This window comes from Nicotiana tabacum, chromosome 17 (genome assembly GCF_000715075.1).
Source record: "Nicotiana tabacum cultivar K326 chromosome 17, ASM71507v2, whole genome shotgun sequence".
Classification (NCBI taxonomy): Eukaryota; Viridiplantae; Streptophyta; class Magnoliopsida; order Solanales; family Solanaceae; genus Nicotiana; species Nicotiana tabacum.
In genome coordinates, this window is record NC_134096.1 from 151434576 (window position 1) to 151506664 (window position 72089).

The 72089-nt window shown below is 36.3% G+C and overlaps 4 protein-coding genes across 8 annotated transcripts; 2 read left to right on the forward strand and 2 right to left on the reverse strand.

Annotated features, from left to right (window-relative positions):
* Positions 1 to 30327: 30327 nt before the first annotated feature.
* Positions 30328 to 30759, reverse strand: LOC107829431 (uncharacterized). Its single transcript, XM_016656894.2, has one exon. It carries the CDS (start codon positions 30757 to 30759, stop codon positions 30328 to 30330), a length of 432 nt encoding a protein of 143 aa, XP_016512380.2.
* A 5685-nt stretch (positions 30760 to 36444) lies between these two features.
* LOC107777948 (uncharacterized) lies at positions 36445 to 41055 on the forward strand. Its single transcript, XM_016598117.2, has 4 exons — positions 36445 to 36698; positions 37480 to 37892; positions 39594 to 39636; positions 40254 to 41055. Exons 1-4 carry the CDS (start codon positions 36575 to 36577, stop codon positions 40706 to 40708), a joined length of 1035 nt encoding a protein of 344 aa, XP_016453603.1. The 5' UTR covers positions 36445 to 36574; the 3' UTR covers positions 40709 to 41055.
* Positions 41056 to 41389: 334 nt separating this feature from the next.
* Positions 41390 to 46476, reverse strand: LOC107777950 (ATP-dependent Clp protease proteolytic subunit 3, chloroplastic). Its single transcript, XM_016598123.2, has 5 exons — positions 46067 to 46476; positions 45282 to 45396; positions 45024 to 45199; positions 42035 to 42130; positions 41390 to 41938 (listed from the first exon to the last, which is right to left on the reverse strand). The coding sequence occupies exons 1-5, from the start codon at positions 46376 to 46378 to the stop codon at positions 41648 to 41650; spliced, it is 990 nt and encodes a 329-aa protein (XP_016453609.1). The 5' UTR covers positions 46379 to 46476; the 3' UTR covers positions 41390 to 41647.
* Positions 46477 to 46670: 194 nt separating this feature from the next.
* LOC107777949 (uncharacterized) lies at positions 46671 to 54224 on the forward strand. 5 transcript variants are annotated; one of them, XM_016598118.2, is made up of 12 exons: positions 46671 to 46942; positions 47018 to 47080; positions 47863 to 47997; positions 48677 to 48779; positions 49358 to 49428; positions 49516 to 49620; positions 50050 to 50083; positions 50494 to 50594; positions 52027 to 52086; positions 52146 to 52349; positions 53105 to 53221; positions 53945 to 54224. In XM_016598118.2, the coding sequence occupies exons 1-11, from the start codon at positions 46817 to 46819 to the stop codon at positions 53189 to 53191; spliced, it is 1089 nt and encodes a 362-aa protein (XP_016453604.1). In that variant the 5' UTR covers positions 46671 to 46816; the 3' UTR covers positions 53192 to 53221; positions 53945 to 54224. The 5 variants fall into 5 exon arrangements, with proteins under 5 accessions (XP_016453604.1, XP_016453606.1, XP_016453605.1 ...); XM_016598120.2 differs by having other exon boundaries at positions 47863 to 47988; XM_016598119.2 differs by having other exon boundaries at positions 53948 to 54175.
* Positions 54225 to 72089: the final 17865 nt, after the last annotated feature.

The following is a 72089-nucleotide window of genomic DNA, read 5'->3' on the forward strand; positions in this document are numbered from 1 at the left end:
AGTCGATTCTCTTGACAATCACTCTAACACACGTCAATTGCGATAACATGTAACGGCAAGATCAGAGTAGAAAAAAATCCGTATGATATTCTTGAGAAATATTGTACTATACTCCATTATAATTGAAAATTTCATGCTTTATAGTAAAAATGGTCTCTGTACGAAATGTTTTGAAGCAATACATTGCTATTGCAATCCATGAACTTTGCTGAAGCTTAAGCTACACAATTCAAGAGCTTTGGGATTTTTGACATGAATGTTAGAGCTATACCATTAAAGGATTAGAATTATGGGAAAAGTGTAGTATAAAGTGATGATTAGGCACCAACGCCTCTTAATTGTTATATCTTGCAAATTTGAATTCAAGAGTCACTCAAGAATCATGTGTTGCTGCCACGTGGGGAAAGTTTAGGCTTATCCAACATTAGCCACTTAATTCCTTAATTAATTTATTAATTCTCCATTAACCAATAATTACCCAATTATCTACATAATTAGGAATCATCTCAACATACTTAAAATACTACTCACCTTTAACACACCTTATACACCTTACTATCATAGCCATGTGGTACCTTGTATGGTATTAGTCCATAAATACCGGGTATTTTAGCTCGGGCCGTATTTTATCCCAAATTACCAAGCTTCGATGAAACTCATTTTCTTTGATTTGCTTACCCTCTCACCTTCACGAATTTACTCATCACTTGTTTAAATTAGCATAATCCTTATAATCTTAAAATAATCTCATTCCCAAACTTACGTCGATTAACTTACGATGAAACTTTAACGTACGAAAAATGTGGGATGTAATGTATTATTTTCGAGCTTTCATCAATTTACTTATGGCGTACTTTTACGTACGAAAATATGGGGTGTAACAAGATCCATGTCCAGGGAAGATCCATCCCTCAATATAAATGCTTCGGGCAAGATCCATGCCTAGGGAAGGTCCATCCATCAATATAAATGCTTCGGGCAAGATCCATGCCCAAGGAAGATCCATCCCTCAATATAAATGCTTCGGGCAAGATCCATGCCCAGGGAAGGTCCATCCCTCAATATAAATGCTTCGGGCAAGATCCATGCCCAGGAAAGATCCATCCCTTAATATAAATGCTTCGGGCAAGATCCATGCCCAGGGAAGATCCATCCCTCAATATAAATGCTTCGGGCAAGATCCATGCCCAGGGAAGATCCATCCCTCAATATAAATGCTTCGGATAAGATCCATGCCCAGGGAAACTCCATCCCTCAATATAATTCAACCGCGCTCACTAGGGGTATGTGCAGACTCCGGAGGGGCTCCTTCAGCCCAAATGCTATAAATCATCCACTCTCACTGGGGGTGTGTGGAGACTCTCGGAGGGGCTCCTTCAGCCCAAGCGCTATATAAAGCCTATTTGGCCTACTACAGGCGGGCAGTCCCGATCCGTATAAGAATAAAATATATAAAATCAATATGGCTTGCTGTGACGTGCAGCCCGATCCCATAATTATCCTCACAATCAGGCCCTCGGCCTTACTCAGTCAACAATCTCTCCAGTCTCTCTCTCATGGGCTCACAATGTCATGAAAATAGCCCGAAAATGATGATATGATGTATCAATAAATAATAACAGAGACTGAGATATGATATGTAATGACATGAATATGACTGAGTATGATTTTTTCAATTTAAAACAATTAATGTAACAGCAACACGACCCCATGGGTCCCAAAATATTTGGCATGTAGCCTAAACATGATCTTTAGTCATAATCTCAGCTCAATTTCCTAACACTAGGAGAATATTCGGATAATAACATGATTCATTAATTTTACAACTGCACAGGATTTATTCAAGACACAATTTCTGTGGCGCACGTCTACATGTTTGTCACCTATCGTGTGTGTCACCTCCAAACAATTTATATCATACCAAATTTCGGGGATTCATATCCTCAGAACCAAGTTTAGAAGTGTTACTTACCTCAAATCGTGTAATTCTTTACTCCGGTATGCCTTTGCCTCGTGAATTTGCCTTCAAACACCTCGAATCTAGCCACAATTAATTCCATAGGAAAATATAATTTTTCAATAAAAATCCGAATTTTAACTCCAAAATTGCCCGTGGGGCCCATGTTTCGGAACTCGACAAAAGCTACAAAATATGAACACTCATTCAACCACGAGTACAACCATACAAATTTTACTCAAATCCGACATCAACTCAACACTCAAATCCTCAAATTAAACCAAAAGGGTTTTCACAATTTTCCAACTTAATTCACCAATTAAATATTAAAAATGATCATGAATTCGGTAATTTAACCAATGTTGAGTTAAGAACACTTACACCGTTGTTTCCTCTAAACATCCCCCAAATATCACCTCTTCCCGAACTCCAATCCGTCAAAAATGAGAAAATGGGACAAAGTCTTATTTTCAGAACTTAAACTCTCTGCCCAGTCATGTGCTTAACGCGATCGCGAACAATCCCACGCAATTGCGAAGAAAAATTTTCTACAGCCCAAATTTAACCCTACACGATCGCGGACTTTACCACGCGATCGCGATGCACAACATCACACACCTACGCGATTGCGTACTAGTCTACGCGATCACAATCTTCTTCACGCGTTCACGAGTCACAAAATCTCAAAGCTACACGATCGCATCCCGCTTCACGTGATCGTGAAGCACAAAACTCAGCAGCCCTCAATTAACCTTACGCAATCGCATACGCATTCACGCGATCGCGTATAAGGAAACCAAATTCAGATATCAAAAAATTCCAGCAGCTGTTTAATTTCAAATTTATATCCGTTAAGCATCCGAAACTCACCCGAGCCCCTCGGAATCTCAACCAAATATACCAACAATTCCTAAAACATCATACGAATTTAGTCGAGTCTTCAAATCACATCCAACAACACTAAAAATACGAATCACACATAGATTCAAGCCTAATAAACTTTGAAACTTTCTCTTTCTACAAACAATGCCAAAACCTATCAAATTACGTCCGATTGACCTCAAATTTTGCACACAATTCATAAATGACATAACAGACCTATTAAAATTTTCAGAATCAGATTTTGATCCCGATATCAAACAGTCAACCCCCCGGTCAAATTTTCCGAAAATTCAACTTTCGTCATTTCAAGCCTAATTCCACTACGGACCTCCAAATAATTTTCCGGACATTAAAGTCCAAAATCACCATACGGAGCTCTTGAAATCATCAAAATTAAATTCCGAGGTCGTTTACATAGAAGTAAATATAATGTCAACTTAAGCTTCCAATATAAAAATTCATTCTTCCAAGCTAACTCTGAAATACCTTAAAAACAAACCGACGATTCGCACAAGTCATTAAACCTTGTAGAAAGTTATTTAAGACTTCAAATAGTTGAAAGGTGCGTAAATACTCAATACGACCGGTCGGGTCGTTACATTGTCTGTATCATTTATATTTGGGGATAAATTACCCCAGGGCTGGATTAGCCTTATACGGTACTGAATGACTAACTGTCAGTCCATGTGTATATATATACGGGTTGGAATACCCCTGGGCTGGATTGGCCATAAACAGTACCGAGTGACCGGATAATTTTTGACTGGTATTTACATGAGGTCTTTCTACTGAGATGTCATATTCCTCATATCATGCAGTATTGATCTATTTCACTTGTACTGAGTTTAACGGTTGAACTTGAAAGCATGCCTACATTTCTGTACCATTAGTTATACTGGAATGTACCTGCAGAGCTCATCATTTCTTTCAGCCCAGAGGTTAGTCTTGTTACTTATTGAGTTGGTTGTACTCATACTACACTCTGCACCTTGTGTGCAGATTCAGGTACTTTCGGACTCGGAGATTGTTAGATTTTAGAGTACTATCAGTTAGAGACTATCAAGGTAGTTGCTTGACGTCCGCTGACCTTGTCTCTCTTTCCTTCAATTATTGTATTGTTCTATTCTTTCAGACAATGATTTTTATCAGTCAAACACTGTATTCATATTAGATGCTCATGTACTCAGTGACACCGGGTTTTGGGAGTGTTAGATTTGAAATTATGAGATTTCTTCCGCTGAATTTAATTATTTTGTTTTCAAATTTAAAAGATATGGTGGTTTATTGAGATTTTTGGCTTGCCTAGTATTGAGATAGGCGCCATCACGACATGTGAGATTTTGGGTCGTGGCTCTCTCTCTCTCTCTCTTCATCTCTCTACTCTCCTTCTCTATTTATTCTTTTCCCCAATTTTTCTTCATTTGATGTGCTCTATTTTTAATGCTTTCTTATTGTATAGAGTTTTAATTGAATTCATCAATGGAATTTAATCGGTTTACCTTAGCAATTTCCTTTCATGTTGCACAATTGGTGTTCAAATTGAAATTGTCAATCAATAAATTTTGAAGGTGTTTGACTCTCCACCATTGATAGCCATTAAAAAATTTTGAAATCGAGTTTGGGTTTTCAAAAACCATTATTTGTTTGGATTGGGTGTTGTTGCAAATAATTGGGAATATCGTTTAGAGTTTATATCTCAATTTTGAGGGTGTTTTGGTGAAGATTAGACTTGATTTTGGATGAATTTTAGATTGAAACTCGGAGAAGAAGAACACATGACTGGATTGGGTGTTGTTGGAAACTTTACGAAATTATAGTAAAGTTGTATTATAATTGTACGTAAATTATATTTTGTTGTAGTTATATATTTTTTTTTATTTGAATATTGTATGAAAGTTAAAAAATAGTTGTATATTGTATGAATCATTGTATAAAATTTGTATTTAAGTTATCAATACTATCTTTTTACATAAAGTTGTTGATATGTATCAAAATTGTATTAAGAGAGTAAGTTTTGATTGAAATTTTAGAGAGGAAGAAGCACACACCACATACATTAGACTTATTTTCTCCAAATTACTATGGAAAGATAGAAAACTCAGTTGAATTAGTTATACATACATCTTAACTAAAACCTCATGAATTCGTGATATTGTGGTTCAGCGTGTGTCCTGGGCCTTTTTCTCTTTTCTTTCATTCTTTCATGCTATTTAATTAATTTTTTTCTTCATTCTATTTAATTGATCGACCAAGATTTTGGTTGAATTTCAGATTGAAAGAAGAAGACGAAGAAGAAGAAGAAGAAGAAGAAGAAGAAGAAGAAGAAGAAGAAGAAGAAGACATGACATACCATACACTTATGAAATTATAGTAAAGTTGTATTATAATTGTATTTAAATTGTATTATATTGTAGTTATATATTTTTTTTTTATTTGAATGTTATATGAAAGTTGAAAAATAGTTGTATAATATATGAATCATTGTATAAAATTTATATTTAAGTTATCAATACTATCTTTTTACATAAATTTGTTGATATGTATCAAAATTGTATTAAGAGAGTAAGTTTTGATTGAAATTTTAGAGACGAAGAAGCACACACCATACACAAAATATATACAAATCAGATACAAATAATACAAAAGACATATTGTATAAAATTTGTATGAAAATTATATTTAAGTTGTATGATATTGTAATTGTATTTAACTGGTATAAATAATATATGAAAGTTGTAGATAAATTATAAATAAGGTGTATATTATATAATTAGTGGTATGAAATTTATTTTTACTATCTATTAAAGGGGCATGCTATAATACCATAAACTTTCACCTCTGCCATCTTTGTTTCTTAAGTTTTTTCTTTTACTTGGCGAAATTAGGATACTTAAAGAGAGCAATAATTTTACTATTCAGTTATTTTAAGTTTGGATTATGACTTCTTTTAGTGGAGAAGTTTCAAATTATGGACTTTTCTTAGAGGATTATTTGAGCGCTTACCTCATATTATGTTCACTAATTAGGAACACATTTGTAATGGCTTAAAAATTATGTTTAGAACTCAAACGTGATTGTTAAGGCATTTGATGACCTAAATTCCTGATTATTTGGCATCTAGAACAATTAATTTTTCCTGAAATAATGTTTTAAAAACTAAAGTTTTAGATACTTTGTAGGAACATACTAAATATTATAAAGTTATACTCACGTTACTATTTTAGCTGCCAAACAGATGATAATTTTATTGTCGTTGAAATCATGTTTATTAAAATTTGTCTACTTTCGGTGAAAAGTTCCACATAGTCTACGTACATATTCAACAAAAACAGTCTATTTAGATATTCAATGAGAAAAGGAAAGGAAAAAAAAGGGTGTAACTAAATTCCCTAGTTTAAGGCACTAATAAAAAATTATAAATAAATTATAAAGAAAACATAGTTAAGCCAAATAATATACAAATCTAGAATAATTTTGATAAATACGTTTCAAATATTATATATGAATTAAAAAATACCAAACTAAAATGACAATTTCCTCGTAAGTCATAGAAACATACACTTGATTAATTACCAGGTCATGTCCATTTCTATTGCGGCTACCACACGCAATAGAGAACCACGAAATTTCAGCACTGCTCTCATTTTATCCAGAAGAATCCTATATAGTGGTACTCCACAAATTCAATTACAATGAAAGTACCCTACACGTTTGAAAAAAGAAATATTTCCCAAAGAAAGAGGGAATAGAAAAAATACAAGAGATAAGTACTTGAGTTTTTAAAAATTTAGCAAAACGAGTTTCAACGTAACTAGTGAAAAATGAAAATTTCAATCTCGTATAATAAGCAAGACACAATTGTTAAGATCATAAGCATCGTATGTTCACTTTATTCTTGTTTGACAAAAAGGATAACTTTCGGTTAAACCTTTATATTTATGTAATGTTGGATTAAACCTAGTTAATAATAATATTTCTAAACGTGGATCTTGAAAATACGGATAATGTGAGACTGATCCAGTGGGGGATTAATAATATCGTGCATTAAATATTCCAAAAGTATGAGCAATAATAGAGGAGTAACTACCAATAAATAACAATAAATGACATTTAAGTAAATAGAAGTTGTTTTCAATAATTTTTTGAACTCTTCGCACACCGCATCATTTATTGCGGAGTTGAACTTACGCCTAACCTACCTCACTAGGGGGTGGAATGGGTCGACGTTCAGCTTGTGCGTGGCGATTTCCTTCGGGATACCTGGCATATCTGCATGGCTAAAAGCAAACAAGTCCGCGTTAGTAGTTAAGAAATGACGAAATTTACCTGGTTCTTGAAGCTTGCAGCCGATGTAAGCTTTCTTGCTGTGGTCGTTGTAACGACCTGACCAGTCGTTTTGAGCTCTAGCGCGTCGTTCGGCGGTTTGAGGCTATGAACAGCTTCACTTCAGGTATTATGACTTGTACGCGTGGTCAGGATTGAATTTCGGTGTAACGACCCGACCGATCGTTTTGAGTGTTATAACCCCGTTCCCTCATTTACTACTTAATTTATGCTTTATAGTTATTTTATGACTTACCGGGTTAGTTGGTTCGGGTCAGGAAGAAATTCGGAATGAAATGAGACACTTAGTCTCATAATTGAAATTTTAAGTTAGAAAAGCTGACCGGATATGGACCTATGTGTAAACGACCTCGGATTTGAATTTTAAAGATTTCAATAGCTTCGTATGGTGATTTTGGACTTAGGAGCATGTCCGAAAAATTATTTAGAGGTCCGTGGTGGAATTAGGCTTGAAATGCCGAAAATTTAATTTTTGAGAAGTTTGACCGGAAGGGGGTGACTTTTTAATATTCGGGTCGGAATCCAATTCTAAAAATTGAAATACCTCTGTTATGTCATTTATGACTTGTGTGCAAAATTTGAGATCAATCGGACGTGATTTGTTAGGTTCCGGAGTCATTTGTAGAAATTAGAAATTTCAAAGTTCATTAGGCTTGAATTGGGGTGTAATTCATGGTTTTAGCGTTGTTTGAGGTGATCTGAGGATTCAACTAAGTTCGTGTGATGTTTTAGGACTAGTTCGTATATTTGGTTGAGGTCCTTAGGGGCTCGGGTGAGTTTTGGATGGGTAACGGATTAAAAATTTGAACTTGAACAGCTGCTGGAATTTTCTGATATCTAATGTTGTTTTCCTTCTACGCGATCGCGTGAATGCGTCTGCGATCGTGTACGCTTAGCTAGTCAGTGGGGATTTTATTCAACGCGGTCGCGTGGGGATATCTGTATCGCGTAAGGTTAATTTGAGACAGTGACATTTTGTGCTTCACGATCGCGTGAAGCGGGACGCGATCGCGTAGCTATGTGAGTTTGTTATTCACGAACGCGTGAAGAAGGCCGCGTTCGCGTAGAGGAAATGGGGCAGAAATGGAAATCACGCGTTTGTGCTTCGCGATCGCGTGGTTAGGTCTGCGATCGCGTAGGTCTGTGATGTTATGCATCGCGATCGCGTGGGAAAGTTCGCGATTGCGTAGAGTTAAATTTGGGCAAAGGAAAATTGTTCTTCGCGATTGCGTGGGAATATTCGCGATCGCGTAGAGCAAAAGTCTGAGCAGAGAGTTTAAGTTCTGAAAATAGGACTTCACCCCATTTTCAGTTTTTGACGGATTGGAGCTCGGGAAGAGGCAATTTTCGGGAGTTTTTCAAGAAAAATAACGGGGTAAGTGTTCTAAACTGAATATTGGTTAAATTACCCGAATCAATGGTCGTTTTTAACATTTAATCGATGAATTAAGTTGGAAAATTTTGAAAACCCTCTTGTTTTAATTTGGAGATTTGAGGGTCGAGTTGATGTCGGATTTGAGTAAAAAGTATATGGTTGGACTCGCGGTTGAATGGGCTTCTGAATTTTATAACTTTTATCGAGTTTCGAGACGTGCGCCCCATGGTCGATTTTTGAGCTAAATTTCGGGTTGTTATGGAAAATTAGTATTTTCTTATGGAATTAATTTCAATAAATTTTATTGACTTAAACGATTTAATTGTGACTAGATTCGAGGCATTCGGAGGCTAATTTGCGAGGCAAAGACATAGCAGAGTAAAGAATTTCACGTTTTGAGGTAAGTAATAGTTTTAAATCTGGTCCTGAGGGTATGAAACCCCGGAATTTTGTGTCATGTGATTATTTTGGAGGTGACGCACATGCTAGATGACGGGCGTGTGGGCGTGCACCGAGGGAATTGTGACTTAGTCCGTCCCATAAAAATTGTAAAGCTGAATAACTTGTTAATAGTTATTTGCTCTCTATGTGTTGTGGAAACTTGACTATAAGTCATGCTAGAAACCATGTTTAGGCTATATGTTGGTATTATTGGGACCCACAAAGGTCGTGTACATGCAAATTATTGCACAGTTGATTTTTCGGAGATTCAGAGGTAGTTGCCGTGTTTCGCAGACCAAGCTCTCCTTCCCTTTCTCCTTGTTTGCTGTATTTGGTCTTAGACTATTATAGACCGTTTTCTTTTGACTTGTATCCATATTAGATGCTCATGTACTCAGTGACATCAGGTTTTGGGGAGTGTTTGTATCAATATTTGTGGGATCTTGTATTGTATTTTAATATTATATTTTCAAACTTAAAGGAAATTGTGGTTTATTGAGATTATCGGCTTGCCTAGTATTGAGATAGGCGCCATCACGACATGTTAGGATTTTGGGTCGTGACAAGTTGGTATCAGAGCTTTAGGTGACATAGGTCTCACGAGTCATGAGCAGGTTTAGTAGAGTCTTGCGGATCGGTATGGAGACGTCTGTACTTATCTTCGAGAGGCTGCAGAACCCTTAGGAAATTTTCACTTTCTTGTATTTTGTCGTGCGAATTCGTTGATTTCGGAAACTAAATTTCTGTTAATTTATTCTCTCACAAATAGTGAGGACACATACAACCGGATCGGACGTTCAGCCACCAGTGCCACCAGTTAGGGCCGCGAGAGGTCGGGGTCATGGTAGAGGTCGGGGTCGAGGTAGAGGTCGAGGTGTAGTTCGTACCACAGTTGGACAAGCACCTGTAGCACCACCAGTTGCTCCAGCTCAGGAGCAGATTCCAGATATAGCTGAGCCGCCAGGATCAGCTCAGGCACCAGCTGTGCCCATTGAGGTTCCAGGACTTCAGGAGACTTTGGCCCAGATATTGGCAGCTTGCACTGGTATAGCTCAGGTGGTTTCAGTTCAGGCTGCACCTGCCACTTCTCTTGCCAGGGGAGGTACTCATACCCATGTTGCCCGTACTCCAGACCAGGTAGTACAAGGACTTCAGATATCGGGGGCACTACCAGCCCAGCCGGCTGCAGCTGCTCAAGCCCCGGTAGTTCCTGTTATGGCAGATGATGAGCAAAGGAGACTTGAGAGATTTGAGAGGCTTCGACCTCCATCTTCTAGAGGTGCGGAGTTAGAGGATGCTTAGGGTTTTCTGGATAGGTGTCAGCAGATGCTTCAGACAACGGATATTTTGGAGACCAGTGGGGTCTAATTCACTACTTTTTAGCTTTTTGTGGCTACACTCAGATGGTGGGAGACTTATGAGAGGCATAGGCCTATTGGCGCAGCACCCCTTACTTGGCAGCAGTTCTCAGTGGTCTTTTTGGAGAAGTTCGTGTCTCAGTCCCACAGAGAGGAGCTGCACAGACAGTTTGAGCAGCTTCGCCGGGGTGATATGTATCTGTGACACAGTACGAGATGAGATTTTCCGAGTTGGCTCATCACGCAATCCGGTTGGTTCCCACTGATAGGGAGAGGATTAGGAGTTCATTGATGACCACACATATCAGCTGCGGTTACTTATGACTAGGGAGAGAGTATTTGGTGCTACTTTTGATGAAGTAATGGACATTGCTCGGCAGATAGAGATGGTTTAGCCAGGAACGTGGAGAGAGAGAGAGATGGACATTGCCAGGAACGTGGAGAGAGACACAGTACGAGATGAGATTTTCTGAGTTGGCTCATCACGCAATCCGGTTGGTTCCCACTGATAGGGAGAGGATTAGGAGTTCATTGATGACCACACATATCAGCTGCGGTTACTTATGACTAGGGAGAGAGTATTTGGTGCTACTTTTGATGAAGTAATGGACATTGCTCGGCAGATAGAGATGGTTTAGCCAGGAACGTGGAGAGAGAGAGAGAGGCTAAGAGGCCTCATGGTCTCGGTGATTACAGCGGTGTTCCTTCAGGGGGTCAGTTTTACCCCGGTAGGGGTCGTTCTTACAAACACGCTCAGATGGGTCGTCCAGCTCATCGTAGTGCATCAGTTAGCCACGGTTCTTATAGTGCTCACTCAGGCCAGTATTCAATCAATGCTACCAGTGCAGAGTTCTCATCATGCCTTGTTCGCTCAGGCTTCTGCAGGTAATTCCTCGGGTTATCAGGAGCAGCAGTTCCGTCAGAGGAGGGGTTGTTTCGAGTGCGAAGAATTTGGTTATTTCAAGAGAGAGTGTCCTAGGTTATTGAGTGGGGCTCCACAACAGAGTCCTCGACTGACGGCACCAGCACCAGCAGTTCCACCACACGCCCAGCCAGCTCAGGGTGGGGGTCAGGCAGCTAGGGGTCGCCCAAGAGTGGGAGGCCGATCAGGTGGCGGGCAGGCTCGATTCTATGCTTTTCCTGCCATGCCAGATGTTGTTGCCTCAGATGCAGTGATCACAGGTATTGTTTCAGTGTGCCACAGGGAGGCTTCTATATTATTTGACCCTGGTTCCACTTATTCATATGTATAATCGTATTTTGCTCATTATCTGGATATGCCATGTGAGTCCTTAGTTTCACATGTTTGTGTATCTACACTGGTGGGCGATATTATTACTGTGGATCGTGTGTATCGGTAGTGTGTGGTAACTATTGGGAAACTGGAGACTAGAGTTGATCTCTTATTACTCGGTATGGTTGATTTCGATATAATCCTGGGTATGGATTAGTTGTCTCCATGTCATGCTATTCTGGACTGTCACGCAAAAAACGTGACGTTAACGATGTCGGGGTTGCCAAAGGTTGAATGGAGAGGTTCTCTAGATTTTGTTCCTAGCAGGGTAATTTCTTATTTGAAGGCCCAACGTATGGTTGGAAAGGGATGCTTGTTATATTTGGCCTTTGTGAGAGATGTTGATGCAGATACTCCTATTATTGATTCAGTACTGGTCGTGCGAGACTTTACGGATGTATTTTCTGCAGACCTGTCGGGTATGCCGCCCGAAAGGGATATTGATTTTGGTATTGACTTGGTGCAGGGCACTCAGCCCATTTATATTCCTCCGTATCGTATGGCACCAGCTGAGTTAAAAAGAATTGAAAGAGCAACTTCAGGAACTCCTTAAAAAGGGTTTATTAGACCTAGTGTGTCACCTTGGGGTGCACCGGTTCTGTTTGTGAAAAAGAAAGATGGTACTATGCGAATGTGTATTGATTATAGGCAGTTGAACAAAGTTACAATCAAGAATAAATATCCATTTCCGCGTATTGATGACTTATTTGACCAGCTTCAGGGAGCGAGGGTGTTCTCCAAAATTGATTTGAGATATGGGTATCACCAGTTGAAAATTCGAGATTCGGATATTCTAAAGACGGCATTCAGAACTCGTTATGGCCACTAGGAATTTCTTGTGATGTCTTTTGGGCTAACCAATGCCCCAACAGCATTTATGCATTTGATAAATAATGTGTTCCAGCCATATCTTTATTTATTTATCATAGTATTTATTGATGGTATTCTGGTGTACTTACATAGCCAGGAGGAGCATGCACAACACTTGGGTATTTTATTACAGAGCTTGAGAGAGGAGAGACTTTATGCCAAATTCTCTAAGTGTGAGTTCTGGCTTAGTTCGGTGGCATTCTTGAGACATATAGTGTCCAGTGAAGGAACTAAGGTCGATCCGAAGAAAATAGAAGCAATTCATAATTGGCCCAGGCCATCCTCAGTTACTGAAATTTAGAGTTTTCTAGGCTTGGCCAGTTATTATCGTCGCTTCGTGGAGGGTTTCTCGTCTATTGCAGAAAGGTGCTCCGGTGAAGTGGTCGGACGAGTGTGAAGAGAGCTTTCAAAAGCTCAAAATAGCTTTGACTACGGCTCCAGTATTGGTGTTACCTATAGGTTCAGAGGCTTATACTGTGTATTATGACGCGTCGCGTATTGGTCTCGGCGCAGTGCTGATGCAAGACGATAAGGTGATCGCCTATGCGTCCAGATAGTTAAAGGGACATGAGAAGAATTATCCAATCTACGATCTTGAGTTAGCAGCTATTGTTCATGCCTTGAAAAATTGGCGGCATTACTTGTACGGTGTCCAGTGTGAGGTATATACCGATCATCGGAGTCTACAACATCTGTTCAAACAGAAAGATCTTAATTTGTGGCAGTGGAGGTGGTTAGAGTTGCTTAAGGATTATGAAATTACCATTCTCTATCATCCCGAAAAGGCCAATGTAGTGGCCGATACCTTGAGTTGTAAGGCGGAGAGTTTGGGCAACTTAGCATATTTACCGGTAGCATAAAGGCCTTTAGCATTGGATGTTCAGTCCTTGGCCAACCAGTTTGTTAGATTGGATGTTTCCGAGCCGAATCGAGTTTTGGCTTGTGTGGTTTCTCGGTCTTCTTTATATGATCGCATCAGAGAGCACCAATATGATGATCCACATCTGATTGTACTTAAGGACACGGTTTAACACAGTGATGCCAAGGAGGTCACTATTGGAGATGAGGATGTATTAAAGATGCAGGGCAGGCTATGTGTGCCTAATGTAGATGGTTTGCGTGAGCTGATTCTCCAGAAAGCTCACAGTTCATGGTACTCTATTCATCCAGGCACCACGAAGATGTATCAGGATTTGAGGCAGCACTATTGGTGGAGGCGGATGAAGAAAGATATAGTTGGGTTTGTAGCTCGGTGTCTAAATTGTCAACAGGTAAAGTATGAACATCAGAGGCTGGGAGGATTGCTTCAGCGACTTGAAATTCCGGAATGAAAATGGGAGCGTATTACCATGGATTTTGTAGTTGGGCTTCCATGTACTTTGAGAAAGTTTGATGTTGTTTGGGTGATAGTAAATCGCTTGACCAAATCTGCGCATTTTATTCCAGTTGGTACTAATTATTCCTCAGAGCACTTGGCTGGGATTTATATTCGCGAGATTGTTTGCCTACACGGTGTGCCAGTGTCCATCATTTCAGAGCGGGGCACGCAGTTTACATCACAGTTTTGGAGAGTAGTGCAACGAGAATTAGGCACACGGGTTCAGTTGAGTACAATATTTCACCCTCATACGGACGGACAGTCCGAGTGCACTATTCAGATATTGGAGGATATGCTACGCATTTGTGTCACTGATTTTGGGGGTTCTTGGGATCAATTTCTGCCACTCGCGGTGTTTACTTATAATAATAGCTAACAGTCAAGAATTCAGATGGCTCTGTATGAAGCTTTATATGGGAGACGGTGTCGGTCTCCGGTAGGTTGGTTTGAGCCGGGTGAGCTTAGAATATTGGGTACTGACTTGGTTCAGGATGCTTTAGAGAAGGTCAAAGTGATTCAGGAGCAGCTTCACACGGTGCAGTCTAGACAGAAGAGTTATGCCGACAGGAAAGTCCGTGATGTTGCTTACATGGCTGGGGAGAAGGTTCTGCTCAAGATTTCACCAATGAAGGGTGTGTTGAGGTTCGGGAAGAAGGGCAAGTTGATCCCTCTGTATATTGGGCCTTTTGAGATACTTAAGAAAATCGGAGAGGTGGCTTATGAACTTGCTTTGCCACCTAGTCTATCAGGTGTTCATCCAGCGTTTCATGTATCCATGCTCCGAAAATATGTTGGAGATCCGTCTCATATTCTGGATTTCAGTACAGTACAACTGGACGGTAATTTGACTTATGATGTGGAGCCGGTGGCTATTTTAGATCGGCAGGTTCGAAAGCTGAGGTCAAAAAGCATAGCATCAGTGAAGGTGCATTGGAGAGGCTAGCCAGTCGTAGAAGCTACTTGGGAGATTGAGCCGGAGATGCAGAGCAAATATCCACACTTATTTGAGACTCCAGGTATTATTCTAAACCCGTTCGAGGATGAACGTTTGTTTAAGAGGGGGAGAATGTAACGACCCGGCCGGTCGTTTTGAGTGTTATAACCCCGTTCCCCCATTTACTGCTCAATTTATGTTTTATAGTTATTTTATGACTTACCGGGTTAGTTGGTTCGGGTCAGGAAGGAATTCGAAATAAAATGAGACACTTAGTCTCATAATTGAAAATATAAGTTAGAAAAGTTAACCGGATATGGACCTATGTGTAAACGACCTCGGATTTAAATTTTGATGATTCCAATAGCTCCGTATGGTAATTTTGGACTTAAGAGCATGTTCGGAAAATTATTTGGAGGTCCGTGGTGAAATTAGGCTTGAAATGCCGAAAGTTTAATTTTTGGAAAGTTTGACCGGGGGGTTGACTTTTAGATATCGGGGTCGGAATTCGATTCTGAATATTGGAATACCCCCGTTATGTCATTTATGACTTGTTTACAAAATTTGAGGTCAATCGGACGTGATTTGATTAGTTCCCGAGTCATATGTAGAAATTAGAAATTTCAAAGTTCATTAGGCTTGAATTGGGGTGTAATTCATGGTTTTAGCGTTGTTTGAGATGATTTGAGGTTCAACTAAGTTCATATGATGTTTTTGGACTAGTTGGTATATTTGGTTGAGGTCCCGAGGAGCTCGAGTGAGTTTTGAATGGTTAACGGATCAAAAATTTGGACTTGAACAGCTACTGGAATTTTCTGATAACTGATGTTGTTTTCCTTCTACGCGATCGTGTGAATGCGTCTGCGATCGCGTAGGCTTAGTTGGTCAGTGGGGGTTTTGTTCTACGTGGTCACATGGGGATATCTGTGATCGCGTAGGGTTAATTTGAGACAATGACATTTTGTGCTTCGCGGTCGCGTGAAGCGGGACGCGATCGCGTAGCTATGTGAGTTTGTTATTCGCGAACGCATGAAGAAGGTCGCGTTCGCGTAGAGGAAATGGGGCAGATATGGAAATCATGCATTTGTGCTTCGCGATTGCGTGGTTAGGTCCGCGATCGCGTAGGTCTGTGATATTGTGCATCGCGATCGCGTGGGAAAGTTAGCGATCGCGTAGAGTTAAATCTAAGCGACGGAAAATTCTTCTTCGCGATCGCGTGGGAATATTCGCGATCGCGTAGAGCAAATGTCTGGGCAGAGAGTTTAAGTTCTGAAAATGGGATTTCGTCTCATTTTCAGTTTTTGACTGATTGGAGCTGGGGAAGAGGCGATTTCCGAGAGTGTTTCAAGGAAAACAACGGGGTAAGTGTTCTTAACTCAATATTCGTTAAATTATCCGAATCCATGATCGTTTTTAACATTTAATCAGTGAATTAAGCTGAAAAATTATGAAAATCCTCTTGGTTTAATTTGGAGATTTGAGGGTCGAGTTGATGTCGGATTTGAGTAAAATTTATATGGTTGGACTCGCGGTTGAATGGGCTTTCGGATTTTATAACTTTTGTCGAGTTCCGAGACGTGGGCCCCACGAGCAATTTTTGAGCTAAATTTCGGATTTTTATGGAAAATTAGTATTTTCTTATGGAATTAATTTTAATAAATTTTATTGACTGAAACGAATTAATAGTGACTAGATTTGAGGCATTCGGAGGCTGATTTGCGAGGCAAAGGCATAGCAGAGTAAAGAATTTCACGTTTTGAGGTAAGTAATAGTTTTAAATCTGGTCCTTAGGGTATGAAACCCCGAAATTTTGTGTCATGTGATTATTTTGGAGGTGACGCACATACCAGGTGACGGGCGTGTGGGCGTGCACCGAGGGGATTGTGACTTGGTTCATCCCGTGAAAACTGTAAAGCTGAATAACTTGTTGATAGTTATGTGTTCTCTATGTGTTGTGGAAACTTGACTATAAGTCATGCTAGAAACCATGTTTAGGCTATATGTTGGTATTGTTGGGATTAACAGAGGTCGTGTACATGCGAATTATCTGCTTAAATTTTTATTTTGTACTCAGTCACAGCTTACTTGATTATTTTATCTCAGTCTCTATTGTTCATTATTGATGTATCATATCATTGTTATTTGGGCTGATTTTATGATTGTAGAGAGCCCGGGAGACTGGAGAGCTTTATGATTGAGTGAGGCTGAGGGCCTGATTGTGAGATATTATACCATAGAACGTGAGTTGGCCGTGCAACACGTGAGTTGTCCGTGTGGATCCTTATATTATACTATAGCACGTGAGTTGGTTGTGCAGCACGTGAGTTGGCCGTGCGGATCCTTATATTATACTATAGCACGTGAGTTGGCCGTGCAGCACGTGAGTTGGCCGTACGGATCCATATATTTATATTATGGCATGTGAGTTGTCCGTGCAGCACGTGAGTTGGCCGTACAGATTATAATGCTTGGGCTGTAGGAGCACGTGAGTGTGAGTGCTGAGGACTGAGAGGCTAGTGGTTGAGTTGTTGTGACGAGTGGAGTGACTGTTGCCCTGAGAGGCTGTACTTGATTTTCATTTATTGTTGCACTTAGTTGCTATTTGTCATTGTTGTGAAATTCTTTGAAAGTTCTTATATCCGGATTACATGAACTTAAACTGTATAAATTGATTTGACTTAAACTGCTGGATTTGAAATCATGTCTATTCTCTGTTGGAATTACTAGAAATGAACTATAATTATGTAGCTCGTCACTATCTTCAATTCCTTATTTATTATTGTTAGTTGCTGAGTTGGTTGTACTCATACTACACCCTGCACTTCATGTGCAGATCCAGGTGCTTCCGGACATAGCGAGTGTTGATTTTCTCACACAGTTGATTTTTCGGAGATTCAGAAGTAGCTGCCGTGTTTCGCAGACCTTATCTCTCCTTCCCTATCTTCTTGTTTTACTGTATTTGGTCTTAGACTATTATAGACCGTTTTCTTTTGACTTGTTTCCATATTAGATGCCCATGTACTTAGTGACATAAAGTTTTGGGGAGTATTCGTATCAGTATTTATGGGATCTTGTATTGTATTTCAATATTATATTTTCAAACTTAAAGGAATTGTGATTTATTGAGATTATTGGCTTGCCTAGTCACGAGATAGGTGCCATCATGACAGGTTAGGATTTTGGGTCGTGACATTCGGAGCTGAATTGGAAAGAAAATTCTCAATTCGAAAGCTTTAAGTTGGAAGAATTGAATAAGATTGAATTTTAGAGTAAATGGCCTCGGAATTGGGATTTAAAGGTTCCAGCAGGTTCGTATAATGATTTTGGACTTGAGCGTATGTTCGGATCGGATTTTGGATGTCTCGGAAGCGTTTCGGCACCTATTGTGGAAGTTAGCATTTTGGAAGAATTCCATAAATTTGGGTTGAAGTGCATTTTAATGCTATCGATGTCCGTTTGGAATTTCGAGTCTGAGAATAGCTCCGTATGGTGATTCCGGTATTGGGAACGCATCCGGAAGTAGATTTGGAGGTCCGTAGGTCATTTTGGAGTCGTTTGGCGAAAGTTATAAATTTGAAGGATTTTGAGAAGTTTGACCGGAAGTGGACTTTTTGATATCGGGGTCAGAATTTGATTCTGGAAATTGGAGTAGGTTTGTAATATCAAAGATGACTTGTGTACAAAATTTGAGGCCAATCGGACGTGATTTGATATGTTTCGGCATCGAATGTAGAAGTTTGAAATTCTAAAGTTCATTAAGCATGGAATGGGGTGCGATTCATGAATTCGACGTTATTTGATATGATTTGAAGGCTCGACTAAGTTCGTAATGTGTTTTGGGACATGTTGGTATAATTGGTTAAGGTCTCGAGGGCCCCGGGTGGATTCCGGGTGGTTAACAGATTGAATTTGAAATTTGAAGAAGGGCTGAAGCAGCTGAGCAGCTGGTGTAACCGCACCAGCGTGAAGAGGGCCGCAGGTGCGAGCCCGAAGGAGTGGAAAGGTTTGCGCACCTGCAAAGGCGCAGGTGCGAAGAGAGCAACGCAGGAGCGGACGCGCAGATGCGCCGCATGGAGCGCAGGTGAGAAAATGTTGGGCCGAGCTGGAGCCACACCTGCGATGGGATTTCCGCAGGTGCGGGACCGCAGATGCGGCCAAGGCACCGCAGGTGCGGAAGTCGGGGATGGGCAGTGTCTTCTTTAAAGCGAGGGTTTGGCTCTATCTCATTTCATTTCGCCCATGGGAGCCGATTTTGGAGCACATTGGAGTGCCATCTTCATCAATCATAATGGGGTAAGTGCTTTCTTCACAATTTTGAGTTAAATACATAAGTTTATATGGATTTGAACATGGGAATTAGTAAAAATTAGGGCTTTGGGTGGAAAAACCTAGAATCTTGTATATTTGGATTTTGACCACGAATTTTGGACATGGAATTGAGAATAATTATATATTTGAGTCCGTGATGTCATGGGCAAAGTTTATCTTCAAAAATTTTCGGAATCCGGGCACGTGGGCCCGTGGGTGATTTTATCGACTTTTCAAGCGGAGTTGGGAATTGTTGTAAATAGGATTGTAATGAGTATTTGAGTATATATTGATGGGTTTGCATAATTATTGACTAGTTTTGGAGCGTTGGGCGTCGGTTTGAGTCGTTGGAAGGGCTTGGGAGACGGTAGGGATGGCAAGTGGGCCGGTCCCGGGCCAAGTGGGCCGGGCCAAACGGTCCCGGGCCTAAACGGGCTTTTTGTAGGAACCGGCCCGGGCCCAGGACCGTTTGGTCCCGGGCTAAACGGTCCCAGCCCGCGGGCTAAACGGGCTAAGTGGGCTAAGTGGGCCCAACATATTTTTTTTTTAAAAAATATTAAATAGATATTAGAGACAAAAGGATGTTAAAAAAAATTATCTAAGACAATGCTTTGTAAATTTTATTATAGAATTGTGACCTAAATTTTAATATTCAATATTTAATATCGAATATATATAGTATATAAGATGTATATATAGTATATCGATATAAGATTTATATATAGTATATATATATATATATATATATATATATATATATTTGTAAATTTTCTTTTCTCATGTAAATAGAAATAAAACTTATACTCTAAGAATGTAAATATTTTATAGTTTTTCTCAAATAAAACCTTTTAAGAGTAAGATAAAAGTTTAAATATCACGATTAGACCTAAAAGAAATATTTACACTAAAATAATATAGAATTCGGGTGTGGTCAAAAATTAGTTGTTCACATTAATATTCTTGAAACCGTTTGATTATTAGCAACGTTTCGGGGGGAAGTGAGTAAATGCTAATAGTCCCTTCTCTTAACCCAAACGTTTGGATTTTTTGTAGTTAATTAATGATGTAAACAACTATAATAGGAGATTCTTAATAGAGTTTAATAAAAGAAAAAGGCAAAAAGATAAATATATAGCTTACTTTTTTCCCTCTTTTAAGAAAAAGAGGGAAAAAAGATATTTAAGAAAAAAGATAAATAGCAATCAAAGTATCTTAAAAATATCCATACTCCCATGCTTTTCATAACTCCCAAATATTTAAAATGAGATAAATCATCATAATTATATTTACCCATAAAAGAGTAACGTAATATTGATACCTATTTAAACATTTCATTAATTTGGCAGGTAAAGAGGAATCAGAAGAGAGTAACGTAATATTGATACCTATTTAAACATTTCATTAATTTGGCATGTAAAGAGGTATAGTAAGTTTCAAAAATTGACTTTTGGAATTCTTAAAATGAATTCAAAAAGAAAAATAAGGGAACAAAAGGCAATAAAAAAGAGAAAAAAGATAAATAGGTTTCTTGGCCAAGGAGAGGTGTCACATCACTTTTTCTATACCCAACTTTATATATATACTAGTAAATTAATCCACGCGATATTTCCGGAAGAACGCAAATGACTTTAAGAAAATAATTTCTTTTTGTGAGTTTTGTTGAAAAAATAAAAATATCGTGAGAAATAATAAATTACATTTATATATGAATAAATCAGACGTACAAATATCGTACCAATGATAATTTAGCCAAGTAGAACAACGAAAGAAAAAGCACATATATTTGCTTTTAAATCCTTTTTGAATGAGAATTTACGGTAGAATCCAAATAAAATTATCACCCATTACGCAATATCACTATTCAATACTTCTAGGTTAGTATCACATCTGGAAATTCTAATTTCACATTTATTTCGTGAATATAACAAAAGAAAAAAAATCTATTGATTGGAGAGAAAATAAAGAAAAATGGTCAACTACCAAAACAAGAAAAGGAAAATCAAAAGTTTAATAAGAGGAAAGAAAAAGTAGAGTTTCTTTTAATATTACATATCGTTTAATAGTCAATTTAATTTGAATATTTTACTCATCAATTTGCTCTAAAAAAATTCTCCAGGTAAAATGGGTTAGATTTCGATTAGAGTTTTCTATTAATATTTTACTTTAGTTCTTTTAATTTTAGGATAATATAAGGCAAAGGAAATTATCTTCTACTAATTTTAGAGCTGTATTAACCGCTGCTAGAAACTTTACAATTCTTATAGGATTATTCTCACTATATTGTACTGTAGCAGATATATTTGGTTGAATTTCTCAAATAGTAATTCTATTATATATATTCTTATACATAAATTTATATGCTTTTGAGTAAATGTTTTTTAGGTGGATATTTAGTTTTATTTGATTTTATTTATTTTATCTGAAATTCAATTTTTATACATGTAATATAAGATCTATAAAAGAAAAACGAAGTTAATCAAAGTAGAAAAACGAATTAATCAAAGTAGGAAAAAATATAAAAACAAACAATGCCAAATTTGCGTGTTCAAAGAGAATTGAACTAAAAAAATTCATGTTGTACTTTTGATTTTCTTTATTTTATTTAAAATCTAATTTTTATACACGTGATATAAGATGTTATCTTGTTATCCCAAAAATCTCAAAGATTCTTTTTAAGGAAAAAAATAACTAAAGTAGAAAAAAATAAAAGAACAAACAATGCCAAATTTCCGTGTTAAGACAGAATCGAACAAAAACAATTCATGTTGTAGTTTTAAATTTCACTCTTCTATTGTTCTTTATTACACTAAAAAAAAGTTAGAATTTTATTACAATATTGTAATACCAATTAAAACTTTTTCTGTCTTCTAGTTACTGCTAACAGAAGTGCATGATAAATATATTTTAAATTCTTCACATCCCATTCACCAGAAGGTTTTACTATAACTACGCATCACTCACTTTTTTTATAGAGACAAAAGCTTCGCTTACTAAATAAAAATCAAGCAAGAAAAATAGATGGGAAAGGAAAAAGAAAAAGGAGGAAAATAAGAAACTATTTAATATTCCTTTCTATTTCTTGTGAAATTAGACTTGTACGTGAAGCCTATTTTCTATTTCCTCACAAGAAAATTCAGCTCAAACGAAACTCCCCTCAAAATGCTAATTTTGAAACAGCTCTATCAATATCTTCAAAAATTAAACAATTCAGATCCAACAAAATTAACCTTCAAAGACAACCAAACCTAAAAGTCATAAACAGCGAAATTACAAATATATATAACACTAGAGTCTATCATGCTAAGCACAATAGATATTTAAATTTTCAATAATTCAAGGAGAAAAAGGCCTTAAACACAAAGCACAATACTTCCAAGTTCCAACTAACATCAATGAGAATAGGAAAACGAAAATGTAGAAAGCACAAAAAAAAAAAACGTAGAAGGCAAAAAGCTGGTGGCAACGATAAAAAAATAATCTTTGAGATGCGTCTTCACAGCCTCGGCTTTTTCTCCGCTAAAATTTTATTACCGGAAGGTTTCTCCGACATTGACTTCTTCTCATACTTTTGCCTACCTTAAGGTCTTTAGAATTTATAGAGAGATTGGAAAAAACAATTCTAAGAAAATGGAAACATAGAAGGAAGAGAGAGGGATTTGAGGAAAAGAAATAAAAAGAGTAATAATGAAAAAAAAAAGAAAACGGAAGAAAAGTAAGGAAGAAAGGGATTTGAGGAAAAGGAATAAATATAGTAATATGAGGATGAAGAAAACGGAAGAAAGAGACATTAAATGGGATTTGATGAATAGAAATAAATGGAGTAATAATGAGGATAAAAATATATTTTCCGGCAATTTTTTTGACAGAAAATAAGAAAAAAGTTCAAAATTATGAGAAAAAAGATAAATTGTCATACTGGTTAAAGATGCATGCCACGTCATCTTTTCTATTCCCAGTTTTATATATATATATATTATGTTATTTAATGTATTTTTAATTTTAATCTATGCCAGTCGCTAATTTTTTTTATGTTATTTAATGAATATTATGTTATTTATTAACAACATATTATATTTTATATTTGCACTTTTTATTTTTATGATGGTTATAATTTTTTATACAATATAAAATTAACTTACAATTTTATATAAAAATAATATATACGAAAATTAATTTATAAAAATTATATACCTAAATTAAGATGTAAAATTAATATTATAAAGATATTATATAAAAATTAATTAGGTATATTAGGGACCTAAATGAAAAAAGTAAAATTTATAATATGTTAAAGTAAAAGAATTATATAATAAAAATAATAATAAAATATTAATGGATAGTAAGGTCGGAGATGGTCTAATACATCAAATATGGTGTAGCACTATTCACATGGTGTAACACTATTCACACACTAAAATGATATTGAGTTGGAGCACCGAAACATAAAATATTCACTACAAAAAAATTACTAAATTGTGGCGATTAATTTATGGTAGTTATAAGAAACTTCCACTATATATTTGTTTTGTGGCGTTTGCATCAACTCCTACAAAATAATTCTTTTTGTGGTGATTTATTTGTGGAGGTTGTAAAAGACCTCCACTATATTTTTAATTTATGGCGTTTGTTTTAACTTTCACAAAATTATTCGTATTGTGACAGTTTTATTGTGGAAGTTTCTGATACCTTCATAAATACAACTTTAATTTTCTGCAAAATCTTTGCCATTCGATACAAATTGGAGGCCACTAACTCATGCAATATTTAGTCATTTTTTCTACCATCTTTTGAAAATCTAATCAAATTGCACATTTTAGTTAAATTTCTACAAATTGATGCAATTTATGCCAATTTTTAACCCTTGCCATTATTTGTCTTTTCCCCAACATTCTACCCCTACAAAAAGTAGACACAAAAACAGAGGTTTTTCATTATTTCCATATATTAGTTATTAGTTTTTCTTTTATTGTCTTCAGACATTTTTTTATTATTTTGTATATTCATCTTTAGCTAACGAAGGATTGAAATACCCCGACAAATAATTTAGCCACAATTAAAAAAATCAATAAAGGATATATAGAAAAATATTTATCAAACTAGATAGAGAACACAGATTTTTATTCACTTATAAATTCTTGAATATCTCTATATTGAAGCTGTCATGACCCAATTCCACCTATAGTTCGTGATGGCGCCCAACACTACAGCTAGACAAACCAACTAATAAATTAAACATATATCGATTATTTCCAGAATAAGTTTTCCAAGAAATTTTATTATTTTATTAGCAGTATTAAAGAAAATGAAAAGATACCGATAAATTTAAATCCAAGAAAAATAATAAGACACCAAATTCTACCAAGTCTTAAATTACTATACGGAACTATTCTCAAACTCGGAATTCCAAACGGACTTCAATTACTCAAAAACCTACCCCAAACCAAATTTAAAGAATTTTAAACCTTCAAATAATTAATTTTTACTATTAAGCGCCAAAACGCTCCCGGGTTGTCCAAAACCCAATCCGAACATACACCCAAGTCCGAAATCATCATACGAACCTATTGGAACCGTCAAATCCCGATTTCGGGGTCTTTTTTTCAAAATGTTGACCGAAGTCAAACTTGGTATTTTAAGGCCAACTTAAAAAACCAAGTGTTCCGATTTCAACCCGAACACTTCCAAATCCCAAACCAACCATCCCCGCCAGTCATAAATCAATAAAAGCATATACAGAGAGTTTAATTTTAGAGAACGGGGTTCTAAAAGTTAAAATAAACGGTTGGGTCATTACATAAGCTACATCTCCACCTTAGAAATTATGTAGCTACACCCCTTTTTACACAAATAGCCGTTCATATTCTTTGTTTAAGCACAAGCAAAAAATTCAACAATGGCTATAAGGAGGAAATTTATCAAACTAGAGAGAAAACATGGTAGGGGGCTTTTTTATTTATTTATAAACTTCTGAATCTCTCTACATCGATGATATCTCTCCACCTTAGAAATTATGTAGCTACACCCCTTTTTACACAAATAGCCGTTCATATTCTTTGTTTAAGCACAAGCAAAAAATTTAACAACGGCTATAAGGAGGAAATTTATCAAACTAGAGAGAAAACATGGTAGAGGGCTTTTTTATTTATTTATAAACTTTTGAATCTCTCTACATCAATGATACCTCTCCACCTTAGAAATTATGCAGCTACACCCCTATTTATAATATTACAAACCAAATTTGACTGAAATTTAGAAAATTTATTCCTACATGATTTCGATCGTGAATCCTAATTAGACAAAATTAAATAAACTAACAAATATCATAGACAATTTAGGAATACTAATTAATCTTAGTTTAATTTTCAACTTCTAAATACTCAAAGGCATTTTTTCCGCTCTTTATTTGTCACTTCTCAATATTAAGATATTGATTTTATTGTGGATGGATTTTTTTCACAATTATGAAGAATATGACACCAGTAGCTAAATAGTTGAATGAAAAAAAAATATTGTTAAATCTCTTTATCCTCATATGTTCATATTTTTTGGCCTATTATAACGACTAGTTGTTATAAACCTATATTAACATTTAAAATTTAGATCTTATTTGGTTGTTATAAGCAAAATTACCCAAAAATAGTTTTTTCAATTTTTTTATATTTAAAAGATAAAAAATATATTTAGATTTAACATCTAAAAAGATATTCATATTTCATTAATTAAAATTTTAAATAATTAGTACGATATTAATACATCCGTAACTAGTTGTTACATTTATTTTATTTAGGGATTTTAGCAATTTTATTATGTTCAAAAATATTATTTTATTGTTGGAAAAATACTTAATTTTCTCAAAAACTTATTTGTTGCCTTAATTTTCCTTTTTTTGTTTTGCTCGAAAGTAAACGCGGTAAGTTCTCCCTCCTTTTCCAAAACATTTCCCGAATCTTTCCCTCTTTTAATTTCATTATGCATTTAGCCCTAGGTTTTCCCTTTTCAACACCTCGGTTGAACTGCTTCTTCTCTAGTGCATTGCTTCCCTTCATATGCGCTCTCTCAATTTTCTATCCATATTAGTCACATTTTGTAAGTATTATTCTTCATCTCAATTTATGGCTCCTACTCTGATTTTTGAATCACAGATTATGTTTTTTGTGTTGCTCCATTATTTCAATTTAAGTAATTTTTTTATTAAGATATTTTCAGGCTAGGAATATGATTTATTGGTATTGCATTGTGTCTTGGGAATTTCTGAAGTGAAGTATCCATTTGGGCGAATCAACTTCAGAATGTCATTGCTCGTCTAAAGGTTTTTTTTCTTTTCCTCTTAATTTTATTTATTTTCTTTATCTCAGTAGCAGTAGAATTTGGGTTTTTCAGTTGTAGTTATTGCTTGAACCAGTAATGAAACCTTTATGGACAATCTAACTTGAAATTTATTCTCTTTTTTAAAGAGTGTTGATATTCGAGGGAAGACCATTAGATGTTTTGCTTCTGGCTACAGATTACTCAGTGTTGTAGGTAGAAGCTCCTTTATTTAACGCAAAGTTTTTTCCAGATTTCAATTAGAATTTAGTTCTGTTGTGTGATGTTGAAATTGATTGACCCACAAATTAATATAATGTGGGAATTGGGAGAGCATAAATGCATTTTATTCTGCGGATTATTCAGTCAGGGAACTTGCTAATATTTTTCTCACTTCTACATTGAGGAATATCAAGATAGTACATGGTCTTCAATGAATGCATCTCTTTTACTTGATATGGTGACAAATTTATTCTTCTCTAGCTCATACTTTAGTAGTTTAGTTTTTCACTTTTCTTAAAAAAATAAATTACTGCAGATGAAAACTTCCTCTAGTAATATGTCTTGCATCATATCATTATTGCAGATGTGCACGTTTCTAAGAGTACTGGACATGGTGTAATTTCAAACCCGCTATCAGGTAAGTTGACTCATTTTATTGTAAAAACTAGCTTATCTACGGCTCGCATAAGTTTTTGAACTTATTTTATATATGCCTTCAAATTTGAATATTTCTAGCAGACAAAGATCAGTAGGCAGGTAAATTATTTGTATGCTACTGATATTTTATTTATTTGGAAAAAGAAAATGACTCCAACTTTCTATATAATTACTCGAAATTGAGGGTGAAGAACATGAGCCTTACATCGGAGTATCTCAAGCATAAATATGGTATACTACGTAGATGATGTTTTCAATTAAGGATAGAGTAGTTTTTGTAAACCTAAAGCCAAGAGAGTTGTATGATACAGAAGAAGTTGTGGAAGATGAAGGTTATGAGAATGAGTCATACTAAGAGTTAGGATATAACTAGCTACAGACCATCTAATTGATGATGTAGTCGAGGCAAATACTGCTACTTATTTGGCAACAAATACATACAAATCCGAATAAATTTTTTATTTAATATGGTGTTTTATCTAAAGGTAACAATATTGCATCTTTAAGTAGTGCTTATTTATTTCATTTATAGATATGTTTAGAGATGATATTCATATTTGGTTTAAAGGTATGTTCAGAAATGGTATTCACATTTGTATTCGTATGTGTTCCCCATAAGAGGATCTCTTACTGTGGAGTAATTCTATGGACAAACTTTGATGAAGCCAACTTGATTGAATGCTAATCTATGCATATTTTGGTTTAACAGATTGATATGATGTTATGATGGCATTGAGTGGTAAGTTTTGCTTGTTAACTCATTTCCTAAATCTTTTCACATATTTTCCCCAGGTCACATTAAGTAACTAAGAGTAATTTGTTATATATTCTCTTGTAGTTTTTGCGAATAATACATATACTAGTGGAATTCATGCCTTAGAAAAAGTTTTGCGCGTTTTAATTTGTTGCTTCTTTTGTTTGAAGTTGGATCCAACAGATGTTAAAATGCTTGGTTTATTTAACTAACTACTCCTATTATACCACTCCTATTTTATTCAGTTCATTTCTTCTACTTCAATTTTCTAGTGTTATTATTTCGATGCAAGTTTGTTAATTATTGGGATAGATTACAGCTTGTAATTTATTTGCTTGATTCTAATGTTAGAAAGCCTATAGTGGTTAATTTATATTTTATTAGTTACATTATGATTTTCGTGAATATATGGCAAGAATTTATGCTATCAAGTAAAATAGTTCGTGGATATAAGTGTTGTGATGATATCCAAAGAAATAGCTTTGTACTTTAGCTCTTATTCATGTGAGTATCTAACAACTTCAGTTCAATGCTATTGTTAGATCAAGTAACAGATTTACTTGTAAGAAGAATCAGACCTTTCGTTTATTTATATACCAAGATGTGTAGAGTGAGCCTGCTTCATTCGGTGGATGTGAGAATATGATCAGGTGACAACAATACAAATCACCAAGCAAATACTTAGCAGATCTGCATATTTACTTATTATGGATAGCTGTAGAATGTATAATGTTTAAATTATCAAATGTGTTTTTATAACTTTAGTGTGATATGAATTTGAATGTGTTGATGTTTGTTACTATAGATATTCTTAATGGAATGGATTTATGTTGTATGAGTTATTGAGTTTATTTATTGAATCCTTGAATTAAAAATTTCCATTATTGTGACAGTTATAAGCTGCCACTGATTATTTTTTTTAAAGATTGAGATCAAATTGTGTGGGTTTATAACTCTCTCACATTATTTTTTAAAAAATATTGAGATCATATATTGGGTGTTACAAACCGTTGCTAATTGCCTTTAAAAACCATCACAGATTAAAAATTTATATTGTGGCGGTCGTCGTGGAAGTTTTACAAAATTGCCACAGAAATGCTCGTGGCGAAGGTAACTGTGGTGTTTTTTGAAACCGCCACAATTCATTTTGTAGGGGTCAAAAACCGCCACAAAACTTTAAAAAATCCCCACAAAATGAGCCTTTTCTTGTAGTGTATTACACCAAAATAGAATTTGGTATAATATTTTGTGTAAGGTCGGAGATGGTCTAATACAATGGCCTTCCAATTTTGTTAAACGAAGCATATATGCAAGGAAGAGGAAGAGATCTATAGAAAGGAGTTTGGATTTGACGGAATGGACAAAACAATAGTTAAGGTTCATGAACAAATTAAAAGGTGGGAAAATATATTTGATAAGGATGACAAAGTCGTACTCTATTTCTATTTTCTCCACTACCCCAACCTCTTTTCACACAAATCCATCAATTATTACTCGGTAAATGATTATTCTAGCACTATAAAAGATCGTGGTGCGGTGAATAAAATTTTTTACTTCTTAATGAGTTATTTTGATCTTGAGTCTTTGAAATAAAAAAAAATAATCGGGAGTGCTCCTACTTTAATGGGCCTTACACAATGTGAATTTAGATGTATAGCGAACACCGAGGTGAATCCTAGTAATAGTTGCTAGTATAAGTGAGTGGTTATTTACTTGGTTAGCCTAATTAGCTAGAGTTCTTTGGGGGTTACTATAGCATTTGTATATATAAAGCCTCTTCGGTTTTGGTTAACCCACTGTTAATGGAAGGTAAGCTGACTGAACTTTCCCAAACTTCTCATCTCAGATTCTCCTAATTAAGGAGGAACAACATTTGTTACATTGGGCCATTGTCTTATAAGTAGGAACAACATTTGTTACATTGGACCATTTCCTTTTCTTCATTATTTCTTTTTCACAAAAGTTGCAATATTAACATTAGCGTTCTAATATCTCATTTATGCGATAGCCTCAAAAGGATCATTTCATTTCCTTCACATATATATAGTTCACTTATCTTCTAGGATTCTTCGAATCAATAATCCTAGAATGTTATGAATCTGACGATTTACTTTGTTAATGATCATAAAGTTGAGGTTCCTTTCTTTCTTTAGATATATGCTGAGAATGGTTTGGTTTTTTTAGGTGTGACATGTGAGAGCATATCAAAAATATATAGCGAGCGGAACAGAGAGAGAATGAAACAGAAGAATCTTGTCTTGATGTTGGATGATATTAATGAGTTAGAATTGTGAAATAAAACTTAATAAGTAATGGAAACAAATTGAATACATTACAAATTATAAACTTGTAGTAGATTTACAATACGTATGGGAGAATGAAAAGTGACCAAAAGCCAATATATATGTACATGTACTGCAGTCCGATTAGAATTCACAACTACTCCTGGTCTGACAATTAAAACACATCAACCAAGATGAACGGTCGATAGGAGGCTACTGGCTAAATGAGAGAAAATGATGGCCGTCGAAGCTGGAACACTGAGGATGAAGAGGACTAACATCCCAAGAGCCAAACTAGGCCTTGTACTCAACAAATGCATTTGTAAACAGCCTACCAAATTGCATATTACCTCATCATAAGAAGCATAATATTGCTTTTCCCATTCCATCCATTCTGCAGGTGGCTCATAATTTCTCTCAATCACCTTCATCTCATGAACTCTTTTCCTTAACACAATCATGCTTTCATCCACCAATCGCCCCCTATAATCCCAGTCACAAGAATCGTTACGTCGTGCAGAAATTTTACCCTTTGATCTAATTCTCAGGTGAAGCAATTTTGGATCAGAGAAAGACAAAGATGGAAGTGTACAAGAAGAAAAGATGACTTTTTCCATGGCTGATAACAAGATAGTATTCAAGTACATAATTTGGTTGGCTTGCTCTTGGCTATTTATATAAGATTAAGCATTAAGGGAATATCAAGATTTATGATTGAAAAGGAAAAAGAAACTACCTGGTAACGGTTGCCACATGTGACATGACACTTTCTCAGATCCACATAAGGTTGACATTGCTGTTTTAATGTTCAAAGCCGACCTGGTGAATTATTTTAAGCAAGGGTCGGTGATCATATACTCTGTACTATTTTTTAGTCAGATTGTACTAATATTTAATGTGCTGACTTAGCTTGAAAACTGAAAAGCGCTTTAAGTCAACTAGATGAGTTTTTTGAAAAATAACACCATTATTTGGGTTATGTATATGCAAACAAACAATGTGGTGCTTTAATGAAGTGTCGTGGCAATTATAATGTCCCCTGCAGCCCATCAATTTTATTCAAGTGTGCTTTACTAAGAGCGTTTGCGATGTGGTGCTTTAAGTCGACTGGTCGACTCAAGCATATAAGGGACCTAAAGTCAAAATTTAATATAAGGCGTAATTTTTTAAAGGAAAATTTTAAGATATGTTTTTATTTGAAGTTTATTCTTCTAATTTTTTGAGATATAAAGTTGTTAATAATTTTTTATAATTTATTTTTTTCTAATAATTCTTGCTCGATTGATAATATAACCAACTTATTTAATATTTTTTGAGATATTGTTGATTTACATAAGATTTTACAAATCATAGAGGTATAGAACTATTGGAAGTTTAAAAATATTGCTGAACACTTGAACTAGTAAAATCTTGGAGAAAGCAGGTGAGTAATGAAATCTTGGAAAAAGAAGATAAGTAAGAATATCAATGAGAAAGAAAAAAAAATATGTATGGTTTTATGAAAAATTGGAAAAAAAAAGAGATTGATTTGGACAAATTAAAGAAGAGAGAGCAAATTTGTTAATGAATGAGTAAAAGGTGGAAAACTGAAGGCTGGAAAAATTATTCATCTACCCATTTTTAATTAAGTCAAATTATTACTTTATTTATATATCTAAAAAAATTTCTTTCCTTTTATATTAAAAACTCTACTTTTATATTTAAAGTACTAAACATTATTTTTTAAATACCCATGAACCTATCACTTTTAAAAAATGGAGCCCCAAATTTGGGGGCCTGAGGCACAAGCCTTACTACTGTTGGAGCAGGCCCTGTAAGTAGATAGCGATTTTATATCCAAAATAAGCACATAAGAGTAGGGGTGTACATAGGTCGGGTTGGTTCGGATTTTGCAATTACCAAACCAAACCAATTGTATCGGATTTTTAAATCTATAGACCAAACCAAACTAACAAAAGTCAAGTTTTTCAATATCGGGTTTCTCGGAGTTTTTTCCGATAAACTTGTGCTCCAAATATTTCTATAGTCCTAAATACAATTTTACCAATAACAATCATATTTTTATTTTTTAGCATTGACCTCAACTATGCTAGTCAATAGATTGTATGGTTCCACTTTATAAAGGTCTCTACTTTATAAATTATTTTCCACTTTACACTAAAATGCTAATAAAAGCTTAAATCAATTGACATGTCCAACTTCAATTGAACCTTAGATAAATAATTAGAAAGAGTATGTTGGAGTATCATGGATAAATCAATTGCTTTAAGTATTATAAAATGTCTAATTTCTCCGACTGTCAAATCAACTGAACCTTAAAGAAACAATGTAATACAAAAGCTTCTTAATCGATTAAAAACCATGCACCAACTTTCTTTTAATTAATTACCTTAAAGTAGTAAAGATTTCAAAAATAATTATAAAGCAAATTGTAGTTAACTATCCCTCTAATCAATCCTCAAAAGTGAGTCTGTATATTCCAAAAGAAAAGAAACAATTAACATATTTAATATTAAATAATATAAAAAAATAACTATACTCATTAACAATTGAATATAAATTATTACCTTCTTCAACTTGCTCAATTTGATGGACTTCCTCTAACATGTCTTCAAACTTATATTCCTTGAAAATACATCAATGTAAGAAATAATGTAGGAAATACATCACTCTTAATTTTACATAGTCCATATTATTTAACTAAATGATTCAAAATATAAGTAAAAAAGTTTCAATATCTTTTTAATTAACAATCAATTACTCATGTTAATCAACTAAGAGAAACAAAATAAACAAATGAATTCGATAATAGGGAGGAATACAACAGATTTGCAAAAAAACTCGCTAATTGGAAAAAGAAAAATCTTAGTTAATTGGGAAAAAGCAAGGCGTATGTATCCAGTTAAAAGAAAACATGTAAAATAAGATAGGGAAGAGCCTTACCGATGAGAGCAAAAGAGAGTTGATAGGGTTAGAGTTGATAGGGTTTGAGCTAATTGGGGGGTTTTGGAATGGAACGATAGGGTTTCTTGCTTTTGGAGAAGAGACAAAATGATTTCAATTGTTTAAGTGTTTTAGAACAGCTTTAGAACTAATCTAGTTTTGCATTAGGACTAGGTTTTGGTTTGGGCTCAATTATTCTTTTATGGGCCAGACAAAAACAAACATTTACATGAGCTATAAAACCAACTTAAAATATTGTGCTAAATACAGAAATTATAAAAAATATAAGAAATATTTATAACTTACATTCTAATAAATATTTTTATCTATCTAATATATAAAATATGTATACATGTAATGTCGGATTGGTTTAGTTTCGATTTGACTTTTTTTAGTTAATATCAAACCAACCCTATTATGATCGGGTTTTATTTTTCAATACCAAATCAAGTCAAACCAAACTACTAGTCAGGGTTTTTTTTCGGGTTGACTCGAATTTTCGGGTTGATGCGGATTATCGATTTAGTTTGAACATCCCGGCATAAGAGTACATACGTATATGAAAATTATCAGTGTTAGAGCTGAAATTCCTATTGAAAGACATGACTATTAAGCTCATGTGCTGCACAATTAAAAGACTAAATTTAGAGAAGTACATGAGGAGACCTCAATCGTGAAAGTCAAGATAGCTAAGAGCATGTTTGGCTAAGTTTCTAGGAGGCCAAAAATATTTTTTTTCTCCCAAAAAAATATTTAAAAAAAAAATTAAGTTATTTGGCCAATACAGAGAAGTACTTTTGGCCAGCAACAGAAATAATTTTTCTGCTTTTGGGAAGATTTAGAACAAAGTTAGTAAAGTTAGGTAACAATTAGTTTCTTTTTGAATTTAAATTTAAAAAAAATTAAATTATACATTATGTGTTGTTAATAATTAGTTACTCTTTTACAAAAACTACCATCACTATACATAATTTCATCCGACGACATTCTTCTACTGATAAGGAATTCAACTATTATGCTAATGAAGACATTACTGCAGAGATTGAGGAAGGAGATGGGCCTTCTGATATTCCTTTAAAAAATACAAGACGGGTCTTCTATTAATATGGAGGCGTTGTGTGATAGAAGTAGAGATGAAATTGTTGAGAAATATTATCATGTATGAGTGACTTTACTTATTATTTCATGGTGGATTATCAATATATAGTAATTTGTGGAATAGACTTCTAATTTATACTGAATGATATATTTTGATTATTCAAATCATCATGTAACAATAAGTAATTATACTAGATAATATAATATGATTTCACTACTAAAAAAAGGAAAAAATCGACTGCCAAACCCGACCGATGTTGATCGTTAATTGGCAAAAATCGACCAAAAACCGACCGATTCGTGGTGGTCGGTAATCGTATGGTCGGTAGAGCAACCCGACCGACTTCGGTCGGTATTTTTCGACTGATTTCGGTCGGTATTTTTTGACCAATTTCGGTCGGTCAATTAAAATTCTAAAAAATAAAAAATTACCGAAAAAACCGACCGAAGTCGGTCGGTATTTTTAATCATGTAATTAAAAAAATATACCATGTGGGAATCGAACCGGGGTGTATACTGTGGCAAGATACTATTCTACTACTAGACCATCAGTGCCTTTTGTTTTAAGACTGTCTTTTATTTTATTTATACTCTTTAATTATATTTTCGCGCGAAAATAACCGACCAATGTCGGTCGATTTTATTAAAAAATAAAATTACCGACCGAAATCGGTCGGTTTTTTGAATATTAATTTTTCTTTATTTCAACGTTGGTCGGTTTCTTGAAAAATAAATTTCGCGGGAAGCAAAAGTAGTTTTCCCCATTTTTGCGCAAAAGAAATCGACCATAGTTGATCGATTTCGTTAAAAAAAAATTAAAAAATAAAATATTTTGAAAAACCGACCGACTTGCAGATTTTTTTTACCGACCGTGGTCGATTTTAGCTGAATTTCTAGTAGTGTTTGGTATAACTATATATATAAAATTAATTTAAATCTTTAATATGTTTGTTTGCTTTATGTTTTATATTTTAATAAAATAAAAAATAATAAAAGTCTCTTACGATAAATATCTAAGTTCATTTTTCTCTTTAAAAGAATTATAAGACCTTGGTACTATCATTTTGGTAATTTAACACTCAAATGCACTTTTTAGAAAGATCGGTCAAACACAATTTATTTACCAAATGTTGTAAAAAGTACATATTAAATGAATTGGCCAAATACAAATATATATATTTTTTAAAAGTACTTTTGAAAAAAATAATTCTAAAAAAATATTTTTCAAAATAAACAGATTTTGTCAGTTTCACCAAACAGGCTCTAAGTTACATATGTACATGCTGTGACCATAAAACAATAAATTCATCATCTAAAGGAAGCATCAGATGCAGATCAAAGGGATATTCTGCTTGGTTATCTTGTAGTTAGTGCAATGTTAATTGGTAAATATGTCTAGAATGGAAGAAATGTGTCCGTTGTTTATGTAAAGAAAAATTCCCCCATCCAACTTAAGGGTTAATAAGTTCCTAGTCTTCAGTCTTCACTCTTTTGCTTTAGGTTATCCGTACAATCTTAACTTTGAGAAATTGAGAGATCTCTTCAATTCTATTCAAAATGTATTGCGCGAATCTCATTTTCAAGAGATGAACTAGCTTATAATTTTCCCAGTTCATGAATTTATGTGGCACTTTGTAGATTAATATCAACAATGTGCGACTAAAAGTATCTGAAAACAAAAATACCCTAAAATATGCGATTCCTGCATAATATTTCATATAGTATTATTCACCACATAAAAAATCATAGATTATAACAATTTTGCTTTATAATTTGACGAATAAATAATTCATGTGTTATTACTCACATTATATGTTATTCATTCCTTATAAAAGAAATTACATATTTATTCAGTATATAACAATTTTGCATATTAATTCTTGACCAAAGGACCTTTGGTGGACCAGTCTGATGAGCGTGTTCGACTTATAGCTTGTTTGGCCAAGTTTCTCCAAGTTAAAGCAACTATTTTTTCAAAAAAAATATAATTTTTTTTTAAATTTAAAGTATTTGGCTAAGCTTTTAGGAGAAAAAAAGTGCTTCCGAGGAGAAGCAAAAGCAGTTTTGGAGAAGTAGAAAAAAATAGCTTCTTACCGAAAGCACTTTTAAGAAAAATACACTTAAAAACACTTTTTAAAAATTTCGTCAAATACTAATTACTGTTTAGAAGTATTTTTTAAATTAATTAGTCGCTTTTAGAGCCCTAATTGAGTAATTCTTCCTTGTGGACACAGAGAAACTCTTCGCAGAAAAGGAAAAAGGAAAATAACAGGGACACAATTACACAAACACACACACACAATTAGCTGCAAGTTGCAAACCACCCACTATTGTCTCCTCCGACCTTGTATTTCGTCTTTCGGTGGATTGTGTCGGCTAGGGCTATTGAAAATGGCAAACATAAACAGCAAAGAGGAGCCAAGCACGGCGCCACAGCCAGATCGGTGGTACAATCTGAGCCTAGGCTCTTCCTTCAAAGACCACCATCCTTCCTCCAAGTTCTGTACTTTACGCTGTATGTTCTCCTGATCTCCCCCTCTCTCCCTTTTTTTTTTATGCACGTTTTTTTCTACTAGTATCTACATAGATGAATACGAGGAACAAACTTCCTTTGTTTTAATAAATATAATGTCCAGGTTCTGTAATTTTATATAACTTTATTTCAAGTGTGTTGAATACGTCCTATATTATGCTGCTTCTCGTGTAAGACAAGTCAAGAACAGTTGCAAATATACGTGAGGTGCAGCAATTTGAAATTTTTAGGCTCAACTTGTGCGTGCGCGCATTTATGCATTTTGTATATCTAAAATTTGGAGATAACTTAGTTCTCTCCCAATATCAATTAGGCTAGTGATGCAGCGGTACTCCGTATCCACTAACTTAAATTCTTAGATCAATCTTTAGCCAAGTATGGTGAAAATGCTGAATTAGCTAGCTGTGTTTTAGTTGGCCATACTTAGGGGGCGTAGCTACACCAAATAAAGGAGGTTCACTTGAATCCCTTATACTATGAAAATAGGATAAAACACACACTATTGAATCCCCTTGATACAAGGAAAACTTCTAATATAGCGGCAAAGATGGTTCAAGTATTGATTTAGGTTACATTTTTAAATCCCATGTGTGTCCTTATTGTTTTTTTTATCCCCCTTATTAGAACTGTCCATAACTTGCATTTGCATAAATGACAAAGGATGAGATTTGTATAACTTTCCCTTAACATTATCTTCTTTTTTGTGCCATCCTAATGTTGTTGCTGGAATAGTTAAAATGACAATTCCTTTCTATATCTTCAGATGAATTTAAACCTGCTTCAATTGATAAAAACCAACCTGGAAAACTACACAAGACCAAGGACAATAAGATTTCTGTTGAATTTCAAAATAACCAGCCTGGTAAACCCAAAGTCGCCTTTGATGGGAGTAGTGAGGATTACAAGGAAAATGATGCTGTTCTTTTCTTTGATGGTGAGTCATTTCGGTTGGAGCGGTTACACACGGCAGTTAAGCGGTTGAGGTATAACCGACTCCCCGGAGAATCCGCTGCGGCAGCAGTAGCAGTAGCTGCATCTGCATCTACACCTGCACGTGCACCTACACCTTCACCGATATCTGCACCGGTTGGAATGCCTGCAGAGGCGAGTTCACCTCCAGTTTCCAAAGGGGCTAAATTTCAGTCTCAGAATAAGACTGCAGTTCCTGCTGTACCAGTAAGTTCTTTTGCAAACTTACTTTCAGTTTCTTCTAGATTACTTAGTACTGCAATGTGATACTTTTGCAGATTTGTATACATGACTTTCTGTATTTATGCTTACCATTTGAAGAAACTGCTTACCTAATTCTCTGATAAAAGATTTCAAGGGAGTTAGGCAAAGCTAATTGAGATTACCAAGATGATAAATTATGATAAACTCACCTTCTTAGTAACATGGATGATATCTGTTCACAAGTTTATTGAAAAAGATAAAATGAAATAAGCTTAATTTGCAGTTATATACTTATATCCATATTCCATAGTCCAAGTAGTAGCTTGATCCAGATAGAACTGACATATTATGGCTGCCCCAGGATTTTGATAACATGCAGAAGTCTGCCAATTGGGACCTAATAAACCGTGACATTTGACATTGATCATTTTTTATTTCCTTGGTAAACCTCATTCCAGTCAGTAGATCTCCATTTTACTTTCTAACTATTCATTCCAAAATTAACAATGGCAGCTCTGTCCAATCGGCAGATGTCATTTCATCATCTGCTTTGCAACTCTCAGTTTTGAATGAGATATTCTTCTCTGGCTGGAGACCAACAAGGACTCTTGCTCAATCATAGATCAAATTTAGGTGGCAGAGTCCTTGTTGCATTTGTAGTTTCCAACTGGAATGCGCTCCTTTTGGAGGAATGTTGGGTTGGTTTCTGTTATGCACGTGTTCTCTCTTCACCCTTAAATCAATCTCAAAGTGAAGATAAAAGCAAGCTTATCCTGGTTTTGGTCCATTCAAACTTAATTACGATTTGGTGAAAGATGAAAGTGACTCCTCCCATGATTATTTCTCAACTCATCTTCAACCTGTATACCTTTGCTTTGTGCCACTCTTTAGATCAGTGAAAGATATTACTTGATTGATCTCTCTAACTTGAGTTCTTCTGTTGAGACTCCCCACAATTTTGTAATGCTAAACTGAGTCTGGTTGGAAACCACAATTTACCTTTGCTTGCACTGGTTTTATGCTTCTGCATAGCAGAAGAAAGGAAATAGTGTTATATGTATGTTTGCATAACTGGGTACGTGGCTTTGTCAAAAAAAAAACTGGGCACATGGTGTAGTTACACATTTTGGTGGAATGTTAGATGCTGGGGCTTTGCCGCTGCTTCCTATTATTACATGTAGTACTTGGCAAAGTGATCATCACTGCACATGTTGGTATCTTCTCTCCGCCCATTCTACTTGTTTCAATATAATGAAAAGAAATGGTGGGGTCTGTAGTCGATGGGTGCACTGCCTATTGCCAACAACTTTTACAGCCATTAGTTTAAAACTGCAGTCTTGAGTGACAGAATTTTCTTGTTTAAATCATGCTTGAACTTGTCTAGCTTAGTTCTTGAAATTGCCTTCAGATGATTGTATTTGCCAGCAACATTATTCTTCATTGTATCTCATTTTTTGAATTTTACGGACTACAGATAAAATCGTTTACTCCTTTTTCGTCTTCGTCGCTGTCTGATGCGTCTCATCAACCTCTCATTTTTTCCATAATATCTAGCTGCCTTTAGTATATCAATTTTAGCCTTTTTATTTTATGTTTGCCCCTCCTGATAAAGGGGAAAAATGATTAGTTTGTCCGTTTCCATATCCTTTGTAGTTTTGACTATTAGACCAATATCTCTAACTTTTCTGTTTGATGCTTGTTCAGGTTGAGGTGGAACGGATTGAAGTTGGTGATTTTCGAAGTTCAGGTATGTATTCTCAAAGTGAGCCCTGTATGGTGGTGTTAAGCTGAAAAGATAGGGAATAAGGGGGTTTTACCTTATGTTTTGTTGAATCTATCCAATGAAGGAGGGTAAATGGTTATTAGACACAGATTGGAAATGCAGGGGAGAAAAAGAATGAGATGAAAAAGGTATAAAAGATCACTCAAGTTGCCGGAATTAATTATTCAAGGGCCTAGCTTGACCAAGAAGAAGATACCTTCAGGACTTAAGTTGTCTGGAGTCTTCTGCCATTTGGCTCTCACAGTTTAGGATAGGCTTAAGTTGTATCATACCATCCACGACACAATAGTTTGATTGAGGTTTTTTTTTCCTTTCTAATCAGTAGTTTGATTGATTTAAGCTGTGCACATCTCATCTGTTTCTACCTAGAAAATCATTTTGCATTTGTTCTGATTGATTAATGGCTAAGATTTTGCTTCCACTTATCTGTTCTTTTTTTTTTTTTGGTTCAATGGTTTGTCTCAATCTGCATCATTTATGGGATAGGCGAGCTCCTTTTTAATGAAACCCTGAAATTTCTGATTCCTTATCTGTCATTCATGCCTTTTTTAGTAGCTGACTCTTCGTCTTCTTTCTTCTAGATTCAAGACACAAAGGTGAGAAGATTTCTGAATATCCATCTTCACATGCAAATCAGTCAACTGCATCACCAGACATGAAGAATGATGACCTGGAGGAAGAATTGGATATACTGAATGACGACGAGGATGATACTACAGCAGCCAATGGAGGGAATATCACCGTGAAAGAATTCGGAACAGGCATTGATATTAATATCCCACACCAAAACGATACAGATGATGAGATAGCTGATGTGGATGTAAGTGATGATGATGAGGATAAGGGCCGCAATGCTGCAGAAGAACTTAGAGCTCAGGTAAATGCAGAGGAAAAAGAGGGCCATACTTCAAGTTCTAGCAGTAGTAGTGGAAGTGACAGTAGTGGAAGTGGGAGTGGCAGCGGGAGTGGAAGTGGAAGTGATAGTGCAAGCAGCAGCAGTGACAGTGAAAGCAGCGACACAGTCAACTCTATCTGAGAACTAGAAGTATTCTGGTGGTCTTCGGGGTGGATGCTTCAAAGTTTGAAATAATTGCAGAAGAAGCCACTACATTGCTTTTAGGTTCAGTTGACTGACAATGCAGTCCGAGGATCAAGCTAAATCTTTGTTGGCATGTCCTCTTATTTTGTAGTCTTTTTTGCAGTATACCTTTCCTTTCTGCTATTCTCTTTCTATTTATGTCATTTTTGGCTTTTATCTACAGATGCAGGAAACTGAAAGAATAAAGACTGTATTATAGAAAAGATAATTACTGAATTGTAAATGCCTCTTGTCCATTAGTTTTTTTAATTCTGGCATTTTATATTTGACCTTTTACTGGATTGTAAATGCGTTTAATGAAGCTATCATTGAAGAGGAAAGCAATGAGGAAGAATCCTTCATTTGCTTTGGTTGACAATTCGAAGAATTTCCTTTAAATATCAAATATTAGGTATAGCATGTAAACTAATTGCATCTTTTTGATAGTACAACCAATATATTTGCTGCAAAGTTGTTACGACAGTATTACGATAAAATAATTCTTTCATTGGCTAATTTATAGGATATTTCATTCAATCATTAGGTGAACGGAGTTGGTTCCCAAAAAATCATTAATCACGAGGGCTTATTAATCGTTAATGCTTAACTTAAAAAATTATGACACGAGTCTCGCACAAATTGGTATAACATTTTGCTAATTTAATTTGCATTTCAAATTGCTTTCTAACAATAGACCTAAATCCTTAACAAAATACCAATTCAAATACTATTAAACAACCTTAAAAACAATAGACATTGGTACAACAGAAAGCTCAAGAGACCTCGAGCATAATATAAAGTAAGTATTAATCTACAATTAATCCCTGAGACGACATCTCAAATTGAATACGACTAGTACATTTGTTGAAGGCCACATGTTACATGTATCCCAATACACTATAGAGGAGTAGGTGCTTCATCTTTCTGTTCATTGCTCTTTTGCTCATCATCTTGACTACTCACATACCCATTTTGCAACATTCTTTCTTCAGAAGGCAAATTTTTCTTTGCCTTCTTGCTTCCTTCAATCTTCCACATATCCCAAACTCGTGTTTTTGGCGGAGCTGTGGCATCTGCAGTTGGTGCGACCAATCCTGGTTTGCCATCATCGATAACAGCATCAACCAATCCGTATTCCTTAGCCTCCCAAGCATTCATGAAATTATCACGATCTGTATCCACTTCAATCTAGGGAAAAAATGAAAGGAAAAAGAGAAATATAAGAGTTATATAACTTTCACAAACAATTCATTTACAGTAAGAGACGGTATCTAAAATAATCACCTTTTCTTCAGGCTTGCCAGTAATTCTTGATAGTATTTTGTTAAGCTTAATCTTGTGGTATGCCATTTCTCTGATCCGTATACTCATCTCCGTTGCCTGGAGTAACGAGTCAAATAAAAGTTATTATTGTGAATGAAGATGAGTTCAAGGAAGTACATCTTGATTAACGAGGAAAAAGACAGAACAAAAAAGAAAGAAAAAAGTTATTAAACTAGGAAAGATGCATGCTAGGATGACGGAAATTGACCTACTTGAAACACGTCCAGAGAAGAGACAGTAGCTTATTAGTAGCATTTATTGATATGATACTGAGTGCTGGCATAACTCCCTCAAATAAATTAATGTCACATCAATAAATATTAGCAGATTATATGTTAGAACTAAGCCAAATAGCATAAGATCAGGTTACTGAGGTCACTAGGTGGACTGATTTGCAATTAGGATATATTACACACTACCTAATTGCCCTTTTTTTTTCTTTCTTCTAATGAAGAACATATACCTAATTGCCTTATGCAACCATAATTAGGCCTGGAGCTTTATGCATCTTCATTGGCAATATCCTCATAGACATAAAGAGAATAGGTTAAGATAGGGTTATAAGCAACTCGAAAGATAGTTACCGTGAAAGAAGCAATTGACTGATTACAGTATTGGAGAAAATCATAGTTCTAGGCGTAACTCCCTTGAACTTCAGAACCATTACAAGCACCACTATTGATATATTAATTAAATTGCTAATTAATTTAGTTCCTTCATTACTTGTCCCCACCCCGAAACTGACCCACGGCACAGCGCCCATTCTCGCGCGCGGGAAGGCAACAAAGTTCAGTTCATGAGACCGCAGCGGAGTGGAGCAGCCGCGACACGAAGTTCCTTACCTTAGCTGGATCTCGCTGGTGCCACCTAAACGGTAGGTAGGCTGCGGATGTGTGACGTTTGGAGTTGTCGTTCGTGCCTGCGGATCATGGCCTTACCACTCGGTCCCCGATGGCCAGCGGGGGATTCGGTATAGCAACTCAGGTTCGTTTGCGCTGCGCGTTCCCGCTGGACTGGACACATCCATCCCTGGTTGCATATGGTTGACAGTTACGCTCTAACAATCAGTTACTTGTGACTCCGTAATCTCAAATAGAAGAGCTTATGCCAATGTTTCCCACATGCTCCACATCTCATGACAATCGCAGCGGCTTCAGCTCATGTTTAAGTTTGACCAGGTAAAGGAGGTTTATTTTTGGTTCTTACACTCCTTGGCATCAATTTGCCGTTGGATCAACACTCACTCACTCAATATTACTTGTAAGACCAGTGTGGTACTTGCATGTCCATAAGGAATCAACATGAAACCAAAGCATGCACATTCCTTTGGTTTGGGTCTAACCAATTATAAAAAAATTTATGACAAAAAAATGCTATGGTTGACCACTGTACTAGAAAGTGCTGTAAGAAATTGTTTAAATAAATTGTTGTAGTAGTTGACTGAATTTTGGTAATTAGTTTCGGAGAATCGTATAGAGTGTAAAATCAGAGTCTCCTAAACTTAGCACAACCCATATATTTTCTAAGAGCAACATGTGTGCATGAAAAGGATAACTATAATCCCCAACTACAGTGATTTTGCTAGCTGAATTGACAGGCCTCCCCATGACCTCATTCTCTCAGGTCTCCTATACTGAAGCTGATACTTTCCAAAAGGAGTCCCTCAACATAGCTCAGTCAAACTTCTGGCATCGAGCTGGACCAAAATATTCACAGAGCATAAGACAAATATTTTAGCCCCAAAAACTATACGATTAGCAAATGAATCCCTGAATCACATCTTTGCTCTGTGATATCTGAATGAATTTATTTATTATAAACTAGCACTAGCCTAGGCTAGCCAAAAGATTATTGGCACAACAGGAACACGAGAGGTTTATGCTTCATGTTTGACAAAATAGCCAGTGCACCCAGTAACTCCTGAAGCTGCTAGGGAATCTGACAGAGCAAATTCAAAACTGAATAGCAAATGCAGATAAGTTCAAGACATCAGGTGCAACTGTTATTGAACTTCAGTCGTACTCATACATAAGAATACTAGCTTGGATGTCTAGATCTAAAAATGGCCAATGAAAGCTCAACATGAAACCTGATTGCTGGCTATATCATGCATATCGTATGTGCATACGCCCATTACAAGCATACAATGTAAAGCAAAAGCTTTAACCCCATTTGAGTGGACAACTGCAGACATTTTGACTGCGGGACATAGAGAGAGGTGGGAGGAGAAGTGAGAGAGAGATCTAACAGATTTTTACATCTAGAAGAATAAGTTAGTTAGACCAATAAACTATTAACTATATGTCGAACAGTTTTAGAACCAATCCTGTGATCAGTCAAGTTAGTATTTATTATACATTGATTCAGAATTTTACACCAATCCTTCCCAGCAATGAAATGCTGCAGGAGAGGCCACTATCAACTGAATGAGCAAATCAAAAGCTATATGTAGCGAACTCAGATATATCCAGAAAGAGAACTGAATACGAACGGGATAATACTAACAAGACAACCAGTGAGCACTGAGTCTAAAAGATAAGGATGTTCCAAATTTGACAGGGCTAACTTATTGAACTTCAGAATAGAAAAACAAACAAAATGAAAATTGTTCAGAAATCCGAGAGTAAAATATCTTGCAGAATCGGGAACTCAAGATGCAGTGATGCCTCAGTGTTACAGTGTTTTTCATTAAAAAAACTTACGCAAATGCATATTTCATAGAAAATATTCTGGCAAGAAAGTTTTTTCTGCGTGTTTGGATGTATATATGTAGCAAAAGAAAATACAAAAAGCTTCAGAGAAGCAGCTCAGTGAGCACAAACAAATAACAGTACATCAAAGTTGAACCATCAATCACGCCCTTGCATAACTTAGGTTTTTCTCGAATAAGAGTGTCAAGCAAAAAGAAAACACTACAAGTTGATGAGTAAAGGGAAGTGTAAGCACATACTTTACCACCAGAAGTTCCAAGTGGTTGATGAATCATCACCCTTGCGTTCGGCATGCAGTACCTCTTTCCCTTGCTGCCAGATGCGAGGAGAAACGCACCCATCGATGCAGCCAGTCCCATGCAGATTGTAGAAACATCAGCCTTGCACAATTTCATAGCATCATAGATTCCCATCCCTATCAAAAATGGTGTGTTTCAACTTCAGCTGAAAAGGATAGCATCAGATCCAACCAAAGTAAGTGAAACATTTAGACATACCAGCAGTTACTGAACCACCAGGTGAATTAATGATCAATCTGATGTCCTTTTTCTGATCTTCGGCATCAAGAAATAATAGCTGGCTTATAACAAAATCTGCAGTCGTATCATCTACCTGTTCATCACCAAACAGTTTCCCAAGTCTTAGAAACAACATTGCACTTCTAGGATTCAAATATAAGATAATTCCTCATTGTCAAGTTCTAATCATAATGTAATCAATCATAGATAGCGCATCATCTTCTTTTTCAATAAGGTAAAAGTTTATCATAGATAGCGCATCATCAATTGGCAATGGATAAGAAGTCAAGTAAAAGTTTGTTCGTGCAGAACGAAAAGCTATCTGTTTGGCCAATAGAATAGTGTGAATTGTTAACAAACAGGAAAAACCCATCTAAGAATTAAAAATCCTTGCAGTGACAACTTCCCCAAGCAATACTAACAATATTAAGCAACCAGCAGCAAAATTGACATATTAAAACGGAATTGAAAAGAAAAAAACTAATACCTATATGACCAGTTAAAGAAACTACGTACAATATTCAAATCTTTATTGAATTACAAAACCCCAAAAGAAAAAAAAAACAAATCTTTCCAGAGTAATGACACCTAACACTAATTAAGCTCACAGAATGTAGTAAAATTAACAAATTAATGCGGAACCAATGAGAAACATAATCCCCATATGGTCAATTAACAAAACCACGTATAAAGTTTAAATTTTTATTATAAAGAGTGAATTAACAAAACCCAAAAAACAAATCTTTATTAAAATTAGTGACAACCTGAGAACCCAAGAAGATAATCCTTTGACGAAGAAGCATATTGGTAGTATCAAGTTCTTCAAATCTGGGCAACCAAGAAGGTGCTTTTGAGTAACTCGAAACATCCCAGTTCCGAGATAGTGTCGGCTTTGTTGTAGAAAAATTGTGGGTCGATGCTTTTATTGATAATCCTCCTCTTCGTTTATCATGTGTAATAGTATTTTGTAGTGAATTTCTGTAAAATTGTTTGGTAACTGTGGGATTGTAATTGAATAAGGTTGAAGGTCTTGTTGGTGCCGAGGCAGTAGTGAATGTTAGACAACCTCCCTCCATCTAAGCTCTCGATTCTTTCTCTCTGCTTTTAGGGGTTTTGGCTAAGGAGCTCGGGGACTTGGAGTATTGATTTTTTCAGTTCCTTTTAACAGATATTACACATATATTCCGGAAAAGAAAAACAATTTTTCTAGTTTCCTACTTTATATTTGTGTGTATATTATATATTTTTATATATATTCAAAACAAAACATTTAATTAGTACTCGAGGTCTTTACAATGTAAATTCTGATATATCAACCTTTTTTATTTGTATTTCCACCTTTTTTTAAATTTATTATCCCTTAATTAAGATTTTACAAAATTATAGTACAATTGTATAACTTCTGAGGAGAGAAAAAGGAGATGGCAAACACCTACTTGAGTCCAAACAAACTATTCCTGAAAAAGTAAAACATCCTCATCTTTACATATATTTGTGTTTGAGAGGGAATTAGGATGCTGTCGTCTTCAGTGATGATTCGACGCTTTTGTAGCTTCAGTGTCACCGCTTCTTCTTCTGCTCCTTCTACTATCACTTCCAATTCAAAGAAGAAGCGTCTTGTCTTTCTGGGTTCTCCTCAGGTTGGTTGGCATATTGCTCCCATCTCCCCTTTCTTCGTACTATTGCAATATTTATTGTTAATTGCATAATTTCAGGTTTCTGCTTCAGTTCTTGATGCTTTATTCAATGCTTCTGCTGCCCAAGATTCCCTATTTGAGGTATGCTTATGGACATTTGTAAGTATAACATATGTCATGAGTAAATGTCTATATTTCTTGCTCCTGTGTTGTGTTTTTTAATATAAATAGTTGAGCATTTGAATGAAGCTGGTGCAAAATGTAGTAGAATGGATATACATTATTTGTATAGTGGATCTCAACTAGTTTAGGATTGAGGCCTAGTTGTTGCTGTGTTATAGTTCCAACTGATGTGTATTCTTTTTCATCTGGGCATAGATGTAATGTTGTTTAGCTGTTTGTGCACGAACATATGCGATGCCTGTGAGCAAGAATTTCTAGAAAGACTTGATTTTTACCACAAATACTAGTAACTTCATTGTGTACTTGAGTTTCAAGCAGGACTTAACCACTTTCCCTAATTAATTTTGCTCACATTTTATTCTATGTAGCCATAGGTTTTTATGCTCATTCCTCTATATTCTGTCTCTTTTCCTTGAAGTAATTCTTTTTACTAATGAAATACAAAAGTTGTTCTCTTAACTTTGTTGACGGGTCTGCATTTTTTTGTGTGCTTATAACTAAACTTTTCACAAGCTTATTTTCTTCTTTTGAGTGAAGCCGACTTCTTACTTCCTTGGGGCTGCATCTAGCTTTTGCATTTTTCAGTCAAAAGTTTTTCTTGTCCGATTTAGGTTGATTATCTGCAGTAGATGTTTATGGTCAGCAGATTTTATGTAGCTAAAGTCACTATAGGCATCTTTTCAGTTCTGTTTGGTACTTAAGGATGGGGTAGAAAACTGAGCTAGTTTGACACTGGTTAGGTCACAGCTATCATTGCGCAACCACCCACCAGAAGGGATAGAGGAAGAAAAGTAATGCCTTCACCGGTTGCTCAACATGCTCTTGACAGAGGATTCCCTTCTGATTTGATTTTCACACCTGTGAAGGTCGGTGAGGTAATAATGGTTATTTACATATTTATGTATTTTGTATATATATTTTAATTTGTCACTGCTCCACGGGTGTCTTCCTTATTGCAAACTTCCATGGTGCCTTTTTACTGAAATCATTTTGTTTCTAGAGACCCTAGTTTTGGTTATAATTCTTTAAGACATGAAAAGCATGTGCACAGTCGACTGTTATTAAGTATGGTGGCCAACAGTGGCGGAGCCACATGCACCCAAGGGGTGTCAACCAACACCCCTTCGTCAGAAAATTATACCGTGTAGCTGGATTATTTAAAAAAAAATATGTATATATATATTATTGACACCCCTTGACTTCTTGGTGAGTTTAATTTTTTATATTTTGACTCCCCTTATTGAAAATCCTGGCTCCGCCACTGGTGGCCAGCCTCGGGTAGTTTCTCTTAGGTAGCAAGAAAGGTAAAGAAATTATGTTACCTTTCTTTTAATGATCAATGATTTTATATCAATAAGTTTTAAAATGATGCTTAAGTGATGAAACTGTAAGAAACCAATAGCTTTCTTGATGCATTTTGTGATTTTTTTGTCTGCTGATAAAATATTCCAACCTCTTATCATTGATTCTGCCAATCAATCTTCAATTGTTTATAAAATTACAGTGACTGGGTTTCCGTTTGTACGTCTTATTAACTGTGTTATTATAATGCAGGAAGCATTTCTTTCTAACTTTAAAGCTTTGGAGCCAGAGCTTTGTGTTACTGCTGCATATGGGAATATTTTACCCACTAAATTTCTGAATATTCCTTCAAAAGGTTAGGCAATGATTCCTCATTGTGCTGTATTTTTTTAACTAGTGATTTCCTCTGTTCTTCGGTTATGCTGCATTGTCATATTTTATGAGTTGGAGTTTGGAACTATCAGAGTTAGAACCATCTTTCACTTGATGAACAGACCTTAGTTTTTTCACTTTACAGACCATCTTTCACTTCAGCCATAGTTTCTTGTATTTGGCATTTCTTGTGGTTTAAGAAGACCTTTCCTCAAGCATCTTCTAGTGAATTTGAATATGAAAACTTGGAATTATAAAAAACTTAAATGTACCACATTTCTGTTGAGGTTCACAGTGGACAATCTATGACAATGCTGGGTGTCAGCAACTTCTAACATTTTTAGCTGGCGACGTTGATGGTAGGGGAAGCTCCAATAATTGCATACTAAATAGAAGGGATGTCGTTGTAATTGGAATACTAAAGCTTAGACGAGTAGAGGGGATTCTGAATAGCTAATGCCTAAAAAGATCAACTGCTGTTTTTGGAGTTTACAAAGAAATATTTTCTGCTTAAGCTCGATTATCTGAATGAGCATTAGCCTTTTTGGTCCAATCAAGCAGGAACAGTTAACATACACCCAAGTTTACTGCCTCTATATCGTGGCGCAGCCCCTGTTCAAAGAGCATTGCAGGTTTCTTTCTCCTGAAAGCTTATGGAAATTATATGGGTTACTCGCTTGATGGACTTATCATTTGTGGAACTGCATATGTAATTTCAGGATGGTGTTAAAGAAACAGGGGTGTCGTTAGCTTATACAGTTCGTAAATTGGATGCTGGACCAGTTATTGCGCGTGAAAGAGTAACAGTTGATGATCAAATAAAGGTCTTTGTGATTTTCTTTCCAGAAATGTTGTTTTTATTAGTTTTGTTATCGTGGATAAATGTGTTAAGTTCTGAAAGCCCATTGTGCTGGATGCAGCAAAAAAAAACGATTCGCGCTGCTTGCTATTATTGGAAAAAGATTCTTGTGATTATTCCTTTTTTTTGATGAAGAGATTCTTGTGATTATTCCCTTTTTCTGTGTTTTTAATTTTCCTTGCTTGGTAAGGTGACACGGTTAAGGTTGGTGTATAATAATGCAGATACATGAAAAATGTGTCAGTATATTGATTAGTTTTGGCCTAACCACATAGTTGCTCCTCGTCTTATTTTTATCCTTGTAACTATATGCATGTGGACTGCCCACTTCTTGGCAGCACCTTCATTTCTTAATGAATTTTCTGACTGATGCTTTATAATATCCTTTTTGCAGGCTCCAGATTTACTTGAGTTACTATTTGCTCTAGGTTTGTTACTCTTGTCTTCTACTTCCTGCTCTTCACTAACTGAAAATTTTCACTGTTACAATGCTTGTCTTCCTTAGATGAAAATTTGTATTCTGAGTTGAAAAGACCACCTTTTTTTCTGTCTGTGATATTGAATGCATCATTTGGCCTGTAAAATTGGAGAATGGAATGTATTCAGCTTTCAGTTTTGGTCGTAGCAAGTTAATTGTGTAATAGTTGGAGAATCTTTGGCAGGGTTTTTGAAGAGGTAGTATTCCCAGCTCGATATTGTCAACATTGCTCTTCAAAATTCATGTGATCAAATTACATTCAGTGTTGTTTTCTGTGCTATGTGAAGATATTGGGATGTCGAGTATTGTCACGATTCAGATTCCATTTTCCAATAGCTCATGGGCTTTTATTCCATTCAGGTTCCAAACTTCTAATTCGTGAACTTCCGTCCATATTTGATGGGTCTGCAAGTGGAAGAGCAGAAGAGCAAGATGACTCTAGAGCTTCTCTGGCTCCCAAGGTAAAATTACCCCCTACAGTGTGTCCATTGTTTGGTGCATTTCTTCCGAGTTTCAAGTGTAATGTTCAACCAAATGGAGATGTGGGTTCGTTAAACATCATGGCATATTTAACCTTTCCTGTATCGGCAATAGCAAGATGTCCTGAGAATGTTAAGATATCAGCCATCTTGGCTGGATATATGCGCCAGTATTATATACTGAGTTTAAGGAAAGTCTTAAGCTCAGGCCTGCATGACAAAACTTCCAACTCTTGTGGTTGGACAATTTAATAGCCAGGACAGATATGTCTTTCATCTACCTAGAAACCTCTCATAATTATTACATTAAGTGTATCATTTGAAGGTGGCTTCCATTGGCCTGTTGTAGGATAATAGGCCCTGCTTATGGATAGAATCATGACTCTGGAACAGTCTCGTGGTGTGCTGTGCTAATACGCCTGATATTGATTAAAGTTACCTTGAGGATCAGGGGTTATGGGGTTCAGGGTGGAGTCTAGTTGAAGGATCCCAAATGTATCTGCGGCCTCCGCGATAAATTGAGATGATGTGAATAAATGCCGAGATGGGCCCTAGCAGAATACTCTGGTTGTCAAGTTAGTTCTCCATCTCTGGAGTAATAATTGCCATGTTTCGATTAGGAACCAAGATGTCAAAATATAAATGAAGGGGAGCATTTGGGGGGGAGGGAATGCTTTACCTAGTACAGAGGTCAAGATCAGTGTCCAATTATTAGTGCCATTAGGTAAACTCATGGAGCACAATGACACTTGTAAGCATCTAATAGGTGCCCACGGGTCCCTTTATGGTTTATTCAGCATTTCATTTACCATCCGGATATTACTAAGTCCATTTTCACTAGAGGATGTGAGCTCAAAATTGAAACGTCTTGCATATCCTGCTCATGAAACATAAGGAACTTAGGATTCACATCCCTCTATATTGCTAGCCATATTTGGTCACTTGTCACCATATCTTCTCATGCAAAATCCTTGCTTTTCTTTTTTCCTATTGGGTGATATTAGAGATTAATTGAATGAAGGTTAAGTGCATATTATCACAGGCAGACAGTGGATCCTACTTCACTAAATATGTTTCCTCCATCACATGAATTTTTAGTGCTCTTGACAATAAGCCCGTCCCTGTTTGAAACTTTGTGCCATGCTTCTCTATCAATGGGTAGGTAGGTTTACATGAGAACTAAATTCATCTTGAAAATGAGATACATACCGTTGGACGGTTGGAGTGACACCAATAGTGGGTCTCAAACTGTTGCACAAGATAATTCTTTTTGTATGATACCTTAATATTAATTTTTTTCAAATATCATTCAATGCATTTATGCAGATTTTGGATTTCATTTTGGCTAATTGAAATCCAGATAAACCTTTCCCATCATATTCTGGGAATAAGACTCTATTTTTGCTTCTTGCAGATAACTCCTGAGGAGTCATGGCTATCCTTTGATGAAGATGCCCAAGTGCTTCATAATAAGGTATTCTTCTAAGTTGTCTTTCAATCTGGGCTGAGGGTTCATGACACAGTAGCTTTTAGGTTCGGGCATTTGCAGGATGGCCAGGAACTCGAGCTAGACTTATGGTCATTGACCCTAGCAGTGGCGAGAGCGGTAGTATAGAGCTTAAAATTATCACCACTCGGATTTACAGTGGTATCAGAAGTCAAGATATAGAAGCCAATGATGTGCTTTTTACCAAAGGTTCACTGGTAATTCCTTGTGGTGGGGACACGGCCCTGGAGGTGAGAAGATTTTGTACCTAAAATTCAAGAATATTTTGATTCAAGCTGCAAGTTTTCTATCAACGTCTATAATCCTAGATTTTATGGGTTGCTAGTTTCATGTCTTTTTTTTTTCCTATTTTGAAGTGGTAACAAATTTTATATATCACTGCACAAACGCTGTGCAAAACCATATATACAGAAGAGGAGGCTGACAAAATGCTATCCTATACAACTTACAAAGATTCTCTATTTTCATGTCTTATTAAATCTGGATAGCTGCATGATATCCACAATTGATGTTGGCTTTCTATGTATGTATGTATGTATGTATAACGACATTTTATATTCTATGCTGGCTCAAAGTTTTACTATAGCTTTTTATTTAGAAACTTCGTAAACTCTAAATTTGATGTTTCTTGGGAATCCGTTAACAGAGGGTTGGGTTTCTTTAATTTCATCTGGATTGAAGCCCTACTATCATTGGTTGTATGCATACGCATTTACATACGTTAGTTTATCTCATGTATTTGTCTTGAGTGATTTGTGTAGAGAGAGGATGGAGGGGAGGAAGACTAGTTGTCTGCCTACTATGGGCACATCCTTTTTCTGTAGTATGTTAATATTAGAGAGAGAGAGAGAGAGAGAGAGAGAGAGAGAGAGAGAGAGAGAGAGAGAGAGAGAGAGAGAGAGGATTAGTTGCTGCTAATATGGGCATTCTTCTTCTGCATATGTTAACATTAGAGATTGATAATGCTAGTTCTTTGGTATTCCAGGTTTTGGAAGTTCAGCTTCCCGGCAAGAGGACTGTTAATGCAGCTTCATTTTGGAACGGATTAAGAGGCCAAATACTGAAAAAATGATTATCACTAAGCCGGTCAAGCACACCACATGTAAGGCTGAAATTTCTGGAAGTCTTCAATTACTCTCTTGTTAAAGATTTTTTCTTTGTAGCGACTGCCACATGTGAGCCATGTAAGGCCATTGGTTTCCATTGAATGCCCAAAACCAAAATAATTTATTAAACAATCCTAGTAACTAACTTGATTATCCTTGTTCTTTTTGAAAAGGTTCCTTTTCTTTTTCTTGTTTGAGATCTAATGACTACTTCCCTCTGTCTCCCCCTCCCTCTTTTCGTTTTCCTTTTCAGCTTATAATACAGTTATTTGGGAGTTGTACCTTAAATTTGACTTTTGCAAAGACTTACTTTTGAAGAAAAACGAGTCAACTGCCTTTCTGTGACAACTAGGAAGAAATTGTTTAGATTAATGTTCTAAGGTTGCAGATTAGCATGCGGTAAAGACAAAAGCTATCCAATAAATGGGATTGGCTAAATTACTTCCATGATCATGTGCTAGTTTAATCCAGTTAATGTATCTTAGCAAATGAGTAAAAACACACACAATGTAAGGGTGAAGTGATTTGAAATACTGACAAATGCAATGAGATACCAAAAGCCACAAACTGGTGGTATATGGAATTAGGAATATATATGCTCCTTTTTCTGTTCAAGTGGTATAAGCCACAGTGGGACTTGGTAGTCAAAAAGCAAGTAAACCATTATCCACAGAGCATAACAAAAAAAGATTGATGCTTTTTTGTTCTTTGGCTTGCAGCAGAAGTCGACAAGTCGTACAAAATGTCATTGTTCTACATAGTTCATTGCATATCTGATCATAAAACACACAACTGAGAGAATTCAAGATGGGTTTAACTTTGATTGGATGCTTCTGTCGTGATCTTCTCCGTTCTCGGGATAATTCAGACTTCTCAAGGAAGTCACATTTGTTATACAAGATATTCCAGCTTCAGAAAAGGATTAATAAATTTGTTTTTACGAATTTTAACTGATTTGTAATGCTCGGTTTAGTTTTTTTAATAGTAGTAAAGTTTCCCTGGAGAATATTCATGTTTCAGCTTTTTTAGCTATTCAGAAGCTTAAATAGATAGAAAGTAGGTCATGAATTTTTGATGTAGGCTATCTAACATCAGGTGGCTCAAGGGGAGGCTAATAAGGCCTTTGCTTTAGGCCTCAAAATTTTTAATAATAAATTTTATTTATTTATTTTTGCTTAGACAATATTGAAGTTTGTAGAAAGAGAACGTACATAATCTTTATTTAAAAAAACAGATTCCTGATATTTTAACATTAGAAATATTTTAGAACATTGAATTAAACTATAAGATATTCATATTATTAAACATAGTCTTTAACAACAATCACATTCAAGGTGCAAATACATGACTAACATCTTATTAACATGAAATTAACTTTTACCAATATAGTTATAATATTACTAGATAAAGTTAAACGCTAGATGTCTTTTAAGGCTACTATACTATTTTTTTTTAAAAAAAACATACAACATTAACTTTTTGCATATTTGTATTCAATCTAAAAAGTTTAAAAACTCTTATTAAATTTAGCTTTAGGCCTTTAGGCGTTATTGAGCCACCATTGTCTAACATGATTTTAAACTATTAATAATGACTATAAACAATCATTATAAATCCTCTTATAATGATTTATCCATACTTTTTTGTTGCATCCACATGAATCCTCACACATAAGTTTGGCTAACCTTACACGGGTACCTAAGTGACATCACCCCATGTCATCATGCATGTACTTCGGTATTCGCAATTACAGTGAAGTGATGTAGCCTCTCCTATAAAAAACATGTTAAATTAGACATTGAAAAAGCATATGATCATATAAAAAAAATTATAGTTTTACAAGGTGAATTTGAAGAGGTCAAGTGATGATTCAGGTGACAATTGTTAAACAATGAAGATTATCGATAATCTGTAGTAGTATAGATCAATTAGACGATCATGACTCATCAATGTCATATTATTATATCAACTTAAATACCCAACGCATAGTTGGAGAAATCTAACTCAAATATAAATTCCCTATGCTTTGTTGATTCAACGTCCTTTATTTTATTATGGGATTGAATTCTAATAAAGGTGAAATTTTGAGTGAGGAAAACAAAAGGAAGTGGAAATTACACTACTAGAAATTCGGGAAAATTCGTTCAAAAAAACCGATCAAAGTTGGTCGGTAATGGCCAATAACCATCCAAAACGCGACCATTCACATGTGGACGGTATTTTGAAGGTCGGAATGGTATACCGACTAAAGTTGGTCAGAAATTACTGACCAACATTGGTCGGTATGCCATACACGACCATCTGATAATTTAATTGACATGCCAACCAAAATTGGTCGGAATATTATTTTAATAATTTAATTTTACCGACCAAACTTGAACGGTGTATTAAATTTATTAATTTTGCCTACCGGTCAATTTTGGTCGGTATTGAAAAATATATATTTTTTTATAAATAATTAAAATTTAAAAATACCGACCAACTTTGGTCTGTACTGGAAAATATTTTTTTTTTACAAATAATTAAAATTTAAAAATACCGACCAAAATTGGTCGGTAAACTCGACAGGGCAGGCAACAAACCGGCCAAATTTGATTGGTAATGTTAAATTTTTGGGAATTCATTGTACATTAACCAACCAACATTGGTCGGTAATGTGCAATTTTATTTTTTTTATTAGTGACCGACCAAGGTTGGTCGATTTTCTGGGTTTAATTTTGGCAAAAAATGCCTATTTTGATAGCTACACCACCTGCCAAATAAAAATAGCATACCAATACCCCCAATTCACATCTAATAACCACCAATTCACCACATACAACCCCTATTTCACCACAAATCTAACCAAATACCCAACAACAACAACAACAACTAAACATCCAATTAATACTTTAAAACTAACATATTAAAATTCAATTGAACATCACAATCCAAAACCAAGCAAAAACTAATTACAACAAGTTCAAAATTATTCAATCTAATTCAAAATTGGTCTATTAGTCTAGTTTAAAGTATATCAAAGTGTGGGTCAAGGGGTATTTTCTACAACATCATAACTGTCTGATGAACTTTCATCTACAAGACGGTATAGAGAACGGTCTTGTGGAGGAAGGGAAGAACAATCACGGGGAGGACGGGAAGAACGATCACGAGGAGGACAGGAGGAACGATCACGTGAAGGTCGAACCTCTGGCGATGACTCACGAGACCGAGGCGACAGAAAAGCTCTAGTAGAAAGGAGAGTTCTGATATGAGCTTGCATACCAAGGAATTGAGCATCTCTAAGCCTTTCTTTTTCCTTGGCCGCTTCTAGATCGGATGTAAGCTTTGTCACTGTCTCCCGCATATTCGAGAGGATCTCCCTATTAAGTTCCTCGCCCTGTGAGGAAGTCCCTATTCCTTGCATTCCACACCTATAGAGATGGAATCTTTTCGTAGGAAGCCTGTATACCTTCCCCCATTTTGGTCCGCCAACAACTTCAAACCATATACTTTCAGCATCCTCATCCGAAGGTTGGTTTGGCTCGCTTGATTCACCAGCTGACTGACTATGAATGAATTCATCCACGTTACTTTGGTAGCGACCCTACATTATTTTAAATTAAATTAGTATTTAAAAATTCTTATAAAAGTAAATTATAACATTTAAAGAAAATTAAAAGGTTACATATGTAGTCTCTGCCCGGTCCTCGACCCACCTATCTCCATCCCCCTCTTTCTTCTTCTTTAAAATATGTGTCTCCTTGAATAGCTCATCATGGCTCATTGGATGTCCATACTTCTTTTCCTGAAATAAATTAATTTAGTTAATAAATAGAATTGATATACTTAAAAAAGTAAAATAATTTAAGCAATTATCAATCTTCTTTTTATTGTCCCGATGTTGATAGCACCCCTAGTGTGCAATGAGCCTCCCTTCTCGTCATACACAACTCATGTGGTAGATTATAAGGTATAAGAAAGACATGACAGCATGAATATGGTATCGTAGATATAGAAAAAAGCGTGAATCCATCCACACACACAAACCTAACCGAATGTTCCTTGGTTCACTAGCATAATATGGATATGTCCTATCAAAGTGCTTCCAAGATTCTCTATCTGAAGGATGACATATAACACCAGGTGGTCTTCTATTTTCAAAGTGTCATTTCATATGAGGAGCATAACGCATCGACGCATATAACCTCTTTAACCTAGGTATAAGAGGTAAATAATGCATCGCCTTCACAGTGACCATATTCCCGCTGGAAAGCCTCTTGAAACGAGGCTTTTCGCAGAATTTACAACTTCTAAATTTGCATCATCTTTATAATATAACATGCAACCATCTTCACAACAATCAATTCTCATTAACGAGAGTCCTAACTTAGAAATCAATCTCTTTGCCTTATAGAAATCACCAGGTAAGTTGATATTTGGATCAACTAGTTCACTCATAAGGTCAATGAAAGAGTCCATGGCCACTTGAAAAATATTCCAATCAGATTTGATACTTAGTAATCTAACTGCAACAAACATCTCAGAGTGCGGACTTTCTTCACGTAGTGGATGACTAGCTTCCTCTAACTGTTCATAAAAATATTTTGCATCATCATTAGGAATTTGTTCAACATTTTCTTTGGGCTCACCCCCGGAGTGCATCCCAAAAGCATCGGCAACCATATCCTGAATTCTAGAATCATGATTTCTATTCTCCACCGACCTACTACTTTCACCAACAATCATGTTATGAAATATTCCACGGCTACCATCGATCTCTCCATGATTAGTCCATATAAAGTAATTCTCTATAAACCCCATTCTTATAAAGATGAAGCTTAACTTCCTCCGATTTTTTAAACTTCACATAGTCGCACTTGACACAAGGGCACCTAATTACTTCTTCAATTTGGTATGATGAAAGTGACATTACATGTCTAATAAAGTCATCAACCCCTTCTACAAAATCCTCCCGCAATCCCCGCCGATTAGGATAATTTCTATTGTACATCCAAGTACGATGTTTCACCTATACAAATAAAATGAAAATAAATGGAGATATTTCCATAAGTATTTGAACTACTTAATTTATTCTACAGTTATAAATTAATTAAATTATTTTTATTTAATTAAGATAATTATTTTTTACTAATTACACCAAAAATTAAGTTATAGTAAATATAATTAATTATAATTCATTCAATTTAAACATATACCATAAGTTCAATTCATATCCTAAAAGTTCAACCATTACCCCGAAGAATTTAATTTATATCCTAAAACTTCAATTCATATCCAAAAAGTTCAACCATTACCTCTAAAAGTTCAATTCATATACTAAAAGTTCAACCCATACCCTAAACAATTCAATTAACCTCACAAAATATAAGCTTTATCCAAAAAGTTCAACACTTACCCCTAAAAATTCAATTCATACCCTAAAAGTTCAATTCAAAAGAACAAATCCTAAAAACTCAATTCAATTCAAAGTTAATAATTCAATTCCTAACTAAACTATTCAAGTCAGTACAAACTTAAACATTCAATTTACACCATATGTAATCAATTCAATTAAAATAAGACCTAAACTCAAGATTTCAATAAAATACAAAGTTAAACAATCAATTTAAACACTGATTAACTAATTCATAACTAATTAACAAAACATTAAATTTATACAAAAAAGATATAAGTTGTAATTCAAACTTAGAATTTTTAGGAGGTAGAGAATGAAGGGCGGCAGTGGTGGAGTCAGTAGCAGCGGCGACAGCGATGGAGTGGCGACACGGGGCAGTGGCGACGTGGGGTGGGGAATGGAATTTATGTGAGGGAAATAGATGAGGAGAGGGTGAAGGATGTTGTGTGTGTGAGGGAGAAGAGAGTGAGAGAAATGAGGGGAAAATCTCATATTTGGGATCTGAAATTAGAATTACCGACCAACGTTGGTCGGTAATTTTGGTCGGTACACTAAGTGACGGGCGTTGACTGTATTTTGACTATTAACCGATCAACTTTGGTCGGTTATTTTTTTTTTTAAAAAAAACTAAATAGTTTTTTTGTGTTTTTATTTCTTAAAATATTATAAACTATAAAAAATTATTATAAACTATAATCATTTATTTTATTCACATATATATATTTACTATAAATAATTATAAACTATAAGCATAATCTTTCTAAATAATTATATTAACTAATTACTTTTAATAAATTATAAGCATCTATTTAAGTTAATTTTCAAAGTTATAATTAAGTATATGAGTAATTTCACACACACACACACACACTATATTGTAATTGATGATCAATCACATATATTACTACGTACGAAAACTTTATCAATTAATAAACCAATATTATTCTATTTAAAATATGTTTAGTCGTTTGACCTATTAACTCGTTTACTTGATGCTAATAACTTCTTTCGTTTCTTTAATTTGTGATCCATATATACACGTCAAAGATATTTAGTATTAATTGTTCTATATTTCATTCAATCATCACTAATAATGCATGACATAGATTAATCGATATAGGTCGAGACGTTTTGTTTTTAATATTCATCGATATAGGTCGAAACGTTTTATTTTTAATATTCATTGATGCATCTAAATAAGTTATAAATCGATGAATCAATTTACAAATAGATATATTTGATGATGATCAATTATATATACTAATTAGATTATTGCTTCTTCACAAGTCTATCCCCAAAAGAACCCGACCTTGTGGCCCTAGCGCTTCACGTTTTTAGATATATATATATACGGCTATACCTATATATATATATATATATATATATATATATATATATATACACACACACACACACTTCCGTTGTACTACTTTAACTATATATATAGCATGTTATAGTATATGTTAGTGTATTCATTATTTATATTACAAAATAAAGTGTTAACGGATTACATTTAATATTATTTAGATAGTAAATATTAATGTGATTCAAAAGTTTGACCATGTTTAACCTATTAACTCGTTTACTTAATGCTAATAACTTATTTTGTTTCTTTAATTTGTGGTCCATATATACATGTTAAAGATGTTTAGTATTAATTCTTCTATATTCCATTCATTCATCACTAATAATGCATGACATAAATTAATCGATATAGGTCGAGACGTTTTATTTTTAATATTCATCGATATAGGTCGAAACGTTTTGTTTTTAATATTCATCGATGCATCTAAATAAGTTATAAGTCGATGAATCAATTTACAAATAAATATATTTGATGATGATCAATTATATATACTAATTAGATTATTGGTTCTTCACAAGTCTAAAAGAACCCGACCCTGTGGCTCTCTCTCTCTCTCTCTCTCTCTCTCTCTCTCTCTCTCTCTCTCTCTCTCTCTCTCTCTCTCTCTCTCTCTATATATATATATATATATATATATATATATATATATATATATATATATATATATATATATATTTCGTTGTACTACTTAATTAACTATATATAGCTTGTTATAGTATATGTTAGCATATTCATTATTTGTATTACAAAATAAAGTGTTAATGGATTACATTTATATTATTTAGATAATAATATTAATATGATTCAAAAGTTTGACCATGTTTGACCTAATAACCAACCAACTTTGGTCGGTTATTTTTAAGGAAATTACATATACCAACCACAGTTGGTCGGTAAAATCTTTCCCTGCAATAACAGACCGACTTTGGTCGGTAAACTTAACTATAAATTCTATAAATTTTATAAAATCTTTTAAATAATAATATAATTATTAAAATTTAAAAATGTGGGTCCACATTACCGACCAATGTTGGTCGGTAATAAAAAAATTACTTTGAAAGTTGGTCGGTATGTAATTTTAAAAAAATATAAAATATTTTTTTTGTAGTTTTCGTCCGTTTTGGACGATTTTTTGGTCGCTTTTGTTGACCGAGACTGGTCGGTTTTTTCCCTTATTTTTAGTAGTGAAAGTTGAAACCTATAAATCATTATCCCAAAAGTAGGTCACCACTTAAAAATTCCAATCTGGATTCTCACGGTAGAGTCCCTAATTCTTGCAGATAAGTTGGAAGATGGTCGAATATATATTCTCTTCACCAAAGTATGATTCTGTTTTGTTTCCCACTAGGCCACTTTGGAATGAACACCAAGGTTCTCTGTGGCCTAGAGTTTGTCCCCCAAACTAAAAAAGACGACTATGAAATGTACCTCCAACTATTGGAGCACTTTGGGCTGATCATTTGTTATGATTCAGAAGAGAATGTCACTAATATTATACGGAGAATTAACTAGATGGACGAATATATATGATTTTGAAAAAGAAATGGACAAGATTAACTAAGAAAAACTGTAATATATGGAGTAGTACTTTTCATATAGTTTCAAAGATGTAAATTTTATTTTAAAGAATAGTAAAAAGTTGATGTTATATTTACCTTCATCCTTCAAACATTTCCTTTGAAAGAGAGTGTTCCGTCTATTCTAGATTATATGTTTCTTTTTTTGTTTTGAGACGTTCCAAAATATGTAAAATAATTTTATTTATGTTCAACTTTTGTGGATTCGCATTCACTACATTATTCTGACATAAACTTTGATGTGCTATGTCCTCTCTTTTCCATTAATAATTTTTATTTTTGTCTATCATCACTAGTATATTATACTCAAATTATTATCTTAAACTGTTTCAAGTCAAACATGTTACATAAATGAGGGAAATGTACATTATAAACGGCCCAAGTAGAGAATGATGATGATAAGTTGATAACTTAACCGGCTAGAAAAGAAGAAAACTAGAAAAGTATGTCAACTATAAAGGCGGTGTTTTGGTTCTAAATAAGTCAATAGGAGTGTGCGATATCCACTCCATAATGATTTATATTATGCCTTGAGAGCTGGGATTATTCTTTTTGGTCTAAAGACCCCAAAAGACGAGTGACATTCCTTTTCTCTTTTTGATAAATATATCCAAGTATAAGAAGTTTCATCTGTTTACCTTTGGGGTGGAAAAGTTCTTTTCTTTCTTTTTCCAACTCGAAGGTTTGGTTTCCGAACTAAGAAGAAAGTTCTTGATTACCCAAAAAAAAAAACGGATAGAGTTTGAATTTATACTTAGTTCTAAGGATACATGGTATAACTTGGCACAAATCGAAAAAGTATGTAAAAATATGGAATATTGACTGTAAAAAAGGAATGAAATACAAACCAAACCGAGTAGAGAACGATTTATGAAAAAGTAAGATGAATCAATGTACAAGGCTCACAAAAGGATAATTTCTTCTTTATCTATGTGTGAATTCAATACTTTTCAATAAGGGAATGTGTAGATGCCTTGATGTTCAAAATTGCCCTCTTACAGGAATGATAGTCACTCTTTTATAGTGGAGGGATCCTACTTAATATATAATAAAAAAATATATAGTAGGGATCTCATGATAGATTAGTTAATTTAGCTTTTCCTTAATTCCTACCGAGATTCTCTCCCCAAGTGCGGCTACAACGGTTCTTGTCTCTTAGCTCGATCTTCGTCGGACTTGATATTGGTCGATCTCCATATTTCGAGCTCGATACTGATTCCAGCTCGATATTGACTCGGGCTCGGTATTGACTCGGACTCGGATCTTGAGTTCGATAACGCCACTTCACATCATAGTTCGATTTGGACTCGAGCTCGATAATGACTTCGAGCTCGGTATTGATCGGCCCCTAAATCTTGAGCTTGGTAACCTGGCTTCAGATCTCATCTCGGTATTATGAAAATGACCCTCTGTCCATCATGTTCCAATCTTGACTAATTGCATGAAGGTCAAAACTGGTTTTGACCATATACAGATAGTCCCCTCGTTTCTTGGGAAGAATGCGGTGAGAAACGACATGAGTTTCCAATGGTACGACTAGATACACACTGACGTTTGCATCGAGTTTGACCATGATGTATGTGATAACTGTCTCGTCGGTTCAGTTACCAAGGTATTAAATGTGTGTCAGACGATGGTCGGTCACTGCTGATATTGAACCGTCATTGCCAACTCTAAAAATAGCTCCTATCTTTACCATTTTTTACTTTTAGATCTCCAATATCCAAATCTTCTTTCTTTTTCGTATCTTCTGAGTTCATCTGCAAATCTGTGATTTTTACTGTAAATTTCTTCTTAAAATACCAAAATACTTCTGATCTTTGTTCACAGAAATTTAGATGGCCAAAACGTCAAAAACTGTTCTTCAAAAAGAAAACGCTTCTTCATCGCGGTCGGCCGGCGATAAAACACAGGTGGAGCCACGACCTGAGGGGTGTGTTCCCGGGGGGTGCGTTCTTACTTTTGATTTCAAGATCGACAGAGCCTCGCCAGTTCCCGATCGATGCGAGCCAGTATCGAGGTATATGTGCTCGATAACTGAGGGATGCCTTAAACAAGTAAGGAAAGATTACAACTGGGAGGATAGAGAAGTGATAATTTCGGCTCCCGAAGAAGATATTACTACTCATGTGAAGGGGTTTTTAAGTTTTTACACTTATCCTTTCACATTGGGCCCCCTCGACCCTGTTGTCATCGATTTTTGCTGCCAATACCAAATAATCCTAGGCCAAATCCATTCTTCTTTTTGGAGAATCGTTATTCTGATCCGCTTCTTCATGAACAAAGTCGAGGGGATGCCTTTCACCCTCGACTACCTCATCAGGTTGTATAACCCCCGCCTCTATCGAGGTGGGTTAATAAAACTCCAGTGCCGGGCTACCAAGGTACTGTTCCCGAGCATAGACGAGGATAAGGACCGAGGCTGGATGTGTCAGTTTGTTTGAGTGAGGACTTCCGACCTAATCACGGCCGAGAAGATGCCATTTCCCGAGCAATGGAACATGAAGCGTAAGTACAATCCCCTAGTTAGCTCCTATTAATTGTTTTGCTCCTTTGCTTCTTCTCATCGTTGTCCTTTTCCGTGATGTAGCGATCGTTTGGATGCCCGGTGCAGTTCCCAACCTCAAGAGCTGGGTTCAGGACCTAGCTTCGACCTCTACGTATGCCGAGCGCTCATGGTGTGATCTATCAAAGGGCCGATGGGAGGCCAAAACTCATGGTAAGCCCCTTTTCTGCGTTTTTGACGATTTTGCTTGAAGTATCTCTTACTTAATTTCCTTTCATACAGGCCTAGGCAAAGATGCTATCATGAGGCCCTTATCTGGTGAGGGGGAGACTTCGATCCCGGCACCGAAACCGGCGAAGGACATAAAGAGGAAAACAATCTCAACCTCTGAGGATCTGAAACCTAAGAAGGGGGCAGCTCGTAGGCCGAGGAAAAATATCATCCTCCTAACCGAAGACTCTGTTCGACGCCTAAGGGATGAAGATGAAGGAGAGGAAGAAGAGGACTATGGGCTGGTAGCCGAGTAGGAACGAGCACCGAGGCCCTAAAATCCATTGAATCAGTGAAGTCTTCATTGATTCTGTCTCGAGATGAGGGGGTCTCGGGAAGAGACTCGGGTGAAGTCATCGAGGATTAAAGATGCCACCCAGCATAATGAGCCAACGGTAGGAACGGCTGTAGGGGCTAGTCTCGAAGCCCCTAGAGATGCAAATAACGCCCCGAGCGATCCACTCGGGGCAATAGAAATTGGAGGCTCCCCGATGCTTCCCTCATTTTTCGAGGAGATGGTTCAAGAGGCTCGGGCCTTGAAGACCCTCTCTATCGAAGGGGTCCACGGAAGGGAGGATCCCTTCCATGATTACTTTTCTGGGGTCGAAGATGCTACCGGTCTGAGTGACTTGAAGGTCTCGAGGAAAGACCCGGGCGAGGCCTTGAGCCTCTTCAATGAAGCGCAACAAGCTCTGAATCGGGTAAGCCTTAACTCTCCATGTTGGTATTACACTTGTGTTTGTTTTTCTCTTTGTCTAATTTCTTTTATTATTTCAACGTAGGCCTTAGCGCTTCATCGGGAAGCATTTTCTCGGTCTCGAGCTGAGCTGAGTCGGTATGAGGCTGACCTTTGAGGGCTCACGGAGGAGAAAAATGCCCTTAAACTTCTTTGTGGGCAAAGAAAAGAGGAAATCAAGGATCTCCGAGCCGAATTGGCCAAGGCTCAACAAGATCAGTCTGATCTGATCGAGCAGGTAATGAAAGTCTTTAAAGCTCATGGGCTCAATTCGAGAACGATGGCTAATATTTCAATCTCACAGCTGCAGCAGAAGATCAAGGTGATCGGGCAGCTCCGCGAGGAGGTCGATATGATGAAGGCGGAGACCTTGGGTTGGAAGAAAGGTATGGACCGCTTTGCTATAGAAAAGAAAGACTGCTTTATCCTAATTGTCATCGGCCGAAAGTCAGCTTCGAGGCATGAAAGAGAAGATCTCGACTCAGGAAGGAAAAATAGCGGAGCTCGAAGCTCGGTTGGCCTCCGAACTTGTGAAGGCCAAATCTGAAGCCGAAAAGGCTAAAGTTGAGGTAGATGCGATCGTGGCCGTTTATCGAGCTGATGCCGAAACAGCTCAAGTACAAGCGAGAAAAGCAGCCAAGACCGGTCAAACTCGAGCATATTGGATTGTTGAATTTGCCAAGTGCCAATCTCGGAGGGAAACCCTTGAGGAGATCCATGCTCGAGGTTTCGATCTTACCGAAGAGATAATAAAGGCTAAAGATCTTGAAGCCGATGCTGGAGCCCTGGCTTTCGATGATGATGATGATGACGACGAGAGCAAGAGTGGGTCTGAGAGCGGGGAGGAGCTCGATGGAGAAGAAACTGCCCCCGGAGAAAATCAGGAACATTAGGGATTTTCATTTTTGATTTTTTTGTGTAGGGTACTGGTCGTACCTTGTAAATATTCTTATATATATAAAGATCTTTTCCTTTTTCTACTTGTCTTTGTTTCATTTTCTGCCTTGTGAAAATTTTGTTCATAAGTTCGAGGCTTTAGGCAATTTGATCGAAATCGGACCTTGTAGTCTTTATAACCGAGTGAGCGTTTGCCCGAACTCGCATTAAAAGCAGCCCTTGGGTTTAATAGTCGAGTGAGCATTTGCTCGAACTCGAAGTAATATAGCCCGTAGTCTTTATGGTCGAGTGTGTTTGCTCGAACTTGAATTTAGAGTAGCCCTCGGGCTTAATAGTCGAGTGAGTGTTTGTTCGAACTCGAAGTAGGAGTATCACTTAGGCTTAATCGTCGAGTGAGTGTTTGCTCGAACTCGAAGTAATGTAGCCCGTAGGCTTTATGGTCGAGTGAGGATTTGCTCGAACTCGAAATGAAAACAGCCCTTAGGTTTAGTGGTTGAGTGAGGACTTTCTCGAACTTGAAATAAGTTAGCCTTTGGGCTTTGTAGTCGAGTGAGGATGATTTCTCGAACTCGAATAAATGGCGGCCCTTGGGCTCGATAGATAGTCCCCGAGTGAGTATGGTTGCTCGAACTCGAGTTATGGTAGCCTTTAGGCTTTATAGTCGAGTGAGGACTTGCTCGAACTCGAAATAAGAATAGCCCTTAGGCTTAGTGGTTGAGTGAGGACTTGCTCGAACTCGAAATAAGTTAGCCCTTGGGCTTTGTAGTCGAGTGAGAATAATTTTTCGAACTCGAATTAATGGCGGCCCTTGGGCTCGATAGATAGTCTCGAGTAAGTACTTGCTCGAATTCGAAATAAGAATAACCCTTAGGCTTAGTGGTCTAGTGAGGACGTGCTCGAATTCGAAATAAGAACAGCCCTTAGGCTTAGTGGTCAAGTGAGGACTTAGAACTCGAAATAAGGTAGCACTTAGGCTTTATAGTCAAGTGAGGATTTGCTCGAACTCCAAATAAGAATAGCCCTTAGGCTTAGTGGTCGAGTGAGGACTTGCTCGAACTCGAAATAAGTTAGCCCTTGGGCTTTGTAGTTGAGTGAGGATTCGCTCGAACTCGAAATAAGAATAGTCCTTAGGTTTAGTGGTCGAGTGACGACTTGCTCGAACTCGAAATAAGTTAGCCCTTGGACTTTGTAGTCCAGTGAGAATGATTTCTCGAACTCGAATTAATGGCAGCCCTTAGGCTTACGTGGAGCTTGATCTCATTGATTTTTCGGTTGGCAGTCCCGATTTATGAGGTAATTTTTCAAACTCCGGTCATGGTCGGCCCTTGAGCCTGTTTGCATAATAGATCATGAAATGGAAGAATCTTTCCAAGATATGAGATATCGGTAAAGAAGAAATTTCTCTTTACAAGTCATTATACATGTGTTCATGTTTTGTGCCAGGGCTCGAGCAAACTACACGGGCATGGTTCGTTTTGACCATTTGGCCCTTACAATATTTCCTATCGAAACCCTATTGCCATGAAGTAACTTTCTTGCATCGAACTTTAGTATATTCGAGGGTAATGCCCCCCAGTATTCGAGGTTGATTGTAAAGAGGCCTCAGATACTGTTGAACTGTTCTAAGTTAGCACGATCAATGGCTGCCTCATTAAAAACCATGCCGAAAAACCCATTTGGGATAAAACCGGTCTAAGGAAAAAAGAGTGCAACGCGTGCTTTCAGACCTAAAGGTTTCGGGTTGAATAATCCATCCCTGTTTTCTGGTCGAACACCTGTAAAGGTTAATTTCAAGATATAAATGAACATGGGAGGGTCGTACCTTAGCAGTAATATCGTTTTAGGTGCGAAACGTTCCAGTTTCTCGGTAGTTGTTTGCCGTTTATCAAGTCGAGCTTGTAGGACCCCTTTCCGACGACTTCGAGGACCTGATATGGTCCTTCCTAGTTCGGACCTAGTTTTCCTTCATTCGGATTTCGGGTGTTGGGAGTGACTTTCCTTAGTACCAAGACCCCGATTTTAAAATATCGAAGATTGGTTCTTCGATTGTAGTATCTTTCGATCCGCTGTTTTTGGGCGGCCAATCGGACGAGAGTGACTTCTCGTCTTTCGTCCAATAATTCTAGGCTCGTGTTCATGGTCTCATTATTCGACTCCTTTGTTGCATATTGAAACATGATGCTAGGTTTTCCGACCTCAACCGAGATTAAAGCTTTGGCGCCATAGACCAACGAGAATGGCGTTGCTCCGGTACTGGATTTCGATGTTGTGCAATATGACCATAGGACCTTGGGTAGTATTTCTCTCCATTTTCCTTTAGCGTCGGTCTATCTCTTGAGTTGAGTTCGTCATCTTCAACCGATGAACCTAAGTTCGCAAGAGCGTCGGCCTTGTTGTTCTGTTCTCGGGGGTACATGTTGCAAAGTCCATTCTTTAAATTGACGTAGAGTTACCTGTAATTTATCCAAGTACCTTTGCATTAGATTTTCTCGGACTTCAAAAGTTTCGTTAACTTGGTTTACCACGATGAGGGAATCACACTTAGCTTTTATGATCTCTGCTCCCAACCTTCTAGCTAGTTCGAGATCTGCAATCATGGCCTCATACTCGGCCTCATTGTTAGTCAATTTCGTAGTTCTGAAAGACTGTCTAATTACATTACCTGTGTGCGATTTTAGTATAATGCCTAATCTAGACCCCATCGCGTTCGAGGCACCGTCCTTGAAAATGGTCCAGACTCCCGAAGAGGTTCCCAATTTTATAAGTAGCTCTCTTTTAATCTCGGGCACGAGGTTTGGCAAAAAGTCAGCCATGAAGTCTTCCAAGATTTGAGACTTGATAGTGGTTCGGGGTCGATAATCGATATCGTACCCGCCGATTTCTATGGCCCATTTGGCCAATCGACCCGAAAGCTCGAGTTTGCATAAAATATTTCAAAGAGGATAAGTTGTTACAACATGTATCGGGTGGGATTAGAAATATGGTTTTAATTTCCTAGATGTGCTTATTAAATCAAGCGCTAATTTTTCTAAGTGTGGATATCTAGTTTCGGCCTCGTCTAAGGTCCGATTAACATAATAAATAGGGAATTGCGTACCTCGTTCTTCTCGAACCAGGACTCCACTTACCGCTATCTCCGAGACAGCTAAGTAAAAGTAAAGTTGTTCGTCCACTTTCGGGGTATGAAGAATAGGTGGGCTCGATAAATACCGCTTCAGCTCTTCCAAAGCATGTTGGCATTACGGAGTCCAAGCAAAGTTGCTTTTCTTCTTAAGAAGTGAGAAAAATTGGTGGCTCCTATCTGAGGATCTCGAAATGAATCGTCCCAAGGCGGTTATTCTCCCCGTTAACCTTTGCACGACCTTCACATTGTCTACTACCGATATGTCCTCGATAGGTTTGATTTTATCGGGGTTGATTTTAATTCCTCGGTTGGATACCATAAAACCAAGAAACTTGCCGAAGCCAACTCCGAATGCATATTTTTCGGGGTTGAGCTTCATATTGTACTTCTTTAGCACGTCGAAAGTTTCCTGCAAATGCTTTAAATGGTCTTCTATTCACAGGGACTTAAGTAACATGTCATCAATATAAATTTCCATTGATTTTCCTATTTGTTTTTCGAACATTCAATTTACTAGGCGTTGATAAGTTGCACCATCATTTTTTAGACGGAATGGCATTACGTTATAATAATAGGTGTCGTACTTAGTGACAAAAGAGGTTTGTTCTTGATTCTCCGGGTTCATTTGTTTCTGCTTGTACCCAAAGTATGCATCGATAAAACGGAGAGTCTCGTGGTCGTCCGTGGCATCGATCATACGATCGATGCTGGGCAAAGGAAAGGAATCCTTAGGGATGGCTTTGTTCTAGTCTTTATAATCTATACACATTCTAAGTTTGTTTCCTTTCTTAGGGACCACCACCACATTTGCTAGCCATTCGGAGTATTTAACTTTTCGAATGGATCCTATTTTAAGAAATTTGGTTACCTCGTCCTTGATGAAGACATGTTTGACTTCGGACTGGGGCCTTCTTTTTTGCTTTATCGGGCAGAATTTTGGATCCAAGCTTAGTTTATGAGTGGCTATCTCTGGTGGGATCCCTGTTATGTCGAGATGGGACCAAGCGAAACAATTCATGTTAGCTATAAGAAATTGAATAAGCTTTTTCCTGAGCTCGGGATCTAACCCCGTGCCCATGTATACCTTTCGCTCGAGCAGATGTTCGACTAGCGTGATTTGCTCCAATTCTTCGACCATTGACTGGGTAGCATCGATATCATCGGGGACCACAAAGGATCGAGGGATCTCATAGTCATCAGCTTCGTCAGTCTTCTAATTCTCTAGTTGGGTTTAGGCTGACGTTTGTGATTGCTATTTTGTATCATGTTCACCCTTCGAATCTGATCCCTTTGTCGATGATAGTGTAGATATCGGAATTACATCATCGATGTCAAACATTTCTCTTACGGCCGGTTCCTCTCCATAGACCGTTTTGACTCCCTCCGATGTTGGGAATTTCAGGACCTGGTGGAGGGTCGAAGGTACAACTCTTATATTGTGGATCCACGGCCTTCCAAAAAGAGCATTATATCTCATGTCGCCTTCGATCACATGGAACTTCGTTTCTTGGAAGGTCCTGGCCACGTTTATTGGCAGGATTGTCTCGCCCTTAGTAGTTTCACATGCCATATTGAATCCGTTTTGAACCAGGGTTGCGGGCACGACCTGGTCCTGTAGACCGAGCTGCTCTATGATCTTCGATCTAATAATGTTGGCCGAACTACCTGGATCAATTAACACATACTTAACTTGAGTTTTATTCATACGTACAGATATTACCAGTGCATTGTTATGGGGTTGCATGATTCCTTCTGCATCTTCATCACTAAAGGACAAAGTTCCTTTAGGTGTGTAATCGTGAGACAGAGATAGCTTCTCTCTTTCAATCAATATCTTAGTGCGTTTAAGCACCGCCTCCTGGGGGATATCGATCCCACCGATGATCATGTGGATGATGTGTTGTGGCTCTTCTTATTCATTTTGTCTTCTGAAATCCCTGTTTTTGAAATGGGTTTTGGCTCGGTCACTTAAAAATTCTCGAAGGTGTCCTTTATTGAATAACCAGGCTACCTCCTCTCTCAATTTCCTGCAATCTTCCGTTTTGTGGCCATGCGTGCCATGATATTCGCACATTTGATTGGGATTCCTCTGGGCTAGATCGGTCTGCAGAGGTTGAAGCCATTTAGTATCTTTGATGCGTCCTATAGCCGATACGATGGTGGATGCATCGATGTTGAAGTTATATTCCGATAACCGCGGTGCTTCCTTAGGCCCAGTATGCTTGTCGAACCCATTCTTATTCATCATCCCCCGAGACCCTTAGCCTCAATCACTTCTTTTAATGCTTTGTACGAGGTTACGTTTTGGTTTATTACCCCTATAATCTCCACTATACAGTCGGTATCGGTCTCTGATCAGCTTTTGTTCTCTGTTGACGTCCCCTTTAATAACGGACCCAAAACTCAATTGGCCGTCTTCGACTCTAATCTTCGATTGATACCGATTGTGAACATCGGCCCAGGTGATAGCTGGGTACTCGATCAGGTTATGCTTCAACCGTCGTGAAGCTATCGAGCTTCCTTCATTCAGACCTTGAGTGAATGCTTGAACAACCCAATCGTCTGTGACTAGAGGTAGGTCCATTCGTTCCATTTGGAAACGAGATACGAATTCTCTTAATATCTCGTTATCTTTCTGTCTTACCTTAAAAGGGTCTGACTTCCTAGTTTCGACCTTTATGGCTCCAGCGTGTGCTTTTACGAAAGAATCTGCAAGCATAGCAAAAGAATCGATAAAGTTATACCATATCATTGCTCCCTTTGATACGGTTTCGCCAATTTTTTTCAATAATACAGATTCGATCTAGTCGTCCTCTAGATCGTTCCCTTTAATGGCACATGTGTAAGAGGTGACGTGTTCGTTGGGGTCGGTCGTTCCATTATATTTAGGAATTTTAGGCATGCAAAACTTTTTGGGGATCGGTTTCGGAGCTGCGCTCGGGGGGAAAGGCTTTTGTACGAATTTTTTGGAATCCAAGACTTTTAATATC

Bases quoted from the DNA above. Each gene is read 5' to 3' on its own strand.
- LOC107777949 (XM_016598118.2), top strand. From the start codon at position 46,817: ATGCTGTCGTCTTCAGTGATGATTCGACGCTTTTGTAGCTTCAGTGTC. The intron at 47,998-48,676 runs GTAATAATGGTT...ATTATAATGCAG, and splicing joins CACCTGTGAAGGTCGGTGAG to GAAGCATTTCTTTCTAACTT. The intron at 52,350-53,104 runs GTGAGAAGATTT...TTGGTATTCCAG, and splicing joins GTGGGGACACGGCCCTGGAG to GTTTTGGAAGTTCAGCTTCC.
- LOC107777948 (XM_016598117.2), top strand. From the start codon at position 36,575: ATGGCAAACATAAACAGCAAAGAGGAGCCAAGCACGGCGCCACAGCCA. The intron at 36,699-37,479 runs GTATGTTCTCCT...CTATATCTTCAG, and splicing joins CAAGTTCTGTACTTTACGCT to ATGAATTTAAACCTGCTTCA. The intron at 39,637-40,253 runs GTATGTATTCTC...TCTTTCTTCTAG, and splicing joins TGGTGATTTTCGAAGTTCAG to ATTCAAGACACAAAGGTGAG.
- LOC107777950 (XM_016598123.2), bottom strand. From the start codon at position 46,378: ATGGAGGGAGGTTGTCTAACATTCACTACTGCCTCGGCACCAACAAGA. The intron at 45,397-46,066 runs GTTGTCACTAAT...GGTGATGAACAG, and splicing joins TTATCTTCTTGGGTTCTCAG to GTAGATGATACGACTGCAGA. The intron at 41,939-42,034 runs GTGATTATTTTA...TTTTTTCCCTAG, and splicing joins CTGGCAAGCCTGAAGAAAAG to ATTGAAGTGGATACAGATCG.
- LOC107829431 (XM_016656894.2), bottom strand. From the start codon at position 30,759: ATGGAAAAAGTCATCTTTTCTTCTTGTACACTTCCATCTTTGTCTTTC.